Consider the following 72089-nt stretch of genomic DNA (forward strand, 5'->3'; position numbering starts at 1 on the left):
ACAAAGTAAGAGCATATGGACTATCAGACCAATTGTGTGATTGGATTGAGGAGTTCCTAGACAACAGAACGGAGCGTGTCATTCTCAATGGAGAGAAGTCTTCCGAAGTAAGAGTGATTTCAGGTGTGCCGCAGGGGAGTGTCATAGGACCGTTGCTATTCACAATATACATAAATGACCTGGTGGATGACATCGGAGGTTCACTGAGGCTTTTTTCAGATAATGCTGTGGTATATCGAGTGGTTGTAACAATGGAAAATTGTACTGAAATGCAGGAGTATCTGCAGCGAATTGACGCATGGTGCAGGGAATGGCAATTGAATCTCAATGTAGACAAGTGTAATGTGCTGCGAATACATAGGAAGATAGATCCCTTATCATTTAGCTACAAAATAGCAGGTCAGCAACTGGAAGCAGTTAATTCCATAAATTATCTGGGAGTACGCATTAGGAGTGATATGAAGTGGAATGATCATATACAGTTGATCGTCGGTAAAGCAGATGCCAGACTGAGATTCATTGGAAAAATCCTAAGGAAATTCAAAACGAAAACAATGTAAGTAGGTTACAGTACGCTTGTTCGCCCACTGCTTGAATACTGCTCAGCAGTGTGGGATACGTACCAGATAGGGTTGATAGAAGAGATAGAGAAGATCCAACGAAGAGCAGCGCGCTTCGTTACAGAAGCATTTAGTAATCGCGAAAGCGTTACGGAGATGATAGATAAACTCCAGTGGAAGACTTTGCAGGAGAGACGCTCAGTAGCTCGGTACGGGCTTTTGTTAAAGTTTCGAGAACGTACCTTCACCGAAGAGTCAAGCAGTACATTGCTCTCTCCTACGTATATCTCGCGAAGAGACCATGAGGATAAAATCAGAGAGATTAGAGCCCACACAGAAGCATACCGACAATCCTTCTTTCTACGAACAATACGAGACTGGAATAGAAGGGAGAACCGATAGAGGTACTTAGGGTACCCTCCGCCAGTATGGATGTAGATGTAGAAGTACACCATCGCAGGCGCTCTTGTCTGTGATGCAGCTTCAAGGGTAACCGCAGCCATGGTATCCGAGCTGTCGAACTGTTCGTGCAGATGGTTGTTGTCTTACAAACGTCCCCAACTCAGGGATCGAGACGTGGCTGCACGATCCGTTACAGCCATGCGGATGCCTGTCATCTCGAGTACTAGTGATATGAGGTCGTTGTAAACCAGCACGACGTTCCGTATTACCCTCCGGAACCCACAGATGCCATATTCTGCTAACAGTCATTGGATCTCGACCAACGCGAGCAGCAATGTCGCGATACTATAAAACCGCAATCGTGATAGGCTACAATCCGACTTTTATCAACGTCGGAAACGTGATGGTACGCATTTCTTCTCCTTACACGAGGCATCACAACAACGTTTCACCAGACAACGCCGGTCATCTGCTGTTTGTGTATGAGAAATCGGTTGGAAACTTTCCTCATGTCAGCACGTTGTAGGTGTAGCCACCGGCGCCAACCTTGTGTGAATGCTCTGAAACGCTAATCATTTGCATATCACAGCATCTTCTTCCTGTCGGTTAAATTTCGCGTCTGTAGAACGTCATCTTCGTGGTGTAGCAATTTTAATGACCAGTAGTGTATATTACTAAACGGTTAACTTGGAACTTTCTTGTTAGCCTTAGTTCCAGGTTGCCTGTCTTTGGGCTTTCAGAGCTGTCCTGTATAGGATGTCTCAGGCGTTTTGGATCAAATTGAAACAGGTGGTAGCGGGCCTACAACAGATTATATAGAGAGATAGGGAACCAAGGTTCGGAAATAGATACACTGAAGAGCCAAAGAATCTGGTAAATCTGCCTAATATCGTGTAGGGCCCCGGCGAGAACGAAGAAGTGCCGAAACCAGACGTGGTGTGGACTCGACTACTGTCTGAAGTAGTGCTGGAGGTAATTCACACCATGAATCCTGCAGGGCTGTTAATACATCCGTAATAGTACGAGGGGATGGAGATCTCTTCTGAACAGCACGTTGCAAGGCTTCTCAGATATGCTCAATAATGTTCATCTCTGGGGAGTTCGTTGGCTAGCGCAGAGTTTTCTGGAGTCACACTGTAGGAATTGTGTGGGGTATCGCATTGTCCTGCTGCAACTGGTCAAGTCTGTCGGAATGGACATGAGGGGATGCAGGGTATCAGACAGGATGCTTAAGTGCGTGTCACTTGTCAGAGTCGTATCTAGACATATCAGAGGCCCCATATCACTCCAACTGCAGACGCTACACATCATTACAGAGCCTCCACCGTCTTGAACAGTCCCCTGCTGACATGCAGGTTCCATGGATTCATAAGGTGGTCCGTACACGTCCGTCCGCTCGATAAATGTGAAGCGAGACTCATCCGACCAGGCGACATGTTTCCAGTCATCAACAGTACAATGTCGATGTTGATGGGCCCAGCGAGGCGTAAAGCTTTGGGTCGAGCAGTCATCAAGAGTACACGCCTGGGCCTTCGGCTTAGAAAGCCCATGTCGGTGGTTTCGTTGAATGGTTCGCACGCTGACACTTGTTGATAGCCCAGCATTGAAATCTGCATAAATTTGCGGAAGGGTTGCACTTCTGTCACGCTGAACGATTTTCGTCTGTCGTCATTGCTCCCGTTCATGCACGATATTTTTCCGGCAGCAACAATGTCGGAGATTTGATATTTTACCGGATTCCTGACATCAACGGTACACTCGCGAAATGATCGTACGGGAAAAATCCCTACTTCATCGCTACCACGCAGATGCTGTGTCCCAGCGGTAGTGCACCGACTGAAATACCTCGTTCAAACTAATTTAAGTCTTGATAACCTGCTGTTGTAGCAGCAGTAACCCATGTAACAACTGCGCCAGACACTTGTTATATAGGTGTTGCCGACCGCAGCGTCGTATTCTGCATGTTTTCGTATCTCTGTATTTGAATACGCATGCTTAAACCAGTTTCTTTGACGCTTCAGTATAGATATTTACTGTGTTATGAGCATACTCATCGTACACAGCATAACAACTACGTAGCTCATAGACCGTCGGTCTCACTGCGTGAATTGTGATGGAGCATACAATTCTGCCTACTTTCGCAGAGATACCGGGTGTCTGTTGTACACTGGAACTGGCAGCGGGTGATAAACAGTGTACATCTCTGACCACAAAACAGATTGTACACAACTCAGCTCATAGCACGTGTGTCTCGTGACGACCGCATGCACCGCACCGACGCATTAATCAGTGTCGCACGCACACTGCTATCGCTGGTGTTAGTTGCAAATTACACCTGACAGCTTGCAATCTGTCCATGGTGAGGTGTTTTACTGTGTACAGTGCATGTTAATCGTCACGAGAGTTGACAGATTTGCATTTAATGTACGGTGCCGCAGGATGTAGAGCCCTTAAAGAGGCACGAATGTCCAGAGAACGTTTTCCCAGCAGGCGTCGTCCTCATTGGAATAAGTTTAAGCCGGCCAGTGTGGCCAAGCGCTTCTAGGCGCTTCAGTCTGGAACCACGCGACCGCTACGGTCGCAGGTTCGAATCCTGCCTCGGGCATGGATGTGTGTGATGTCCTTAGATTAGTTAGGTTTAAGTAGTTTTAAGTTCTAGGAGACTGATGACCTCAGCTGTTACGACCCATAGTGCTCAGAGCCATTTGAACCATTTTTGAATACGTTTACCTCCCTGGATGCCAACTTACGAGAGATAGAGTCATTCTCGCACACGTCAACTTTCCCGTGAAACGCATATTTGACCGCTAAAGCATGGAGATTAATAGTTGAACAGATATTACACCCGCATTGTAAACAACGAGTGCAAGCCATGGGATCAACGGGTTTTGAGACTCGTGTTCACTTCTGTCACTGGATTATTTATTGCAGTGCTGTTGTGACGAACTTTGCATAGTTTGAGTTGTTTACGGATGAGGCCTCATTCAAATGTGATGGTGTTTTCAACAGTCCCAAGAGCTATGTTTATCGTGAAGACAATCAGCACACCACCCACGTCGGTGGCCACTAGCGACGATTCTCCGTCAACGTATGGGCGGGCATCGTCCGAGATCACCTAACAGGACCTTATCTGCTGTGTCCTCATTTCACTTGCCTACTTTACCTGGTGTTCTTGAGAGAGGTGCTGCCTAGTTCTTGGAGGCTGTACCCCTTGTTGTCCACGAAAGGATGTGGTTTCAACACGACGGTGTACCAGTCCACTTTGATGTTAATGTCCACGAGCACCTGAACAATACGTATCGCCATCGTTTGATTAGAGGTGGGGTTCCTGTCCCACGGCGAGCGCGATCGCCATATCTCACACCTCTGGACTTTTCCCTCTGATTTTACATCAAGGCCTTGGTGCATGAAACTCTCGTAGAAACGAATGGAGACCTGTTTGCTAGGGTCCAAGCTGCTTGTCTCCTTGTACAACAGACACCAGGTATCTTTGAAAGAGACTTTATGCAGCGATGTGATGCATGCATTGAGACTGGCTTTCGTAACTTTGAACAATGACTGTGAGCTACGTTGTTGTTATGTGCTGTATGCTGTATGTGTCCATAACACAATAAATATGCATTTCCGACAACAGGTTTATTATCTCTATATGATCAGTTGTGGACCCACTATCAACTATTTCAATTTCATCCAAATGGTTGAGACGCTCTGTACTCTATTTCTCAAGCCAACATTCCTCTTTCTCAGCACATACTAACCGTACAGCGATAAATGAAGTATCGTCAGAAGCATTTTTTAACCAGGTTCTGACACTGCAAACCCATTTTTCGCTAAAATTTACTACTTCCGAAGAATTTTAACATGAAAGAGACTTTTTACTGTCACAGGGAAAAGAATCAAGAATGCCCAAGTTTATACCTATATTTTACGAAGCTAGGTTATTTATCACGAATAAGAGACTTCCTTTTCATATCATCTTAATGCAAATACCATTTGATTTGTTTTAAAGTACTTATTAACTAGAAAATTTGCACGCAGCGTTGTCATAGATAATAAAGGTGACCACACGGATAGTCCATTATCTCTGCCCGTCGTACACATTGACATTCATAAACGAATATACTTCCCGAAACGACAAATATATTTGCCGTTCTCGCCTTGGCCAGTGATTTACCTATTCCTACTAGGGCCTAACGTACTTAGAGGTTATTGTGACCTTGCTGATATACCAGGTAAGAAGCGAGCTCTAAGTTCTAACCTACACATTTCGCTTTTACTAAAGTTGCGACTCCATACAGTCCGAAGACGGGACTGACTACCAATTGTATGATGTAGAATTCTTACATTCATTGGACTGTCAGACTTGCCGCCTCATAAACTTGTTGTTGTTATTGTTGTGGTCTTCAGTCCTGAGACTGGTTGGATGCAGCTCTCCATGCTACTCTATCCTGTGCAAGCTTCTTCATCTCCCAGTACCTACTGCAACCTACATCCTTCTCAATCTGCTTAGTGTATTCATCTCTTGGTCTCCCTCTACAATTTTTACCCTCCACGCTGCCCTCCAATACTAAATTGGTGATCCCTTGATGCCTCAGAACATGTCCTACCAACCGATCCCTTCTTCTGGTCAAGTTGTGCTACAAACTCCTCTTCTCCCCAATCCTATTCAATAATTCCTCATTAGTTATGTGATCTACCCATCTAATCTTCAGCATTCTTCTGTAGCACCACATTCCGAAACCTTCTATTCTATTCTTGACCAAACTAATTATCGTCCATGTTTCACTTCCATACATGGCTACACTCCATACAAATACTTTCAAAAATGACTTCCTGACGCTTAAATCTATACTCGATGTTAACAAATTTCTCTACTTCAGAAACGATTTCCTTGCCATTGCCAGTCTACATTTTATATCCTCTCTACTTCGCCCCATCATCACTTATTTTGCTCCCCAAGTAGCAAAACTCCTTTACTACTTTAAGTGTCTCATTTCCTAATCTAATTCCCTCAGCATCACCCGACTTAACTCGACTACATTCCATTATTCTCGTTTTGCTTTTGGTGATGTTCATCTTATATCCTCATTTCAAGACACTGTCCAACTGCTCTTCCAAGTCCTTTGCTGTCTCTGACAGAATTACAATGTCATCGGCGAACCTCAAGTTTTTATTTCTTTACCTTGGATTTTAATTTGTATCCTTCACTGCTTGCTCAATATACAGATTGAATAACATCGGGGAGAGACTACACTCCCTTCCCAACCACTGCATTCCCTTTTATGTCCCTCGACTCTTATAACTGCCATCTGGATTATGTACACATTGTAAATAGCCTTTCGCTCCCTGTATTTTACCCCTGCTACCTTCAGAATTTGAAAGAGAGTATTCCAATCAAAATTGTCAAAAGCTTTCTCTAAGTCTACAAATGTTAGAAACGTAGGTTTGCCCTTCCTCAATCTAGCTTCTAAGATAAGTCGTTGGGACAGTATTGCCTCACGTGTTCCAACATTTCTACGGAATCCAAACTGCTCTTCCCCAAGGTCGGCTTCTACTAGTTTTTCCATTCGTCTGTAAAGAATTCGAGTTAGTATTTTGCAGGTGTGACTTATTAAACTGATAGTTCGGTAATTTTCACATCTGTCACCCAAGGATTTCTACTAGCCCTCGTCTTTTTATCTGCTTGATCCTCCGCTGCATTCACTACTTCATCCCTCAAAGCTACCCATTCTTCTTCTAGTGTATTTCTTTCCCCCATTCCTGTCAATTGTTCCCTTATGCTCTCCCTGAAACTCTGTACAACCTCTGGTTCTTTCAGTTTATCCAGGTCCCATCTCCTTAAATTCCCACCTTTTTGCAGTTTCTTCAGTTTTAATCTACAGGTCATAACCAATAGATTGTGGTCAGAGTCCACATCTGCCCCTGGAAATGTCTTACAATTTAAAACCTGGTTCCTAAATCTCTGTCTTACCATTATATAATCTGATACCTTTCAGTATCTCCAAGATTCTTCCATGTATACAACCTTCTTTTATGATTCTTGAACCAAGTGTTAGCTATGATTAAGTTATGCTCTGTGCAAAATTCTACAAGACGGCTTCCTCTTTCATTTTTTAACCCCAATCCATAATCACCTACTATGTTTCCTTCTCTCCCTTTTCCTGCTGACGAATTCCAGTCACCCATTACTATTAAATTTTCGTCTCCCTTCACTATCTGAATAATTTCTTTTATTTCATCATACATTTCTTCAATTTCTTCGTCATCGGCAGAGCTAGTTGGCCTATAAACTTGTACTACTGTGGTAGGTGTGGGCTTCGTATCTATCTTGGCCACAATAATGCGTTCACTATGCTGTTTGTAGTAGCTTACCCGCATTCCTAATTTCCTATTCATTATTAAACCTACTCCTGCATTATCCCTATTTGATTTTGTGTTTATAACCCTGTAGTCATCTGACGAAAAGTCTTGTTCCTCCTGCCACCGAACTTCACTAATTCCCACTATATCTAACTTTAACCTATCCATTTCCCTTTTTAAATTTTCTAACCTACCTGCCCGATTAAGGGATCTGACATTCCACGCTCTGATCCGTAGAACGTCAGTTTTCTTTCTGCTGATAACGACATCCTCTTGAGTAGTCCCCGCCCGGAGATCCGAATGGGGGACTATTTTACCTCCGCAATATTTTACCCAAGAAGACGCCATTATCATTTAATCATACAGTAAAGCTGGATGCCCTCGGGAAAAATTACGGCCGTAGTTTCCCCTTGCTTTCAGCCGTTCGCAGTGCCAGCACAGCAACGCCGTTTTGGTTATTGTTACAAGGCCAGATCAGTCAATCATCCAGACTGTTGCCCCTGCAACCACTGAAAAGGCTGCTGCCCCTCTTCAGGATCCACACGTTTGTCAGGCCTCTCAACAGATACCCCTCCGTTGTGGTTGCACCTACGGTACGGCTAACTGTATCGCTGAGGCATGCAAGCCTCCCCACCAACGGCGAGGTCTATGGTTCATAGGGGAAGGCTCATAAACTTATACTAAAGAAATCCAAATACTGTCATTATTTAAAACTATAAAACTGCGAATGTTTAGCATGGGCCCACTGATTTTCAGTAGGTTATATAATTATTGACTGAATCTTAAAATTTCATATGCTATCGAAATCTCCTGGTAAAGAGGTATACTTTTATGTTAGAGGTTAAACACAATTATAACAAGTATTACAGTTGGAAACTGTGTATATGGTACGCGGTAAAAAATATTACAGCGTTCGACGACATTCAGACACAAAACAAGGTAAAATGAAAGTTGTAAAACTCGGAAAATGCGAGTGTAATTAACTTTCAGAACGGTAATTTGTAATGAACCGAAATGATTACGAAGCAAAAGGCTCTATAAGATAACTCTATAGAATCTATGTAGCAATTTAATTGTTCTTTTACTCGCTGATCCAAGAAACCAAGAAGACCAGTGTTATTGCACTCATTCTCTCTGTTCTAGCCTGGGAGAAAACGCACGCTATGACGGCCATCTCGCTTTGTAAGTTGTGAATTTTAAATAATATATGGTAATTTATGCTGATTGTGCAGTTTTCTTTCATGTGCATAGTGAAGTAAAAATGTTATTTTCAAGGTTTTCGTTACGCTGGATAATCAGTCGACCATTCTTGGCACACATCTTGCATAGGAATAATTTCATTGCGTTCCGTCATCAACGGACGCTTTGAAAGACTCGCATCGTAATTGGGAAAGAAAGGAAGGTGAATACATTATTTCGTATTAAAGTAAATACTAAGAACATTCAGCTCAGTACAAACATTGGCCGCTTTTCGGCAAAACAAAGATTGTTCCATTTAAAAAAGGAGATACTTTCTTTAATTCAAAGGTGTCTTTTAATTAAATTTCGGTCCGACAAAGATGTTTGCAGCAATATTTTAATGTGGTAACACGAAATATAATCCCTGAGATTACGTTTACATTTTTGACTCGATGACGCTCCACGTAGACATCAGTTTTAACAGATTCTAAAAGAACCTCACGTAATCCTATATTAACAAGGCGGTGAGTCGCGTGCTGTAAAATAATCAGAGCTCAGAGAACTATTTTACGGAAGTATAGATTCCGGTCATCCATATTATTATCATTCTTTCTTGTGTCCGCTCCTCTAAATAAGTGCTCTATTCATTCTCTTGCCAGATGTAATTATCAATAAAGTTAGGCGTTAAGTTTTACATTACACCTTTTTTATTCCCATTGGTTGAGTAAACCGTAAGCATACTTGAGACGCTGCCCGGACCTGCGGTCGCGGTACAGTCTGGAAAGCTTATGAGGTTGTTGGAGGAGACGTCAACCTGGGAAATAACTGTTAAGAACAAAATTCGATACATTACCTTGTTTCCGGGTTACTTAGCATTGAAGTTAACCAATCAGGTTGTTACCCGCGCAAATTCAAGCAGTCTGGCATACGGGGTCGCCGAACATGTTCTTCGTTTAGTTTCCTCAAATGGAACAAACACAGCTTGTGCTCACCTAACTTAAGTTCATCACTTCCGAAAAATGCACATTTTAGCTGGTAATGAGAATGCCAGTCATTTCAACAAGCCGTGACTCACGGCCCCCCGATGTCCATGCATTATCACATTTTAGTGCGTGCAAATGCTTGAATTTCCGCGCGAAATGATTTGATAGTCTAGCTTCAATGCTAAATAACCCAGAAAAGGTACAACATACCGATTTCCATCATCCTTACAAATTTTTCGGACTGTTTCTCACGTCCCTATTTATGACTTGTGGAAACAACTCACAGCGCACAAATTAAGCAGACTATGTGTGAGAGCACTTAACGACTTATAATGAATTTCACACATATTTTCAAATCTTTATGAAACTTTTTCTCGCTGACACCCTCAAAGAATGATGAAAGGAAGAAAGTGTATTCCCTTATATATTTTCGTTGCTCATCCAGTGGAACATGAGAATCATCCACGACGTTTAAGTTAGTACTTCATCATCACTATTTCTATTCGTAACACATTTTGAAGCAGTATCCGGATATATCATTGAATGTGCCTGCAAAATTATATTATTATACGAGTCGTAGTTCGGGATATATGTCGCCATAAACATTGAGATGACTGAAAAACTATCTTCTGATTAAAGCACAGCGCAAATTACCAATGCTATACTGTTCCATTGTTTGAAAATGTGAGCACTTAGCCACTTTCAACAAACTTTAAACATAATTTCAAACCTTTTCTGAACTTTTTATTGGTTACAAGCTTAACGACAAACTTATTTGTAATGAAATAATCTAAAATTAATTTATCTTGTTTCTTTATTTTTTTGGAAAATAACAATTCAAGAGACTGTCATATCATTAGCAGATAGGTATATCACTATTGTGTCTCAGATATGATCAGGTGAAAAGACACGGATTTGAATCTGAAATTTAAGACGTTTCTTGTATAACCTCATGAAGATATTTAAAATCCATTGAGAAATTTGACACACACAAGCTTAAAAAGCAGCAAATAATTATTTGAATGAAAATAAATTTTTAATATAACACGTTTATTAACTCAGACTAAAGAGAATAAAATAATTTCTTTTAGTCCCATACAGATTCCCATTGCCACACAGACAGTTATGAACATTTGTCATTGGCTATAAAAATACTTATAAGATTTATAACGGAAAATATGAGTCGTATGCAGTACATAATTTATGCATGAATAGTTCACCTCTTGAGAATTATCTATTGCACGCAGCTCACGTGTTTCGTTATAAATTTTACTACTACCTTCCTAGACCGTCTAGATTTCTCTTCTCCAAATCCAGAGCCATAGCTTTATATCATGTGCAAATATACTAGCAGGAATGCATTTCTAGAATGGTAAAGTTTGTGGAGGCTGGCAAATTAGCGAGTCCATGTTGGACGGTTCTATCTTATATCAGAATGATTTCTGAAGTGAAATATTTACTGCTCCTAGGTTAGCACTCCGACACTGATTACCTCCAGATCTAAAATCCAAAGGATTAAACTTCCGTTCTTCACTGACGAACAGAAAAGTCTCGCAAATCGAACATATCGATTATGCCAAGTCCCAGTTGTTTACGCGAGGTATCCGGAGATAACGGAAGTAACAGAGCGACAGTGACGTAAAAACAATTAAATTAGTTTTAGACACAAAAACTTGTTTTAAAGACGTTTATCAAATAACACTAAAACGGCTGCAAGACTACTGCAGAAATCTGCTGTTTCAGAAAGAGTAATCTTACTTTTCGTTTCAGTGAACATCTTGGCAAGATTCTTAAAAATATATATATAAAAGAAAGGAAAAGTGTAACTTCTAAGTAAATTACTGAATGAAATTTGTTTGTTACACTTTATGAACATTTGAACAGCTTTATTCTACATCTACGTCTACAAATAAGTGCCACATGCCCACGTATGGTGCGTGGCGGAGGGTACCTCGTCCCACTACTTGTCATTTCCTCTCCTATTCCACTCGTAGATGGAGCAACCACTGTGCATAGGTCTCCGTACAATCCCTTATTTCCCTTATCTTCGTGATGCTTATGAGAAATTTACGGTGGCGGCAGTAGAGCTATCTAAATTTTCTCGTAAAAAGGACTTGCATGTTTGCACACTTAGAACACGCTGACATTCGTCACACTAACTAGAAATTTTGTCAAAGTCTTGTTGCAGCCTCCCACTGTGACTTAACTTCGACATCTTAACCCTACACGACAGCGTCAACAGCAAACAGCCTCAAATTGCCGGTTACCCTGTCCGTTATTTGGCAGTTACGAAACCACTCGACGATTACGTTTAGTACGGAAATGAAAGAGGAGTTGTGGACAGGATGTAAAGTAATCTTTGCGAGAGTTTAACGTAACGAAAGTCAACAAAAAACATAGTAATAATGATACAATTGAAAACAGAAGCTGTTCTCCAGAGCTTGGTTTGGTTCTGATGACATTAAGCGTTTGGAAAAGTTAATACATAAGCGATACTTCTTTCACTGTCGTACATTAACTATGACTGCTAGACCAGAATAAAATCGTGTACAGATTACACTTTAACTCTTTGTATATGTTAATGCTAATACAGTTTAAACAATATGCAAAATTAATCTAAGTTTCTGACTTCTGATTTGATACATTTCATTTCTACTACTTTTTAGTTCTTAATCTATGATAAACTGAGCTACAGTTGTAAATTTATGTTGTACTACAGGAAATCACTTTCATTGTTTTTCCCCCAAGTCGACGGCATTTTCGATTTTATTTATTTACTAATTAAGAACAGCATTATAAATTCTAAGGCAGGTCGCAAGGAGTACTCACAACTGTGTTGGCTCAAAAAATGGTAGTTCTGTCATGGAGGTAGCAGCTGTAAGATTATAAGAAGCATTTTAACAACTCAGATACATTTGAAAAGTTACTGTTAACAATACTTAGAAGGTCGGTGAGAACTATTTTGGATCAGATGAAAAGAGAGAACATGGAAATTTAAGCATTGATACAAAAATTAGCAACAGTGTTATTGTTTATACTGTATGCTTGTTGCGGTATCTGCAAAAGAGTCTTCTCAACACCGCTTGCAGTGCGGCACCCTCATTCAAATACAGATCGTTCTGGTTCACCAGTCAGAGCTTCCTCCGTACATCAGGGCAGGGCCAACCAGATATTGACCTGGATTCCTCCTAGCCGAGTTTTGCGCCACCAGCGGGTAAGAAGGGCCACTCTGTGAGGCACTTTCTGTAGGGTACGAGGTACCGTAGTGTCTATTTTTTCCAGGTGATTTATTCTCAGACCTCTATGCACAGAATTAAAATACAATAAAGGTAAAAACCCCCCATGAACCATGGACCTTGCCGTTGGTGGGGAGGCTTGCGTGCCTCAGCGATACAGATGCCCGTACCGTAGGTGCAACCACAACGGAGGGGTATCTGTTGAGAGGCCAGACAAACGTGTGGTTCCTGAAGAGGGGCAGCAGCCTTTTCAGTAGTTGCAGGGGCAACAGTCTGGATGATTGACTGATCTGGCCTTGCAACGTTAACCAAAACGGCCTTGCTGTGCTGGTAATGCGAACGGCTGAAAGCAAGGGGAAACTACAGCCGTAATTTTTCCCGAGGACATGCAGCTTTACTGTATGGTTAAATGATGATGGCATCCTCTTGGGTAAAATATTCCGGAGGTAAAATAGTCCCCCATTCGGATCTCCGGGCGGGGACTACTCAGGAGGATGTCATGATCAGGAGAAAGAAAACTGGCGTTCTACGGATCGGAGCGTGGAATGTCAGATCCCTTAATCAGGCAGGTAGGTTAGAAAATTTAAAAAGGGAAATGGATAGGTTAAAGTTAGATATAGTGGGAATTAGTGAAGTTCGGTGGCAGGAGGAACACGACTTCTGGTCAGGTGACTACAGGGTTATAAACACAAAATCAAATAGGGGTAATGCAGGAGTAGGTTTAATAATGAATAGGAAAATAGGAATGCGGGTAAGCTACTACAAACAGCATAGTGAACGCATTATTGTGGCCAAGATAGATACGAAGCCCACACCTACTACAGTAGTACAAGTTTATATGCCAACTAGCTCTGCAGATGATGAAGAAATTGAAGAAATGTACGATGAAATAAAAGAAATTATTCAGATAGTGAAGGGAGACGAAAATTTAATAGTAATGGGTGACTGGAATTCGAGTGTAGGAAAAGGGAGAGAAGGAAACATAGTAGGTGAATATGGATTGGGGCTAAGAAATGAAAGAGGAAGCCGCCTAGTAGAATTTTGCACAGAGCACAACTTAATCATAGCTAACACTTGGTTTAAGAATCATGAAAGAAGGTTGTATACGTGGAAGAACCCTGGAGATACTAAAAGGTATCAGATAGATTATATAATGGTAAGACAGAGATTTAGGAACCAGGTTTTAAGTTGTAAGACATTTCCAGGGGCAGATGTGGACTCTGACCACAATCTATTGGTTATGACCTGTAGATTAAAACTGAAGAAACTGCAAAAATGTGGGAAATTAAGGAGATGGGACCTGGATAAACTGAAAGAACCAGAGGTTGTACAGAGTTTCAGAGAGAGCATAAGGGAACAATTGACAGGAATAGGGGAAAAAAATACAGTAGAAGAAGAATGGGTAGCTCTGAGGGATCTAGTAGTGAAGGCAGCAGAGGATCAAGTAGGTACAAAGACGAGGGCTGCTAGAAATCCTTGGGTAACAGAAGAAATATTGAATTTAATTGATGAAAGGAGAAAATATAAAAATGCAGTAAATGAAGCAGGCAAAAAGGAATACAAACGTCTCAAAAATGAGATCGACAGGAAGTGCAAAATGGCTAAACAGGGATGGCTAGAGGACAAATGTAAGGATGTAGAAGCTTATCTCACTAGGGGTAAGATAGATACAGCCTACAGGAAAATTAAAGAGACATTTGGAGAGAAGAGAACCACGTGTATGAATATCAAGAGCTCAGATGGCAACCCAGTTCTAAGCAAAGAAGGGAAGGCAGAAAGGTGGAAGGAGTATATAGAAGGTTTATACAAGGGCGATGTACTTGAGGACAATATTATGGAAATAGAAGAGGATGTAGATGAAGACGAAATGGGAGATACGATACTGCGTGAAGAGTTTGACAGAGCACTGAAAGACCTGAGTCGAAACAAGGCCCCCGGAGTAGACAACATTCCATTAGAACTACTGACGGCCTTGGGAGAGCCAGTCATGACAAAACTCTACCAGCTGGTGAACAAGATGTATGAGACAGGCGAAATACCCTCAGACTTCAAGAAGAATATAATAATTCCAATCCCAAAGAAAGCAGGTGCTGACAGATGTGAAAATTACCGAACTATCAGTTTAATAAGCCACGGCTGCAAACTACTAACGCGAATTCTTTACAGACGAATGGAAAAACTGGTAGATGCAGACCTCGGGGAGGATCAGTTTGGATTCCGTCGAAATGTTGGAACACGTGAGGCAATACTGACCTTACGACTCATCTTAGAAGAAAGATTAAGAAAAGGCAAACCTACGTTTCTAGCATTTGTAGACTTAGAGAAAGCTTTTGACAATGTTGACTGGAATACTCTTTTTCAAATTCTAAAGGTGGCAGGGGTAAAATACAGGGAGCGAAAGGCTATTTATAATTTGTACAGAAACCAGATGGCAGTAATAAGAGTCGAGGGGCATGAAAGGGAAGCAGTGGTTGGGAAAGGAGTGAGACAGGGTTGTAGCCTCTCCCCGATGTTATTCAATCTGTATATTGAGCAAGCAGTAAAGGAAACAAAAGAAAAATTTGGAGTAGGTATTAAAATTCATGGAGACGAAGTAAAAACTTTGAGGTTCGCCGATGACATTGTAATTCTGTCAGAGACGGAAAAGGACTTGGAAGAGCAGTTGAACGGAATGGACAGTGTCTTGAAAGGAGGATATAAGATGAACATTAACAAAAGCAAAACGAGGATAATGGAATGTAGTCAAATTAAATCGGGTGAGGCTGAGGGAATTAGATTAGGAAATGAGACACTTAAAGTAGTAAAGGAGTTTTGCTATTTAGGAAGTAAAATAACTGATGATGGTCGAAGTAGAGAGGATATAAAATGTAGACTGGCAATGGCAAGGAAAGCATTTCTGAAGAAGAGAAATTTGTTAACATCGAATATAGATTTATGTATTAGGAAGTCGTTTCTGAAAGTATTTGTTTGGAGTGTAGCCATGTATGGAAGTGAAACATGGACGATAAATAGTTTGGACAAGAAGAGAATAGAAGCTTTCGAAATGTGGTGCTACAGAAGAATACTGAAGATAAGGTGGATAGATCACGTAACTAATGAGGAGGTATTGAATAGGATTGGGGAGAAGAGAAGTTTGTGGCACAACTTGACTAGAAGAAGGGATCGGTTGGTAGGACATGTTTTGAGGCATCAAGGGATCACAAATTTAGCATTGGAGGGCAGCGTGGAGGGTAAAAATCGTAGAGGGAGACCGAGAGATGAGTACACTAAACAGATTCAGAAGGATGTTGGTTGCAGTAGGTACTGGGAGATGAAGCAGCTTGCACAGGATAGAGTAGCATGGAGAGCTGCATCAAACCAGTCTCAGGACTGAAGACAACAACAACAACAAAGGTAAAAAGTTTATGCTGCTATTTTTGTGTTATAGTCAGTTGGGGTAACTTTATAACACTTTTTGAATATATTGGGCACCCAGTAAATTACACATCGCAACAGACATTGTAACACTTTACATCAATAGTTACTGTGTGTTTGGGATATGAGTTGCAGATATATCCCATTAGCTTAAAATTTCAATTTTAATGTTGCCACAAAGTCACACTCTCATTCAAGATAACTTTAGACCACTCCTAAGAAAACAAAGATTTTTTTATTAATGCTCTGGGTGAATTTACTTCGTGCCAGAAGCAATTCAGGTGTTAATAAGAAGTAAAAACAAACCATGTCAATTCAGTACTGCAGGTTTACTTTGATGTGTCAAGATATTTGTACTGACCTGGTATTACTCAGCTTAAATCGCTATCGCCAAAAGCTCTCTTCACAGCCAAAGCAATTAAAGAATATTCTCAAGCCTACGAACTTTTGAGAAGTTGGAAACACAACTGAAATACTATCCAGAAGTCATAGATATAATAAAACTGTTACTTTTAGTATAAAATATTGCATGTAAGAGGAGTAGCAGCCATTTAAAACAAAAGTGGTAAGTGCTAAAAAGATACCGTGACTAGTAAAAAGTTACGCTTCTTGGCTGTACCTAAGTTTCATAACAAACATATATTAAATACATGTTTGTCATGTTTATATAATTTACTAGCTGCCAAACCCGCCATCGTCCGGGCATTCAGTCTGCTAGTTTTCTGTTAGAAACGAAAACAAAAGATGAACTGTGTTTGTAGTGTAATAACCCGGACAGTTTCTTATTCTAGTGTCTTCAACGCGATTTTCTAAACGAGTGTATGAGAACGTCTGTTCATAGCTCTATAGATGGTGATAGTTTTCAACGGTAGCCGTTCGCGTTTCACAGTTAAAAGCTGTAGAAAGAGCTTTCAGGCGTCGCGGATTTCTGTAAGCTGACTGAACTGTAGGAGTGGCTTTGTCGTGTAGACTAAATTTATGAAAACTACTTGCACGAAGTGTGGATGACGTTATGTCTCTAAAACTATGTCTCTTACAATGATATATTTGTGTCGGCACATTCAGCAGTATATGTGGACACCGCCTGCGAAATAATAAGCGAAGAGTGTTGTAAGGTGTCAGGCAAATCCAACACCTTCCATGGAAACCCTGACATGATAAGCAAATGCAGTAGTATGTCACATAGCTCCGAATAAATCGTGACATTAAATTAACCAAAGTAATACGAGTAACGAGTGCGCAAATGTAATACCACAGACTAACACAAGAATGCCTAAATGTCATACCTTCCCACCGCGAGACAGACGCTGTTCCGTGGGGAGAAACGAGAACAGAAGCCGAGAGCAGAACCGTGTTAAGCTGAAGGCCCTACGATAAGGGACGGACACCCATGTCGCCAGCTAACCGCTAGGAACACCCCCAGCACATGTTAAAAGCTAGAGCCCTCCAGAAGAACAGTATAGATCTTACGATAACATTAAAAGGACCGCACCACCCGCAAGTTTTAGCGTGAGACTTTTTCGCGTCACTGTTATGTCCGGACCACCCCCAGCCAATGTTAAAAGATAGAGCCCTCCAGAAGAACAGTATAGATCTTACGATAACAAAAAAAGGGCCACCCCAACCGCAAGTTTTAGCGTGAGACTTTTTCGCGTCTCTGTTACGTCAAGATCCCCCCCCCACAGCCCATGTTAAAAGATAGAGACCTCCAGAAGAACAGTATAGATCTTACGATTACACAAAAAGGACCACACCAGCTGCAAGTTTTAGCGTGATACTTTTTCGCGTCTCTGTTATGTTGCAAACTTTAGAAACATTGCCCCACCACGAAAAGTATAACGTTTCTCATTGGATAGACAGAATTTTTGTAGGCGGAGCTTAAGGTTAACATTGAGACCCTGATTGGTCAGAAGAAAACGCAGCCAGAAATTTTTTTCAAACCAACTTTGGTAAATTGTAGTAAAGAGAAGTTAGGAAGAGTTTCTTACGAGATGGTGAGGTGAGCGGAGCTGTGCTGCCCGCCGCTGCCCTGACGCTGCCTAAACACCGACAAGGTAATGAACGCACGCGATGCCGCATAACAGCGCATAAAGCTTCACTCAGAACTGCAGAAGTGTCATCTGTTACACCCCCTTTTTGCGTAATACTAGTGTCGATCGTCAATTAAAGCTCATGGTGTTCACATTTGCCACTTGAAGTAAAAATCTGAAACGCGATGATTTTTCTGTTATATAATTATTGAGAAGCCACATCAGGCACTGTAACTTACGACAAGTTAGATAAGTAATTAAAGATAATTGAGGGTCACTGTAGACCATTTTGATAGTTGTCTCTCTTGTGAAACTTAATTTAAACCTAGATTATATATGTGGTATGGCATAGGTCATCCTTCGATCCATTGTAGAACTTGGAAACTCACTCAGGGAATATTCGTTCACATTTTTGTTGAACGCAGTTGGTTTTTACCATCGTGTATTAAAACATTTCCTTTTGTCAATAGTGCAATTTATAAACATTGCTTTGTGAGTAGAATAAAAATTACAATGGTAAACTTAGCTACCTTTTCGACGTTATTTTACCAGCTAACTGAAAATAGGATAGCTTTGAACCCCTTTCACTAAATTTAATTAGTATTAAGATTCTTTTACAGGGAATGCAGTGGAGCTGACGCTGAAATAATTAAGTATTTGATTATGTCATCGCTAGTCTCACTGAACTCTTCTGAACTCTACATATTATGTGTGGTCTGGCGTCTCCTTATGAGCAATAGGTCCCAGGTTCAAACTAGTCAATTCCCTAAAAAACACGCTCAGAGCGTCGTTGCGCGAAAGTGGTAGGGAGACACGATATAGAACAAACAGACACCACGCAGAATGTTAAAGTGTTAGCAACAAAGAAATAACAAATTTAAATATCGAGGCAGTTTTTCACACATCTTAGTATTTAAACGAAAAAAATAGTACTACATCTCCATCTGTGAGAAGGAAGTGTGTTTGACACTCTGCAGTGAGGCGTCCACAAAAACTCGTTTGTAAAACAAGAGAATGGGATAGCGAGTTGGGCGAGGAAGATCGAATGGAACAAATGATCATTGCGAAACATATAAAATGTGGATTTGTGCGAAGTGTGCAAGGTGGGAAAAGATGCGAAAAAACTACAACGAAATGCATGCAAGTAGTGATTTAAGAACGGAATTATGGAATACTTTCTTGGACTAGTACATATCTTTAAGCCCAGAAATATACGAGGGCGTTCAGTAAGTAATGCAGCATATTTGTTTTCTGAAAGCAGATTGATTTTATTCAGGATATTATTCGCTGCAAAGTCCTATTCTTCAACATAATCTCCATTCGATGCGCCAGACTTACGCCACCTTGCGCCACTCTACTGATGGACATCGGGGGTCAACGTTTTGCTGCATCGATAACGCCCTCACAATCCAACTGCAGCCTCCCACAGAGTGTGTACTTCTTTGGGCCAGACAGATGGAATCTGGGAGATCAGGTCTGTAGGGTTAATGAGGAGGAACAGTCGAATGACGTTTTGTGAGGTTCTTTCGGGTGTGCAGACTTGTGAGAGGCTTTGCATTGTCAAGGAGAAGTTCGTTTGCATTTTTGTGACTACAGACACGCCAAAGGTAGCACAATACACTTCATAGTTGATCGTCGCACCACTAGGGAGGAAATCAAACATAATAACCCCTTCAGAGTCCCAGAAGACCGTAGCCACGACAGGGGAGTGTCATAGGACCGTTGCTATTCACAATATACATAAATGACCTGGTGGATGACATCGGAAGTTCACTGAGGCTTTTTGTAGATGATGCTGTGGTGTATCGAGAGGTTGCAACAATGGGAAATTGTACTGAAATGCAGGAGGATCTGCAGCGAATTGACGCATGGTGCACGGAATGACAATTGAAACTCAATGTAGACAAGTGTAATGTGATGCGAATACATAGAAAGATAGGTCCCATATCATTTAGCTACAAAATAGCAGGTCAGCAACTGGAAGCAGTTAATTCCATAAATTATCTGGGAGTACGCATTAGGAGTGATTTAAAATGGAATGATCATATAAAGTTGATCGTCGGTAAAGCAGATGCCAGACTGAGATTCATTGGAAGAATCCTAAGGAAATGCAAAACGAAAACAATGTAAGTAGGTTACAGTACGCTTGTTCGCCCACTGCTTGAATACTGCTCAGCAGTGTGCGATCCGCACCAGATGGGGTTGACAGAAGAGATAGAGAAGATCCAATGGAGAGCAGCGCGCTTCGTTACAGGATCATTTAGTAATCGCGAAAGCGTTACGGAGATGATAGATAAACTTCAGTGGAAGACTCTGCAGGAGAGACGCTCAGTAGCTCGGTACGGGCTATTGTTAAAGTTTCGAGAACATACCTTCACCGAAGAGTCAAGCAGTATATTGCTCCCTCCTACATATATCTCGCGAAGAGACCATGAGGATAAAATCAGAGAGATTAGAGCCCACACAGAAGCATACCGACAATCCTTCTTTCCACGTACAATACGAGACTGGAATAGAAGGGAGAACCGATAGAGGTACTCAGGCTACCCTCCGCCACACGCCGTCAGGTGGCTTGCGGAGTATGGATGTAGATGTAGATGTAGATGTAGATGTACATACCGGCTGAGGAAGCGGCTTTGAACGTATTGTTCTGAGGTGAGGTGATGTGGTGCCACTCAATTTGTTACCATCTTGTTTCTGGTTCGAAGTGATGAACCAATCGCCTGTGGCGCTGTTCGACAAAAATTGTCAGCTCAGCCTCGTAACGTGCAAGCAATTCCGCACAAACTGTCCTTCGTTGCTCTTTATGGTCTTCTGTTAGGCAAGGAGGAACCCAGTGGTTACACAGCTTTGAGTACCCTAACTGGTGGACGAGTGCGACAGCACTACCAACAGAGACATCCAGTTGAGCAGCTACATGTCTGATTGTGATCCGGCGATCACCTGCAGGAGAGCCACGGAGCGTTTCTAGGCGCTACGGTTGCAGGTTCGAATCCTGACTAGGGCGTGGATGTGTGTGATGTCCGTAGGTTAGTTACGTTTAAGTGGTTCTACGTTCTAGGGGACTGATGACCTTAGAAGTTAGTCCCATAGTGCTCAGCGCCATTTGAACCTGCAGGAGAGACAGCTTGCCACGCGGCGTAGCCGCTCGGCCTACGGCGTCATATCACGGTTCGCGCGGCTTCTCCCCTCGGAGGTTCGAGTCCTTCCTTGGGCATGTGTGTGTGTGTGTGTGTGTGTGTGTGTGTGTGTGTGTGTGTGTGTGTGCGTGTGTGTGTTGTCCTTAGCGTAAGTTAGTTTAAATTAGACTAAGTAGTGTATAAGCTTAGGGACCGATGACCTCAGCAGTTTGGCCCCATAAGATCTTACCACAAATTTCCAAAATTTCCAGAGACAGCTTTGTGCAGCCGGCCGGCACGCGAGAGATCGGATAGTTTTGAGAAATCTTGCTGAGATGATGACAGGTCGCCTATCCCAAGTCTCCGCTCGTTTGTTCATGCCAGATCTCTGTAGATATTCCGCAAGCGCCTATGAATATCAGCGAAGCTTTGGTTTTCCACCAAAACAAACTTAATGTCATCTCTCTGCTTGGAACGCGCCTTCCTTGCAGACGCCATTTCGAAGTATATTAATAGCGTCGCTTTCTATCGGAACTTCATGAAACTATACGGGCTGAAGTAGAAATACTCCACCATATCCCACAACACATTCCACATTTTTCCATCCGAAACTGGCCGAGGAAAAAAAATGTTTTATATTACTTATTGAACGCCCCTCGTAACTGACGAACTTGGTACAATTTATGCATCCACTGGTACAAACTAGAATACCAGGTTAGAAATTTGTACCAGTTGCAGATGTTTAGAAAATTTAGATTAGAGTGTTTATTTCTCTCCATTTTCTATTCTTTAAATAGGATAACAGGAACAGCACCCCGCGACTGACGAAGGATTTGGTTAAATATTTTTGTAACTTACTGTTTGGACTATAATAAATAAAATTTCAAAATTGGTACAATTTAGTCATCTCGCCTCTAAATGATTTCAGTTGAAATACCTCCATATCAAACAAGAAAGTGATAAAATTTAGAGGATATAAATCTCTTAGGAGCAAAATTTTCAATAATAGTGACACTCTAAACAAGTTAATAATCCCATTTCTTCTTCTTGTTTCGAATGGGCCTTCTTTGGACCAAACTTGTTCAAGTGTTTGGATTTGATCTTTATCCAGTATTGTTGCATCCGCTGTCGATGTAAGTCCTTCCTTTCTTCTGTCCAGGGAGTACCTTCCCTTCGCGGCTTTTCCTGAAATCCTCGATCTTCCTTCCGGGTACGTCTGACAGATTGTCTGTTGTGGAGGTTATTCCCATTTCTGTAATGGCCTTTTCAATTTCTGTCAGCGAAGTGGTGCGAACCTTCATGTTTTGCCGGAAGGAGAACAGACGGTTGGTCTGTTTGGAGGCAATCTTGCAACACGGCTATACAGAGATACCCTTCTTTTTCTTGCACAGTCGGAGAGCCTCTCGATATGTTCGCAGAGCACCGAGTTATGTTCCCTTCAGAATTTACCTTCTTCTCCTACCGGTCCTAAGATCTTCCTGAGGATTCTCCTCTCTCTGACTTCCAATTTCTCGATCAGACCTCTCCAGTTCATGGAAAGACATTTCATGGCGTAAAGGGCTCCTGGTTGTATGACTGATGTGTAGTGCTCAAGTTTCAGGTTGCGTGACATGCATATTTTGTTGTGGGTGTTCATAGTCAGTCGATAGGCCAGTTCCAACTTGTTGACTCCCGTGGGTAATGACTTTTTTCTGATAAGTTGGGTTCAACCCATTCGCCGAGGTACTTGATGTACTTTGATGTTTCCCTGGTCTAACAACATCTCTCTGTTAGCTTCTTTGACGTTGGTCAAGAACCCTGTTTTCTCCAGCGACACTTGAAGATCCACTTTGGCTGCCTGTCTTCTGAGACAGTTCACCTGCATTGTTGCCATTTCAAGATAATCAGCAATCAGTGCCATGTCATCTGCGAAAGCCAGACAATCTAGCATCAGTCCTTCATTCTTACGGCCCAGGTCGACACCACTCTCAACACCCAAATTGGTGAGTTCCTTGCACCGTTCTTTCACAAGGACAGAGTTGAAGACAAATGGAGAGAATCCATCCCCTTGTCTCACTCTAGTTTTTATCTCTAAACTTTCTGAGATCTCAGCTCGAAATTTGACCTTGAAATGGGTGGTGGTCAAGGTTTCTAGAATGAGTATGTGGGTTTTGTTGCCTAGTTCGAGTTCCTGGAGTATTTTGTTAAGTGTTAAGTCGTAGGCCTTCCTGAAATCAACAAATGTGACGACCACCTTGCGGTTTCTCAACTTGGAGTATACCAGTATAGTTTTAAGTTTGAGGATCTGTTCAGCACAGGATCGGGTCTTCCTGAATCCTCCCTGATATTCTCCCTGTTGAAAATCCAGTTAATATTCTGCCCTTGTTAGTAACGCCTTGGAGAGAATCTTACATGTTACCAGGACAAGAGAAATTCCACGATAGTTGTTCAGATCAGTAAAATCTCCCTTTTCGTGAAGCGGACGGATCAGATCTGTGTGTCAATCAGGTGGTAATTTCTCTGTTTGCCAGATGATCTCGGTGGGCTTGCCCAAGGCATTGCTCCCAGCACATTTCAGAGTTCAGCAACGATAGAATCCTCTCCAGCTGCCTTATTATTCTTTAGAAGTCGAATGATTTGTCTAACTTCTTCCGGTGAAGGAGGTACTGAGTCCGGGTTTGATGTGGTTGATTTGTAGTCGAATACTTTGCTGGTTGGATCACAGTTGAGTAGGTTTCTAAAGTACTGAGCTAATAGGTGGCAGTTGTCCTTGTCGTTCAAAAGCAGTTTGCCCTGCAAGTCTCTGAGGTGGAGGCTTGGCGGATTGTTTTCTACTGAGTGTCTGCTTGAAGGTTCTGTAGAAATCTATGGAGTTATTCTTAGCGAAGCTTTCTTCGATTTGGGTTAGTTGGTTTTGTGTGAAGGTCCATTTGGTTCCTCGAATTATCTTAGCTGTAAGCCTTGTTTGTTCCAAAAAGTTTTCCCAATATTTCTTGGTTTTCTTACAATTCCATTTCCCTCAGAGTGTCTATTTTTGGGCTATTGTATTGTCATAGTCTTCATTCCACCACGGATGCTTCCTTCTTCTCGTAATTATGAAGCTACTTGCACATCAAATGAAGGTGTGAGTACAAAGCAAAAGGTATTCCATAGCTCAGTCACGCAATGAAACGGCGTTTTAGAAATAGCAGAAGAGATACATTGGTTAAATTGCGTCAAGTAAAGGCAGTACCAACATTGTTTTGTTGGTGTGGACGATTAGCACTTACTAAACGACACGATAGAAAGTCCAGGTGTTAGATTTCTGAATGATATATCCAGCTATACGCTAATTGACGGGGAAGAAAAGAAGACATCAGGCAATAATTGAAATATTTATTAAAAATGAGGAAGTAGTGACGTACAGGAACAAAGGAAAAAAGTTTGTAACACCATCACTTCATGTCATTTGCAATTTTCAGTCGTTTATAAATAATACTTTACCGGCGTTATGCGTATACACTATCTGATCAGAAGGATCGGGACGACCATATGCAATGGACAACAGAACGATGTCACTAGAGGCGGACCTCCAGCGTAAAAGGAGGCGGGAAGTACTTTTTTGTCAGTAGAGAAGCAGTAATAGCAGAATGGGGAGGTCAGGAGGGATCAGTTACTTCGGACGTGGACTAGTCGTTGACGTCAGATCCATCAGGAATATTTCAACCCTTCTAAAGCTGCCTGGGCTGACTGCTGGTGATGTGATCATGAAATGGAAACGCGAGAGAACAACCACTGCTAAACCGAGAACAGACAGACTGTCGAGCATTGTGGAGGGTGCTTAGAAAAATTCGCGTGAAATCAGCGGAGGGAATCATTCTTGAGTTCCAAAGTGCTACCACCAGCACAACTAGCATAATGACCGTGCATAGGGCGCTAAAAAAGAATTGGCTACAATGATCGAGCAGGTAAGTCACACATACCTGTACATAACATTGACGGCGATTGAGGCGGTATAAAGAAGGACGCCACTGAACAGTTCATGACGGGAAACGAGTGCTTTGGAGTGATGAGTTGCGCATGCCCTGTGGTAATCTGATGGAAGGGTTTGGGTTTGGCTAATGCCGGAAGAGGTTTACATGCCGTTATGTGTAGTACCAACAGTGAAGTACAGATGGACCGGTGTTACAGTATGCGGGTGTTTTTCGCCCTTGTTGTGCTTAAGAAACCGCCGAATACGAAAACATTTTACAGCATTGTATATGTCTGTATCAGTATGACACTGCAACCAGAAAGAAAGCAGCATCTGTGAGGAAATGGTTTGTGGATAGTATCATTTCTGAAATGGGTTGGCCTGCTCAGAGACTGATCCCAAATGAACGCTTTTGGGGTTGGTCACAACGACGACTTCGCTCCAGGCCCCGTCAGCTTTCGGTCTGGTTTCAGCTCCTGAGGAAGCATGGGCCGCCAGTCCTCCAATGATATTCTGACACCTCACTGGAAGTGTCCTTATTGATTCGAGCCGACACATTAATGCACACTAATAGGTGTCATGATACTTTTGATCAGATAGTGTACTTCTTCACCGTTTATGTATATTTATGATATTGTTCTAAATATGGGAAAGTTCTATATGTCTGATGAAAACCGAAAAACATCATTTAGTTTACTGATCCATTTATAGGGCCCGTAGAACTACAACGAGAGGATAGGAGAAGCTGGAGGGAAGCCCCTCTCCGTTAGGGAGTCAAAAAGCTCCAATGGAAAAGGTAGAATGCGCGAAGTTTGTGTGCCAGCTGAGAACTAAGTACTGATCGGTCGTTAGCTGTAAAACTGTCTACCCTCCTGCTGTGGTTGCGAAAGTAAAACATCTACAGATTCGAGTATAAAGATTGTACTGCAAAGTAAATGGTACTTACAGGAGGAGTCATGTGTAAACCATTTTCACATTAAGGTTACTTCTGCGAAACTAACCGACATCAATCAGGTACTTCTTATAATCGCTTCTAGACAATTCACTGTTTCTTTTAGTATTGAACAAGCACATGGGCCAGTGTTTATCGTGTTTTCTTTTGTGAAAATAGTGGTAAAATTTAATATGTAGTATGTTTGTCTCCAGACTGTTATAGACCTAAGCCATATTACCTTAAACAGTATCCCGGTCAGAATTCTAAAATACACCTTAGGATCATAATTGTAGTAACAAATATATCTCAGATTAATAAATGCTTGATTAATAATTTTCTTGTTGGACAAATCTAAATAGGTTTCAACTGAGCTGTTGAGAAATACTGAACTTACATTTCAATTTTCATAATAAGATTTTATTTAATACTACACTGTTTTAATGTGTGACTACAATATATTCAAATGGCTCTGAGCACTATGGGACTTAACATCTGAGGTCATCTGTCCCCTGGAACTTAGAACTACTTAAATCTAACTAACCTAACGACATCACACACATCCAGGATTCGAGACCTGTGACCCTAGCGGTCGCACGGTTCCAGACTGAAGCGCCTAGAACCGCTCGGCCACAGTAGCTGGCACAATATATTCATCAACGTATATTTACGATAGTCTAAAGCCTATGTAAAGAAAGTAGACCTGCACATTAACTTCATGAAAACTTGAGAGATTACTTTATTTAGAAACATTCAGATTGTTTTCGTAATCTTTAACGTGAGGAAGTGATTTTCTTGATAATTAACATCTTACATCAAATTACAAAATTAGTAGTACAGTGAAGGACTTACTCAATGACATAATTTTCTCATAAATTAGTTACTTACCGAAATTTTGGGTTTTACAATTACCTTGATTACGAAGTACCCTGCTACAGTTTGCAATAACTGCTTTGTGTGACCCAACAGAAACGTTCCAGAAGCTGATATTTTTTTGTTTACTGAATATCTTATGTCTCAGAGACCAGTAAAAAACTATAAGACTGATTGCCTAAACGGACCGTTAGTGACGAGATCACCGTCAAAATTTGGTAAACTAATGATACACGAATTATAGAGTTTTGAATTGGTGTTATACGTTTGTGGCAAGAACGCAAAAAAGTGGAATATCATTGTAGCTGTTGAATTATAAGATAAGGCAGAAGGAAGTCGGCCGGCTATAGAAAAGATGAATAGAGGAAAATACCTGAGGGCGGAAGAAACTAAATATGGTTTAATCCTCGATTATAATGACGGAAATAATAATAGAAATAATGATGAGGATGACAGTTGTGTTAATTAGTTAAAGTATAATTTTATGTTCATCTGGCTTAAACGATAGGCATTTAAAACTGTTTTGATTTGTATCACCAGATTATTGCATATTGCTGTGGTTGCCCTAACTTCACCCAGTGAATTAACATGTCAGTATCTTGTGTATTTATCGGAGAACACTTTGTCATAATTAGCTTTTTGATTCTGTTACAAACAAAAATTAAGCTCCCTGACACACATATGCGAGTGAGTGAGACAGACACACAGAGAGAGAGAAGGAGAAAGAGAGAGAGAGAGACAGAGAGAGAGAGAGACAGAGAGAGAGAGAATAGGAGCATGTGTGAATACAAAAGTAAGAACGCAAGGTTCAGATATCGGACCACAACGAGCAGGAAAATAGTCGGAAAAAAATAGGGAGCATGCAAGCAGCAGAAATATAAATACCGTGTTTTGATAGGATATTGTTCTAGCCTGGGAGTGCTGTTCACTAAAATTACATTCACTGTGTTTCAATGTCTCTATCTGCAACAAGTATATTCACATTAGCGCAAGGTCGACAAGAAAAATAAGAACGATTGAGCCAAATCGCCAACCAACTTCATAAAAACATATGATACGCTAACCCTCTTGAGACTAGGGTAATTATTGGAACAGATATAAAATTGTTTTAGGCCTAATTTTCGTTCAGTAATTATTTCCACGCCCGATAAAAATATGACCAACAAATTTATGACACCTATATGACCAATAAAGAGAGACTGCGTTGTTAGCATATTCAAGTGGAACCCAATTCCCACCACTTTAAACGGATTTTATTGACTAAATGCTATTACTTGAGTTGTATCAATGGCGACCCTTTATACTACTTATTTGGTGATTACTGCAGTACTTTATTTTGGCTCACCTCCTCGCAGTGGTGAATGCATTTCCACAAAGGGTAAAGGAACCGGGAATTATGTAATGGACAGTTGCATGTGGGTAGCGCCTGTCAGGATCCGTTACAGTTAACGGTTCGACCGTTCCGTGTTGACCTTAGCCCACGGTAACAAACCCCTGCGGCTCCAGGAATAAATACATCGCGTGAACAGGGTTGCGTGCATGCGAATACCAATTAGGTCCACTGAATGGATCAAGATACACGGCTAATACCACCTTTTTAATTCGATAAAGCTGTTTTCTGCTTGATGAGATTCAGTGCGCGTTACTTAAAACTCCTCCTGCGGCCGCTTTCCGCCTTGAAACACGCACTTGCCCCGGCCAACACCACTTTCGCTCTTACGAATTACAGTGACAAAGCAGATGGTGAAGGTTAGGAACCACATTTTGTTTAGCTTGCATTCGCAACATCCAACTGATTTAAGACTACTTTGAGACAGATTTCATGCATCGTGATGGCTCAAAAAACTTGGAATTATTTTTTTGATTAAAACCAATCCGTTTCACACGTAGGAAACGTTTCCATTTATTACGAAGCGGAATGCATGAGCCACAGTGAGTAGTTGGCCATAATGATTACGATTTCTCTATTCACCAGAAATAGTCTCTTTGTCATTTTCGGATACATACTTCACTTCTGTTTCCTGTTGTTGGTCGTTTATGTTGGGGGAACTGTCCTGTGACAAGCGCTAAGTGAAGGCTTCTTGCTGCGAAGCCATTTTAGGCGACGGCACTGCAGTGGTGCTCCGAGCTATCGGTAGTTGAATGTAGTAAGAGTCTCAGGGGTAAGAAAAATCTTGATTTAGTGATGAAGTTATATGAAGACACAAGATTACGAACATCACCTTCACAGGCAGTTTTATTGGAGTACACAGTAGTAATGATATTTCAGAATCATCTGAGACTATGATCTATCACGCATCTCCCATAAAAAACAGTCGACTCTCCATCTTAGGACTCGAGACTTCCGCCAGTGAGGATGAAATAGAATCTGTTTTACTTGTGAAACATTCAGATAGAGTGAAGTATCTAAAATTGCAACTACTATATGGTAGCAGATTTCTCTTCCATTCTGGAATTTTGACCTATATCCGTCTTGCTGAGACGATCACTAAACTTGTTCGACTTCTCAGCGAACAGAGGCACTCATGCAAAGTAAGTAGGTGACATATATGTAAATTATGGTTGCAATTACTTCATTATTTGTATTTCATTTTTTTAAATTTGTTATCTCTTTGTTTCTTCTCTGATTTCATGACAGGAAACAGGAACTAAAATGACTCCTACAGCAATGATTCATTTTTTCACCTCGTTGACTATTTTTAAAATGTAGTCTCAGTTCCAAAGTAATCTTTTTAAAAAGTATTGAGATAGATATGACTAATGTTAACTACGTACAAAGGTGTCCTCATTTTGTCCTACTTTCAGATGTCAGCACGGCCGCGTGATAGAGTTTTACTGCTTGGAAGACAACGGAGTCAATACCACTGGCCAACTGCTGAAATTTTGAGCCACTGGTGAAATGTGAGAAATGTGACTCCGACTTGCCTGAAAAACAACTGATCGTATCCACAATGAAATATCTGTAGTTGCGTGGTATTCTAAGTAAGAGGACTGATGAACATAATCACATCAAGAATATTGTAGCTTTTGATAGTCTTATGTTGCTACTGCGGATATGTAGCAAAAGGAAGAAGAAGATGTTTGAATAAAAACTTTACAGTATTGTTAAACAGTAACTTTGCAGTTGAAATAAGTTATCTGCCCGCTTGAGGGTTGCGATCTCGATGTTCCATAGTTACGCAGGCGAATTACGCGAAAAAAATTCGATGAATGTTGAGAAAGGCTATTATGATTATTCTCATCGGTAAACAAACCTTAGGGTGTGCTGTGGCCGAACGGTTTTAGGCGTTTCAGTCCGGAACCGCGCTGCTGCTGCGGTCGCAGGTTCGAATTCTGCCTTGGGCATGGATGTGGGTGTTGTCGTTAGGTTCGTTGGGTTTAAGTAGTTCTAAGTCTAGGGGACTGATGATCCCAGATGTTAAGTCCCGTAGTGCTTAGAGCCATTTGAACTATTTTTACCATACTATCGGTTTTTGTTGATAAGATTGGTTGGTTGTTTTGGGGAAGGAGACCAGACAGCGAGGTCATCGGTCTCATCGGATAGGGAAGGACGGGGAAGGAAGTCGGCCGTGCCCTTTGAAAGGAACCATACCGGCATTTGCCTGGAGCGTTTAGGGAAATCACGGAAAACCTAAATCAGGATGGCTGGACGCGGGATTGAACCGTCGTCCTTCCGAATGCGAGTCCAGTGTTTAACCACTGCGCTACCTCGCTCGGTCTGTTGATAAGAGTCTCGTTTATCAGTCAGTCTGTCGTCGACGATCTTGAGTGTTTGTTTCCGTGTCACACAGTCACCTGTCTCAGCTGACACTTTGAACTAATTCTATAATCGTGAAAATGTCGCCTGCGTGCCAGCGTGAATTGTGCAGCAAATTGCTAAGCCAGAAATTCCGTGCATCAAGAGCCAAAATGTACTGCATCTAAAATAATTGATGAAAAATTTGATTTAATTTTTTTAAATGATATCTGAGTCTCATAAGGCTTCAAGTCAGTAGATGCAGTTCTTGCATCTGTTTACGTGAGAAGTTGAAAACGAGTTTTTTTGTAGTGTATAATGTCCGTCTCTGCGACGAAATACAGTGAGGTGACAAAAGTCATCAGATAGTGATATGCACTCATGGAGATGGCAGTAGTAACGCGTACACTAGGTATGAAAGAGCCGTGCAGTGGCGAAGCTGTCATTTGTACTCAGTTGATTCATGTTGGGAAGTTTTCCGATGTGATTATAGGCGAATTAGCAGAGTTTAATTGCGAAATGGTAGATGGAGCGAGACGCGTGGGACATTCTACTTCGGAAATCGCTAGGGAATTCAATATTCCGAGATCCACACCGTCAAGAGTGCTCCAAGAATACCACATTTCAAGCATTACCTCTCACAACGGTCAACGCAGTGGCCGACGGCCTTCATTTAACTGCCGAGAGCAGCGCGGTTTGCGTAGCGTTGTCACTGCTAACAGACAAGCAACACTGCTTAAAATAATGGGAGGAATCAATCAGGGACGTACGACGAAGAATCTGTTAGGAGAGAGCAATGAAATTTGGCGTCAATGGGCAACGGCAGCAGACGACTGACGCGAGTGCCTTTGCTAACAGCGCGACTTCTGCAGCGCCTCTCCTGTGCTCGTGACCATATCCGTTATACCCTAGACGAGTGGAAAACTGTGGCTCGGTCAGATGAATCCCGATTTCAGTAGGTAAGAGCTGATGGTAGGGTTCAAATGTGGTGCAAACCCTACGAGGCCATGGACACAAGCTGTGGCTTCATAATAGTGTGGGCTGTTTTCACGTGGAGTGAACTGGATCCTCTGGTCCATCTGGACCGATCAATGGTAATAAATGATTATGTTCGACTACTTGGAGACCGTCTGCAGCCATTTTGGACTTCATGTACCAAAAAAACGATGGAATTATTGGTGGATGACAATGCGACGTGTAACTGGGCCACAATTGTTCGGGATTGGTTTGAACATTCTGGACAATTCGAGCAAATGATTTGGCCATCTAGATTGCCTGACATGAATCCCATTGAACATTTATGGGACGTAATCGAAAGATCAGTACCTACATAAAATACTGCATTGGCACACTTGCGCCATTATGGGCGGCTGTAGAAGTAGCGTGGCTCAGTTTTTTTTAGGGGACATCCAACGACTTGTTGATTCCATTCCACGCCGAGGTGCCGCACTACACCAGGCAACAGGAGATATTACGAAGTAGCCCATGATTAAAGTCACCTCAGTCTAAAAGGCTGTCTGTTCGATTAACATACACATTTTACCTCTAAATTGTGGAGTATCATCTGATAGCTTGCTTCTTACCATATCTGTTCAAAATATACATGATAAAATACTATCGGAAATGGAAAGTTACACACCATGAACACATTGACTAAACGCTAGTTTCCTCGTGAATCATAGAACTCGTGGAATCATGGTTTGATAGTTGTTGAAGGGAGTCTAAATACTGGACAGTATTTCGCAAGACTGGTAAACCCTCGTAACAACCCTTCATGAAGAGGGTACCAAAAGGCGTATTTCGGTAGGATAATACAACACCCCACACTGCAGTTCACACCACAAACGCCTTCAGGAATTTACAGTTGTTATACTGGCCTCTCCAGTTCGTCGATTTGTCACCCATAGAGAACATCGGGGATGTGATGGGTAGACATACTTTGACAGCAGTCTCCAACCAGCAGTCCTCACCAACTGACACAGCGTGTATTTCAGGCATGGCAAGAAATTTCTCGCGGTCATACTCGGAGACTGCTTGCTTCTAAGAGTACAAGACTATAATACTGACCATTGGGGTCACAACTCAGATTGATGTTGGCGCTTGACTTCAGTTCCGAATGCCGTGAAAGTTTAATCGTTTAGTTCCTGGTATGTGATGAATATCTCCACAAGTCCGATAAATGTAGCACTATTGCTTCATGATATAACACTTTCCATTTCTGTCAGTATGCTGGGTGTTTATAAATTAGTTATACAAAAGTAAACTTTAATTGCAAAAAGGGTAAATAACTTACAGAAATGCTCGGTACAGTACTGAAAGCAGTATATCTTCAAGTTTTTTTTTCCCACCTAACACTGTTAGTTCCTAACGTTCCGGCTAGATGGCAAGCGCTAATGAGTTATTCAAACAATCACCGTGCAGTCATATAATGATGGAGTGCACAATGTTATGTGTTGTTTCACGAATCCAAATCCCCTACCATAGTTCAGAGACAATTCAGGACTAAATATTGCAAACCATCACTTTAAAAACAACCTGTTATTAATTGGTACAACCGTTTCACCGAAACTGGCTGTGTGTCACATAGGATGCCAGGTCAGAGTTGGTCAGCAATCCGATGCATCAATTGAAGAAGTTCTGTAGTCTTACATTCGAGTCTATGTAAGTCCACAATACGTGACAGCTTAGAACTGAATACGACTACTGTTACAGTGTGGAAAGTAAGGGTGCCGAACTTGTCCATTTGCTGCGTCAGAAACCGCTGCCTGATACTGACCCAGAGTCCTATGTGAGTTACAGCCATTTTTGGTGAAACGATTGTACCAAATAAAGTAGTTTGTCTTTGACATGCTGGCTTGCTATATTTAATCCTGAATGGTTTCTGAACTGTAGTAGCGGATCTGCATTCGTGAAACCATAAACAACACTGAGCACACCTGCACCGTTGCGCGCTGGTGTGCAAAAAAAAGCAACAAACCGCTATTTCCCCTTCCTGTGTCTAATCAGGATATAATCATACCAACTGTCAACATATGTCCGTAGAATCGTGTTCTGCAAGGACAACCATGCCAGCAGTGACGGCTGGGCACCCCTGAAATGGAGCAGTATTTGTACGGTAGTCCCACATCCACAAACGCAGTGAACACAATCACAGAAGGAGCAATCTGGCACAGAGAGCAAGCCTGGCATACTCTCTGCAGTGCAAAAGTGTTGGAGGAATGAAAGCAAACTGATGTGGCCCGATGGTTTAAAGTGAATCGTTGTGTTGTTTCTCGAATGTGGCGACAGTTTATACAGGCCGACATTGTATCCTGGAGGCCTAGACAGGGCCGAACACTTGTGACATCAGAAAGAGTGGACCGTTATTCTTTGTCAGCCTCTCATTATGTAGAATAACTTGTGTTCTTACCAGGGTCAGCCTGTGGACAACTGTTTCAACAGTTTATTTTACCTATAGCATCACAATAAATTTATTTTCTCATGAAATTTGTTACAAATTATTCAATACAGTTTAAAAGAAGTAGTGATTTGCATAGGGACAATAGTAGAAGAAAGCTCACTTGTAAGGTGTCAGGCAAATCCAACACCTTCCATGAAAACCCTGACTTAATAAGCAAATCCAGTAGTATGTCACATAGCTCCGAATAAATCGTGACGTTAAATTAACCAAAGTAATACGAGTAACGAGTGAGCAAATGGAATACCACAGACTAACACAAGAATGCCTAAATGCATGTCTACCTTCCCACCATGAGGCAGACGCAGTTCCGAGGGGAGAAACGAGGACAGAAGTCGAGAGCAGAACCGTGTTAAGCTAGAAAATGTTAGATTTCCTATTGTACCACGTAGACAGCACAAACAAATCATAGCAACAGCACTCTCCAACATCAGAAAGGCAGCCATTAAAAGAAAAGAAAGAGGAGATAGAACAGCAATTAAAAGAACTTTCTCAGTAGGCCAGAAAGTATTTGTAAAAACACACCATCTCTCCAGCAAACAGAAACACAAAATACATAAGTTTTACGCTGCATACAAAGGACCTGTCATAATTAGCCGAATTGCTCATGATAATGCTGTGGAACTAATGAACCCAAAAACAGGCAAAACCTTAGGACTTCACCATGTGAGCCATATAAAAAAGTTTGAAGATTAATTTTATTATTGGTAAATAATCAGCACAATATTTCAAGATTATGTTGCAGATAAGATCGTCAGGTGAAAGAAGAATGAAGAGAGAGGAAGGTGGGAAAAAGAAAGTAGTTTCAATAATAACACCAATGGTACCATAGATTAAGGTGAAGGGATAAAGCGTAGATAGTCTAACAGCATGAAATACTAAAATGCTATACACCACGACACTACACAAAAATAAAAAACGGATTTTGGATTCTTGAGTAGACTTTAAGACTCCAAATATCTTAGAATTGTAACATGGAAAGGGCGCCGAAATTTATAAAGCTTTTTAAGAAGGCGTAAAACAAGTAGATACTAGATATATGTTAGATGATTATAAGTAAAACTTTTTGTAAGAACCATTGTAAAAACTCCAGCAAGGAAGAGATGCAACGACTCACAAGTTGCAATGCGAAATGTATCAAGAAAGAAAAGGACGTAATTAGCAAGACACGATTCCTACATAGCAGGAGCGTCGAGAGAAGGGAATGCACATCGAAACCAACTAAAGGCCCTTGTAGCGAAAGTGGGCAATAAATTTGCCCGCTAGGCGGAACCTTGCTGGGATGGAACACCGAGCCGCACAGTGACAGACCCCTGCTGAGACGCGGCGGAACGGCGTTGGGATGGCGAACGCCGGAAGGGTCTCCGAGCCCCGAATGAACGGAGCGAGCAAAAAACGGCCCGACGAGAAGACCGCTTGGGCAAGCTACTGCTGGCAAAAAATATGCGTAAAAGTCACACTACTGCTATTAAACAGCACGCTGATGCACGAAACTGAAGAAGAACTTCCACAAAGTAAAAATGACACGCCCAAACAATTTATCAAACTGTTACTAAGAGGAGAACTTCAAAGCGACTAGTTATCAATAAATATTTTCATATCCTGCCCAGAGAAGAACCAAGTAAGAAGCAGAGAAAAAGCAGGAAGAACAGAAGTTGAAGATTCGCAAGATTGAGACCAAGAAAGAAGATGGGTGAAGAATAGACGACATACCTTCCCAAATCCCTATCCTATTGTAAACTAGTCGTCTGCGAAGTATTACAACGAAAACCGACCGCATTCAGCGACATATAAAGATGACATTCACGCATACAAAGCCAGTAAACCACGAGATTCTGCACTCACAGCTCCATTCCATTATGGGACCTCCACAACAGCAACACACACTTGCAAAGCCAACAAGGAACGACGAACGAAGCTGTAAATCAAATGCTTGCCCACATCCATCTCGCTCAAGTCCATCATCTTCGTGCAAAAACATTCGGCAACCTCATGCTTGAACATTCATAGGATTGTGTGAATGCGTGAAATCAAATTATGTGATGTAGGAATTGTGCAAAAGAAACGTGTGAAAAACTAAATAAGTAAAGAACACCAGACAGCTAATAAACTACAAAATAACAGTCATTGACTATGGACTTAAGTAAAAAGTAGACTGTCGATAAAAACAACTCATTAGTTCTGAAATGGACAGTATATAAAGAAACTATATACCACTTATTTACTCCTCATAAAAATAAAAGAATAACTATATTATACTTATTTTCTCCTTATAAAAACAAAGAATAAAAATACACTCCTGGAAATGGAAAAAAGAACACATTGACACCGGTGAGTCAGACCCACCATACTTGCTCCGGACACTGCGAGAGGGCTGTACAAGCAATGATCACACGCACGTCACAGCGGACACACCAGGAACCGCGGTGTTGGCCGTCAAATGGCGCTAGCTGCGCAGCATTTGTGCACCGCCGCCGTCAGTGTCAGATAGTTTGCCGTGGCATACGGAGCTCCATCGCAGTCTTTAGCACTGGTAGCATGCCGCGACAGCGTGGACGTGAACCGTATGTGCAGTTGACGGACTTTGAGCGAGGGCGTATAGTGGGCATGCGGGAGGCCGGGTGGACGTACCGCCGAATTGCTCAACACGTGGGGCGTGAGGTCTCCACAGTACATCAATGTTGTCGCCAGTGGTCGGCGGAAGGTACACGTGCCCGTCGACCTGGGACCGGACCGCAGCGACGCACGGATGCACGCCAAGACCGTAGGATCCTACGCAGTGCCGTAGGGGACCGCACCGCCACAATCAGGACTGCATACGACCGAGGCACACAGGGCCAACACCCGGCATCATGGTGTGGGGAGCGATCTCGTACACTGGCCGTACACCTCTGGTGATCGTCGAGGGGACACTGAATAGTGCACGGTACATCCAAACCGTCATCGAACCCATCGTTCTACCATTCCTAGACTGGCAAGGGAACTTGCTGTTCCAACAGGACAATGCACGTATCCCGTGCCACCCAACGTGCTCTAGAAGGTGTAAGTCAACTACCCTGGCCAGCAAGATCTCCGGATCTGTCCCCCATTGAGCATGTTTGGGACTGGATGAAGCGTCGTCTCACGCGGTCTGCACGTTCAGCACGAACGCTGGTCCAACTGAGGCGCCAGGTGGAAATGGCATGGCAAGCCGTGCCACAGGACTACATCCAGCATCTCTACGATCGTCTCCATGGGAGAACAGCAACCTGCATTGCTGCGAAAGGTGGATATACACTGTACTATATTGTGCATGCTCTGTTGCCTGTGTCCATGTGCCTGTGGTTCTGTCAGTGTGATCATGTGATGTATCTGACCCCAGGAATGTGTCAATAAAGTTTCCCCTTCCTGGGACAAGGAATTCACGGTGTTCTTATTTCAATTTCCAGGAGTGTATATCTTGTTGGATGTTTTCCCTTTTTTTTAACATTTGTACCATTTGTTACGATAATATTTCAATACTTGTGTATGTATATTTCTTTGTCAAAGCAATTCTTGGAAATAATTCTTATTTGTTAGCGTAACAATGTTGAAATGAGTGTCTAGAAACAAAAACATTTTACTTGTACATGATATTTAGAAAATGTGTTAGGAATAGATTTTACTTACTTAATATATTTATTTAAACAATATTTCTAAGAAAATCGATGTGAAAGACTCCTCACTTTCGATAACAAACTTCTTAAACAACAAACTTCACACTGAAATAAAGAAAGAAAATAATTAAAAATTAATAATAGTATAAAAATATTCTTCTCTTGTCATTTTTAATTATAATGTGGAAGAATATAAAAATATAAATTAGTAATACCTAGCATAGAACAGAATAACGTAGATGAACAGTAGGAAACAAAATTTAGACACCGGAATAATTTTTGACTGACTTAGACAACAATTCAATCATTGCCTAAATTCAGTGCAAAAATTAAGTTCGAAGGGTGGTGATATGTAAGGTGTCAGGCAAATCCAACACCTTCCATGAAAACCCTGACATAATAAGCAAATCCAGTAGTAGGTCACATAGCTCCGAATAAATCGTGACATTAAATTAACCAAAGTAATACGAGTAACGAGTGAGCAAATGGAATACCACAGACTAACACAAGAATGCCTAAATGCATGTCGTACCTTCCCACCATGAGGCAGACGCAGTTCCGAGGGGAGAAACGAGGACAGAAGCCGAGAGCAGAACCGTGTTAAGCTAGAAGGCCCTACGATAAGGGACGAACGGGCCAGCCTACCTGTACCACTACCACCGGCAAGTTTTAGCGTGAGACTTTTTCGCGTCTCAGGTATGTCAAGGACCACCCCCAGCCCATGTTAAAAGCTAGAGCCCTCCAGAAAAGCAGTACAGATCTTACGATAACACAAAAAGGGTCACTACCACCCGCAAGTTTTAGCGTGAGACTTTTTCGCGTGTCTGATACATTAGGACAATCCTCCAGCCCATGTTAAAAGATAGAGCCCTCCAGAAGAACAGTATAGATCTCACGATAACGCTAAAACGACCACACCAGCTGCAGGTTTTAGAGTGAGACTTTTTAGCGTCTCTGTTACGTTGCAAACTTTAAAAAACATTGCCCCACCACGAAAAGTATAAAGTTTCTCATTGGATAGACAGAATTTGTGTAGGCGGAGCTTAAGGTTAACATTGTGACCCTGATTGGTCAAATGAAAACATAGCCAGATAGTTTTTTTAAACTAACTTCGGTAAATTGTAGTAAGGAGAAGTTAGAGGAGAGTTAGTTCCGAGACGGCGAGCTGGATGGCTGGTGCGGCGGCCGCTGTCGCCCTGACGCTGCCTAAACACCGACAAGGTAATGAACGCACGCGATGCCGCATTTTTGAGCGCATAAGGCTTCACTCAGAACAGCAGAAGTCTCATCTGTTACACCCCCTTTTTCTTAATACTAGTGTCGATCGTTAATTAAAACTCATGGTGTTCACATTTGCCACTTGAAGAACAGATCTGAAACGCGATGATTTTTCTTTTATATAGTTATTGAGAAGCCACATCAGCCACTGTAATTTACGACAAGTTAAATAAGTAATTAAAGAAAATTAGGGTCACTGTAGACGATTTTGATAGTTTTCTCTTTTGTGAAACTTAAATTAAACCTAGATTATAGATGTGATGTGGCATAGGTCATCCTTCGATCGATTGTAGAACTTGGAAACCCATTCAGGGAATATTCCTTCACATTTTTGTTGAACGCAGTTGGTTTTTACCATCCTGTATTAAAACATTTCCTTTTACCAATAGTGCAATTTATAAATGATGTTTTGTGAGTAGAATAAAGTTACCAATGGTAAACTTAACTGATTTTTCGACGTTAATTTACCAGCTAACTAAAAATGGGAAAGCCTTGAACCCTTTCCACTAAATTTAGATAGTATTAAAATTCTTTTACAGGGAGTGCAGTGGAGCTGACGCTGAGATCATTAAGCATTTGATTATATCATCGCTAGTCTCACTGAACTCTTCTGAATTCTACATGTCATGTGTGGTCTGGCGTCTCCTTACCAGTAACAGGTCCCAGGTTCAAACTAGTTAATTCCCTAAAAAACACACTCAGAGCGTCGTTGCGCGAAAGTGGTAGGAAGACACGATATAGAACAATCAGACACCACCATGAATGTTTAGACACTCAACGAAAGGTCGGTACCCAAGGACTGGAAAGCTGCACAGGTCACACCAACATTCAAAAAAGGCAATAGGAGAAATCCTCTAAACTGCAGGTACATATCATTAACGTCGATATGCAGCATGATTGTGGAACATATGTTGTGTTCGAACATTATGAATTACCTCTAAGAGAACGGTTTATTGAAACACGGTCAACATGGATTTAGAAACCATCGTTCTTGTGGAACACAGCTAGCTCTTCACTCACGTGAAGAGTTGGGTACCACCGATAACGAATTTCAAATTGATTCCATATTTATAGATTTCCAGAAGGCTCTTGACAATGTACCATACAAGCGGCTTGTAGCACAATTGCATGCTCATGGAATATCGTCTCAGTTATGTGACTGGATTCATGATTTCCTGTCTAAGAGGTCACAGTTCTTAGTAATTGACGGAAAGTCATCAAGTAAAGCAGAAGTGATTTCTGGTAGTGTTGTATACCCTTTGTGTTCCTTACCTGTATAAACGATATGAGAGACAATCCGTGCAGTCATCTAAGGTTGTTTGCAGATGATGCTGTCGTTTGTCTTTTAGTAAAGACATCAGAAAAACGAAACAAATTGTAAAACGATTTGGAAAAGATATCTTCTATGATGCGAAAATTGGCAGTTGACCCTAAATAATGAAAAGTGTGAAGTAATCCACATGAATGCTAAAGGGAACCCGTTAAACTTCGGTTACGCGATAAAACAATCAAATCAAATATACATACGTAGGAATTAAATTTACGAATAACTTCATTCCCATTGAAGTTCTTCGTAAATTTAATTCCTAGGTATTTAGTTGAATTTACGGCTTTTAGATTTGATTGATTTATTGTGTACATCGAGAAAGTTCAAAGAAGGGCAGCACTGTCACGGACATGTTACAGGATTTGGATGGACATCATTAAAACAAAAGCGTTTCTCGTTGCGGCGGGGTCTCCTCACGAAATTTACATCACCTACTTCCTCCTCCGAATGCGAAAATATTTTATTGATGCCGAAATACAAAGGTAGAAACGATTATCGTAATAAAATAAACGAAACCAGAGCTCGCACGGAAAGATATAGGTTTTTTCCGCGCACTGTTGCAAAGTGGAATAACAGAGAATTATTGTGAAGGTGGTTTGATGAATCCTCTGCCAGGCACTTAAGTGTGGTTTGTGAAGTATCCAAGTAGATGAAGATTTAGATGCAAAAATATTCTTCAATAAATCTTCATTAAAACTGTCATTAGCTAAAAAGGGGGTGCATAATGTCGCTATCAATTTTTTTCTCACTTAATTACATAAAATGTGTGACAAATAGCCATTCCAATTATAATATTCAATATGTTCGTCAAACTGCTAGTGAAACCTTTGTGCAGTGTGGACATAAGGCTAGAAAGGCGATATTTCTTTGTATCTTTAACACCAACTTCCTTATGTACTAGGATTTATTTTCTTTTTGTTCCAGTCTACAACGATACTCCGTAATCCACCTTACGTGACGGAAAGTACCCTATACCACTACTTGTCATTTCCTTTCATGTCCCACTCGCAAAGGGGAAAAACTAGTATCTATAGGCCTTCATATGAGCCCAATACTCTCATATTTTATCTTAGGGTCCTTACGCGCAATGTATGTTGGACGCAACAGAATCATTTTTGTAGTCTACTTCAAATGTCGGTTCTATAAATTATCTCAATAGTGTTCCTCGAAAAGAACGCGATATTCCCTCCGGGATTCCCATTCGAGTTCCCGAAGCATCTCCATAACACTTGCAAGTTGTTCTGACCTACCAGTAACAAATCAGTCAGAATTACTTTGGTGTCTTCCTTTAATCACACCCGGTATCGATCCCAAACACTCCAGCAGTACTCAAGAATAGGTCGCACTGAAGTCCTATATGCGGTCTCTTTTACAGATGAACCACACATTCCTAGAATTCTCCCAATAAACCGAAGTCAAACACTCGCCTAAACCGAAGTCAACCACTCGCCTTTCCTACCATTATTCTCACATGCTCGTTCCATTTCACATCGGTTTGCAACGTTACGCCCAAATATTTAATCGACGTGACTGTGTCAACTGGGACACTACTAAAGCCGTATCGAGAACACTGCGGGTTTGTTTTTCCTCCTCTTCCGTATTAACTTACATTTTTCTACATTTAGAACTAGTTGCCATTCATCACACCAACTACAAATTTTGTCTAAATCATCTTGTATCCTCCAAGAACCACTCAACTTCGACACCTTACCGTACAAAACAGCATCATCAGCAAGCAACCACGGATTGCCGCCCAACCTGCCCGTATCATTTATGTATATAGAAAATAACAATGGCCCTATCAAACTTTCCTGGGGCCTCCTGACATTATCCTTGTCTCTGATTATCGCTCGTCGTCAAGGACAACACAGTCTTCGAGCCACTCACATATCTATCTATTCCACTTGCTCGTACCTTCTTTAATAGCCTGCAATTAGACATCGTGTCAGCTTTCCGGAAATACAGAAATATGGAATGCGCCTGTTGCCCTCCATCCTTAGTTCACAGTAAATCATGCGAAGAAAGGAATTGCGTTTCGCACGAGCGATGCCTTCTAAAACCATGCTCATTCGTGGACGTAAGCTTCCCGGCCTCAAGAAAGTTTATTGTATTCGAACTGAGAATATCTTCAAGGATTCTGCAGCAGACCGATGTTAAAGATTTTGGCCTGTAATTTTGCGCGTCCGTTCTTTTGCCCTTCTTATACACAGAAGTCACCTGGGATTTGGAAAATATTCAACTGTGCAAACAACTTGAAAATATTTTAACTAAATGATTCGTGGATTCGTCATCTTTCAGCTTTAAAATGTCGACTGAAGGGTCATCGCTACCGGGAGCACTTCGATTTTGACAGATTGTCTGTAGCATGTTCGACGTCTGAGAGGAATATTGCTGGGATTTTGGTGACAGAAGCACCTATTCATCTAGGATTATGGTATTGTCATTTATTTTACGACATAGTCCATATGAATTCGGCAGGCTAGGAAAAAATCTTACCTTCATAGTCTCGGATGTTATTGAATTCAGCATATGTTAAAATGAAGGACTAAGGAAGGAACAAGTATTTTTGTGTTTTCTCTAAAAAAAATTCTGCTCCGAGATACAGTCCTCCAAAGATGACACTGCACATACCATTTTGAAGATGCGAATTTTGGAAAAAAAATTTAGAATGCCACATCCCTGGAAAAGTTCTAGGTATTCTCCATTTGGACTTATCTGTTAAAGTACTTTTACTTTAGCGTTCTGAGCTTTCCTCATAATTTATAAAAAAAATATTTTTTTCAAAAATGTCAATCCATAAAATTTTGCTTTTTCTGTTGATTAGTACCATAGCACTGAAAAGGAGAGCTTCCAGTTATAGGCTGAACAGGTTTTATAAACAACTGAAATTTTTGCCATACATAAAACCTGCTTTATTACCACATAATCACATAACAATCTCATAAAAATCGAAACCTAGTCTTATTTAACATATTTTTAGTTTTGAAGAAGTAAGAGACTCATTTTTTAAGCATTTTAAAAGGTTCCAAAATGTATGTGAAAGGTCCAAAGACTTAAAGGTTTCAATTTATACAACTTCTGCGCACTCTGTTTTGTACTGAAATTAACCACTCAATGAACTAAAAATGTGTTCCACTACTTCAGTATCTTCCTTTGATATCGAATGATGCCTTCCTGTTGAACCAATAGGAACTGGAGCACTTACAATCTTTAAAACATTGTGAATGGAAAGTGAGCTCTCATGGAGCTGTTGCTGTCCTTCAGCTGGAAACCTATATCCAGCAGCTGGTCCTTGTGATAGCATAAAGGTCACTACAATTTCGTTTAACTCATAACTGGTGTCTATAATCTCTGCAATCCACCAGTCACAGTCATACACACACGCCACTAACATTTCCCTTCTCAGGTTGTGAATCTGAATATTATCCTGCTGTTTCTGAGGTGTTAGCCGAACGAACGAAATTTCTTCTTTCTCGCTCTTTAAAGTGTGTGCAATATGAGTTCGCCAACCACTTTGAATCCAAAGATGTGTCTTCTGAATTCCTTTCACAGGAATAGTTTGTTTGGACCATTCTTCTTTTTTATGCTCACAGAATTCTTTGGACAAAAGAGTGAAGGATGTGAAAGTGTAAGATTTCACGACCCTCGTAAAATTCTCAGCATTCTGATTCGCAGTTGTATTTAGTCTGGAAAGATTACGTTTTGTAGCATGGTGCTTCAGCAAGCCCCTTACACTATCACAAGGCCTCATCCCGTGACCCGTAGCACTGTATAACCAGTCAGTTGGCACAAGCGACTTACTCAATTCAAACAGCTGTTAATTATTTTTAAAATGACTAGGCGTATCATCAGAAATAATGATGATGTTCACTGCCCCTGTTTGCAGTTGAAAAATTTTGCGCATTGCTAGCAAAGCATGTGCTGAGTCATGTCCTGTGTCATCACTTATTACTGCAACAATTCTGGTCTTGCTTTGAAAATATGTCACTCCTGTAAAAATTGGAACCTAGTCATTACTCCAATGATACCCTTGTACTTCTTGTGGGAAAATTGCAGACCAGTTCCCAGCAAAATCACAGTGAAGCACTAACCATAGTTCTTCAGCCTGTACACACCCTTTCACTTCTGCAATGTGTTGTTGCAATTTTACACAGATGCTGATGTGTTACTGCTTTCACTGGCCATTTACCAAGTTCATCAATGAAAGTTTCAAAGGCAACAGTTTCCTTAATTAGTTTATTTTCCTCCCATGTCGCATATGAAATTTCTGCAGAGTTATCTGCTACATCTTCCAGGCCAAGTGTCTCTAAAGACAGACCTCCCTTTCCAGTGCAGTCACCACATTCTTGAAAGAAACAAGTCTCTCGCTTTACGTCACAGACCACTACCAAGGTATCGTATGTCACGTGGTCCAGTAAGTTCTTCAAAGTTATCACACAAAGCTCAAAATTCGCGTAGTACACACATAAACAGACATCTCTAGGTGGACGTGGAAGTGCCCACATAGGTCGTAGTGCATAAAATTTTGATCTTCCAATATGTGAAGTTGTTTTGCTGCTCTTATAAATTGCAAAAGTTTCTTTGATGCTGCTAGTCATGTACTTCTTCGCTTTCACAAGTTTTTGAACCTCAGCTGTTGCAGTTATAGTGTCTTTTTGTTGGCAATCTGCCGAGAACAGTCCCATTTATCTTCCAGATAAAATGACTGCACCATTTGAACTTGAGCTGCTTCTACAGGGTGACCATAATAGGGAACTGATCTTCCAAAGACTGCTTTTACAGAACTCACATTCCTAAATTTTTGTCTACCATGTACTTTGATACTGATGGAACGTGGTTGAAAATTGTTTTCTTTGAAAATGTCTCTCGAATAATAGTTAAAATCTGCACCTTTTCTCTGTAGGATGCACAGTATTCAACAGCTGAATTGATATTTGTGAAAACTTCCTGGCAAGAGGTGCAAGAGTGATTTGATTCATTTTCTTCTGAAGATGGAATTTCTACTTTGAAGAGTGTGGTCAGTTTTGCTGTAGCGTATTAATCGAAAGCTTTAGTAATTTCTCTGCGCTTTATTGATGCATAGAGCTTATGACGCGAAGTCACTGACCACGGTTTCTTAACAGGTCTACCACCTACCTCTGTAGTTGACTGATATAGGGAATTTAATTCTTCCTCTACTGATGCAAAATTTGCATCATCTGCACCATGGGACGCTTCACCTTTTTAAGATACTATCGTTGTTGTTATCCTGTCAAAACATTTAGAACACAAAAAGTTGTCACTGGGAACGTCTTAACTTTGAAACAGAGTCTTCAAATGAGAACACTTATTCCCAATCTGAACAAAGTCTGTCTTATTGTTTGTCTTATATACCACTCTATTATGGACATGCAAATAGTCAGCACACTTCACCCTCCTGTGGTCCCAGTCATAAGACATTTGAAACAGTCCTTTTCACAAAACACACTCTAACTGCATCAACTGGCAAATTCCTCACGAAAACACAGAATGCACTGAATGGTCTCAGATTTGTTAGATATCTCTTCAGTAAACAAATTAGTACTGAACAACTACAATACAGAAACCTGCAATGAACAACCACGACACAAAAAAAATGGTTCGAATGGCTCTGGGCACTATGGGACTTAACAAATGTGGTCATCAGTCCTCTAGAAATTAGAACTACTTAAACTTAAATAATCTAAGGACATCACACACATCCAAGACCGAGGCAGGATTCGAACCTGCGACCGTGGCGGTCACGCGGTTCCAGACTGAAGCGCCTAGAACCGTACGGCCACACTGGCCGGCACCACGACAAAGAAACTGACAAAAAACTACAACAAAGCGTAAGAAATATCTGCAACAATGGAAGTGAAAATAAATAACTGCAACAAAAAGAAAGTGATAAGAAATAACTTCAACAAAGACAATAGAAGTAAACGTTGCAATCAAGGAATTAGTAAGAAACAACTTCACTGACGACATACATTACCCTTGAATGTTGAAAAAATATATATATTTTTTTTTAATAAGGCATGTCCAACTTAAAAGTGGAAGAACTCTTTTACAGAGACTATAGAACTACATGGTACTAATCAACAGAAAAAATATCTTTTCTGGGTTGGTATTAAAGAACTTTTTTCTTTAAATTATAAAAAAATTCAAAAGGTGACAGTAAAAGAACTTTGACCGATATGACTAAACGAGGGATAACATTGTAATCATAAAGCAATTATCTTTCAATTTAAAAAAAGTATCAAAATATCTACAATTGTTACAGAGATACAGCATTTTAAAGTTTTTTTCGAAGGTCACGGCCGCTGCCTGCCGCGAGCAGGGGCTGCGGGCTGTGATTTGCTCACCTCTCGTCTTTGTTGCCATGTAGGTACCGTTAGCGGCGCGGTAGGTCAGAGCAGCTGAAAGCTCAGTGTTACCGTGCTATATCGAGTATTCAGATCTAATCTCAGTGTCTTACTGTCTTGACGTGTGTTCGGTAGTGAACAACAATACAGGAGCAACAGCCTACTTGTAGTACTCCTTTGCTTAATCATAGCTCAGGCTAGCTCATTAACCACAGGCTTCATACCAGAGGCCAAACTTGTTTCTCGTGGTGGGAAAAGTTCTTGTCAATCAGATTACCATTCAGAAATGAATGGAGAAGTTTTTAAGAGTTGGTTTATTCGACTGTTGTCTGTGCTGCAAGAAGGGTCAATTATCGTGATGGATACCGGTAACTCCAGCTACCACTCCATTCAAATAGAAAAGCTGCCACGTTCAAATTGGCGCAAGGCAGATATGGAGTGATTAAAGAGAAAGACTCATTTTCAGTCGATGAAACGAAGGCTGAACGCCGGTCTAAGAAAGAAATTGCAGGTGGCAAAAAGACTTACGAATTAGATCAAGTGGCAAACGAAATGGGACGCCAAGTGGTACGTCTACCACCGTACCACTGCCAGTATAATCCCTCTGAATTGATATTGGCCCAAGCTCTTAACACTGTTAGTCAGCAGGACTGGGAGAGGTGCATAAAACACGCAGCGGCATTGCAAGAAACTGATTTCTTGAACCAGTGTTTAAGAGACACCATACTGGAATCTGTGATGATACACCTGGCTGAAACAAGCGACAGTGAATCTGAAGACACAGAGCTGGAAGATCCTTCAGTTTAGGTAAGTGTCGTCTATGTAAAAAGCTGACTTGATTTAAATGTTTGTCTACTCATTTCAGTTATAGAGGACATACTGCGAATGTTTTTTCCTTACAGTAGACGTCTGATAAATTTATCACAAGTGGTGGCGATTGTTTTTCTCGACAGTAACTGTCAATTAAAATAAGATTGTCAATTCTGCATTAATTAACAACAGTGTTTCCTAAAAACCTGTTTCGAATGTCTTTAAAGTCGGATATAATGTTACTGTGTTCGGTTTACTTGTATATTCGAAATTTGACGCCTTTTTTCACAGAAGTATTTGCTGGCTGTTTTGTAGTAAGGGTAATGCCGCTCATAAAATAACAAAACGTTGTGGTGCTTCTGTATCGACTGTCTACATAAACAGTGCAGTAACATCATAACAGACCCAGCACCTATTCTGATTCTCCGAGAAGAGCACAGAAATCTATGATATTTGATGATTTCCAGAAAAAGCTAGAACATAGAATTGTATTACTTTAGTATGACAGAGGATAATATCTGATGGCTGGAGAAGTACAGGGTAATGTCCATGATAAAATTGATTATTCTGGCCAGTCACTCCAATACACTGTCTTCTCTGCCAACTAAGTAAGAACGAGATTTTTGTGTACCAAGCACATATTGTGTGCTGAGACTAATAGGTTTGCAGCAAATTTAGACAGAACTTGGGTTTCAGAAAACCTTTAGAACAAATATTTTGCTGGAATTCAGTGAAAATGTTGGCTTCAAAATAACTGCAATTACTTTTGCGTTCCCTATATTGACGTTTTGAGGGATGGATGTAGTGACGAAGAATATGTATTAGCAGACAGTAAAGTATTTTCGGGAAGGAGGGAATATTCTCGGTCATATCAAAGTGAGCCATCTGAACAAAACTCTTGGCGACAGCCTACAACGACTCCCGCGCAGCCGCGCACGGAATATCGCGGAAGTAATTTGCCTCTGTACATGATACGATACAATAATGATGTCTGAAACGTTACCAAAAATAATTTTCAAGTTTTCTTAACAACTTTGTGACGGGAAGTTTCTCCACAGTCTTTCAGTACGAAAAATATCAGAGACTACGTTTTTCACTTAGCAGTTGGCACAGTTTTACACCTATTATAGTATGTTATTTTTTATCTCAGAACACTTTTATGTTCACAGAACAAAAGATGCAGCATATGTAGCTGTAAACTTTGAGAATGTTATTTTATTTTTAGTCCAGTTACATCAGTGATTCTGTTACTACCAGAGTTTGATTTAAAAAATAATTTTCCTCCAAAATTTCTTGTAATGCTAGTTTTCTTTTTTTTCCAGCAGCTAGTGAGAATTTTCTTTTGGAAAGTACTCCATCATATTCTAGACTAAAAATAGAGATTCCCAATATTGTATTTTGAATTTTTATAAACATTTGAAATTATTACTATAAAAATCTGCGAATGCTGTAAGACGGCGAGATGACCTTGAAGCCCTATTTTCGTGCCCGCCACTATAGTCACAGTATGGGTCGCAGAGAGAAGTCAGCAGCTGTCCAGCGCAAAACCGGAGGCGTCGATGTTAGCTAAGTCGTGACCGCGACTACAGGAAAACAGGCGGCATGTGCCAAAGAACTCGCGCCAACCGGAAGCTGCCAAATACCTGCACACACGGCCGTCTGCAGAGCCACAACGTTAGCCTTGCGGAAATATGCCTCTAATATGCTCTGTTTTGATAGACTCCCGTACTCTGTGCATGTGCAACACTGTTTATAACAGAGCTTGACTTTTTTTAAATGAATTTGGCTTTAAAATTATGTATCTTGCACAACTACATAGCCAAAGTGGCTAACATGCGTATTTGCTGTGTCTCTCGACTTGGAGGTTCGCCAGTTCGAATCCTAGTGGTGAATGTAATTTTCAGTGCCAGTATTTGGTCAGCAATGGGAGGAGGGCCGTTAGTTAGAAAGTTTCTGGTCACCAGATATTGTGCAATGTCTCATGAGGTGAGGCCATGTGGCACATTGACCCGTATGTCAGATTGGGACATTAAGCTAGGCAGTCCCCTTGGTGCTATTCAATAGGAGTATGCTATGAGCCGGTTTCAGCAGCTCCCTTCATCATCATTTCTGTACTTTTCATTTATAATTATGAGTTTGTTTCGCTATACAATGATGGAAGAATGGTTTAATTTGCGAAGTTTCATTTAATATTGTCATACATCGTAGTATTTTGGAACAGTCTTCACTGAAGAATTAAGTGGCCCTACTTACTGCTCCGAAGCATGTGCCAACCCATTGTCAATACTCAAACAGTTGTAGAACACTTCTGTGCTGTCTGCGTGTTGTTGAAAAGTCTAAACTGGAGTGCGTGCAGACATAAAATTCTTTTTTGTGTTGTTTATCGCCACCTGAAACGTACAAAAATATGAGTATACCACATATTCTATTTTTAGGATTTAAGAAGTGAGCGATTTAGTTCAAGTGTGAACATACTTTTGTTGAAGGCGGTTTGCGCGGGAGGCTCCCAAGAACTACAGCCATTTGTGTAAATATCGATAGAGAGCACTGGAAGATCAGCTATTAAAAATTTAAAGAATACCTTATACTAATGACATATCAGAAGAAGGAGAAAGGTATATTTTGCTGAAGAGTTTACTGCGCCAAAACTTCGTTCAAGTTTGGTGAATGATAATGAAAACAGACGCGGAAACGAATATATTAGTAATCTTTGCGTCACTTTAAAAACAATTGTACTGATTTTGTGATATGATGTGAGTCTAGGAATGAGCTGTGGATCGATCACTTCTCGCCAGAATCGATACTTAACTATGCTTTGCAAAAACGTGCTGGTTCGTGGACGAAAGCTTTTCCTCTCAAGGAAATTTATTATATTCGAACTGAGTTCAAGGATTCTGCAGCAAATCGATGTGAAAGATGCTATTTTGCAGTTTTGCAGATCCGTTGTTTCACCATTTTTATGTACGGGAGTCACTTGTGCTTTTTTCCATTCGCTTGGGACTTTGCCCTGGGAGAGAAACGCAAGCTAACTAAGTAAGGGGCCAGTTCTGTAGAGTACTCTTAGTACTAGGGAAATTACATAAAAAATGCACACAAATTTTTTTACTTACACTTTTTTTCAATATGTCTTTACAGCCCTTCAATGTATTCTCCCTGCTTCTGGATGACTGAATCCCAACGTCCCGGAAGCTCTATTATCCCATCCAGGACACCAATTGTGCCCATCAGTCGAATGGCTCGAGTAACGGTGGTAGAAAACTTTGCCGGATAAAGAGAACGATGTCCGCGGATAGGTTTCTCAAGTTCGGGAACATTTAGAAGTGTGGTGCAACGTGTCCTTGTTATAGGGGGGATTCGGCAACACTTCCCATCCGAACCCGCGCAGTTTTTGCGCTACAACATTGCCGATATGCAGGCAAACATTGTCGTGAAGAATGAGTAGCCCAGCCTCGAGCAACTAAAGTCGGGTTTTCTGCATTTTTCTGCACAAGTTTGTAGTAACCTGTCCACTCGCCCAGTACAGGCTGCCAAGGAAGCTGCTCCGTTGGGTCGACAAACAACAATTCAAGCAAATCACAATAATAGAGTTCACCACAGTAAGTTAAATTGACAATACTGGACTTTGCGCATTCAGAAAGGTATGTCGCAAGCAAATGACGACATGCAATCAATCAATTTCCCTCGGTATAAACAAGTTCAATGCAAGCAAAACAATTCAGTTCACGAGTCAGTACCATAGCGCCGTATGACGGGTCGTATTCCACTGTGACCGCGGATAGACGGGGCGGCGCCTATGTTCTCTTCGTGTAGATACCGCTGCTGTCTTGGTGTCGTCCTAGTCAGCGTACTACTGTCTGACGTCGTCTCACAGCCCTCTCTGCTCTTCCATTCTTCATCGTCGTGCCGGCACTTGTCGACACGCCGGAACAGGTTTTGCATGAAGTTACGATAATACACGGCTGTGACACTTGTTCCACATAGGACTATCTATCACGATGATTCCTTGGTGGTAATAAGCATTTGCTTGAGCTTTGGCGGAACGCGTCGAAATTTTTTTGGACATGGAGAGTCTGAAGGTCTTTACTCAGTGGACAGGTATTTCATCTCCTTTTCGAAGTTTATAATTCACGTTTCATCAACTGCGATGGTTAAACACATGAATCCTTGACCTTCACGGACGAATCTTCGTTTGAACAAGGTTGCAATGTCCTGGTGTTTCTGATTCTCTTCGGCAGTAAGACAGTGTGGAATGCATTCCGCAGAAATTTTTCTCTTCTTCAAATCATTTGTCAAAATACGGAACATTGATGTTGGGGTAATTCCCATAGTTTCAGAGAGTTACTCACAAGTCGCACTGTGATTTTCTTCAAGAGCCTCAGCCACCAGTTTCACAGTTTGTTCATCTGTTGAAGTTTTTGGCCTTCCGGGTCTTGGATTATCGTCTATACTCGTACGACCACCACGAAAACGATTAACCCAACGTGAAACTATGCCACGGTCCACTGTAAACGCACCACAAACTTCACTTAAGGCGCTGTGGATGTCAGTCGGGTTGTTGTCGCGTAAAGTTCCGATTGTTAGAGTATACATACTACATCTGACGTACTTTTCATTATTATTGCATCAGACAAGTGACAGTAATATCAATCTGTGCATTAATTATGAAACATTCCTCGTAATATCGAATTTCGGTTCCATCGGGACCCGAATTTGTAACGTCAAGGGAAACTGCAATCACGATCACCGAGTTGACAGTTCGCAGTGTTCCTAGACGTCGTCGCCTGTTTGTGCAGATCCTTGGCTTGCAACAAAAAAGTTCATTTCCTATCTCAGGGTACACGCCGTGGTTGTGCGATCCTGCATAGATGATCGAGTACTGTGTTTGTCCTTTGGGTACTAGTTGGGAGAAGCTCCTCAGGTCTTGCATGACGATCATCGATTCCATATTCATGATTGCCGACCAACGCTAGCAGCAATATCACGGAACGATAAACCACTGTCCAGAAATGCCTCGATCTTGCTGCTCTGTGGGAGACCGTCGCGTGCACGTAGACATTTCTTCTTCCGACAACAATCAGCTGCGATTTATGAAAGACAAACCCAATTCTTAATCTTTCCTGATGCGCTGAACAGCCACAACATTATCACTACAGCCCACCGTGACGTTGGATGCCGCCTGGTGGTGTTGCGGGCACGTGATGCGATACTGAAAGTATGTAAGTGGAGCAGACCCGGACGGGAGATCACCCTAGCGAAGGTATGGGCTGCAAATGGGGAAACCCACTGAGGTAAGCGAGTTTCACAAAGGGTAGATTATTATTACGCAGAGTCTGTGAACGAGTATCTCGAAAGCTGCGAAGCTGGTCGAATGTATAAGTGATACTGTCGTCAGCATCTGCGAAAAGATGAAGAAGGATAGTAAAACTACCATTAGTTGCTAAGTGGTTGGACGCCCATGACTCTTCACATTAGCCGAGAGATCTAAGGTGCTGCAGTCATGGACTGTGCGGCTGGTCCCGGCGGAGGTCCGAGTCCACCCTCGGGCATGGGTGTGTGTATTCGTCCTTAGCATAATTTAGGTTAAGTAGTGTGTAAGCTTAGGGACCTTAGCAGTTAAGTCCCATAAAATCTGAACATTTGAACTCTTCACAGGACTTGGCGTTCGCAGATTTGTCTGCTCTGTGAAGTAGGATGGATGGTGATCTGTGGCATCTCTGCCGAAAGAGTCCACCGTTTATCGTACCTTTTTGAACATGGAGCTCTGCAATAGCCCATCCATATGTGTTCATATGTTGGCCCAACGACATCGTCAATTGCGACTGCAACGGCACAGGACCGCTGGGGTTCGACCGTCGATCAATGGAAACGTTTCGTCTCTTTTGGTGAATCAAAGTATTGCTACACTAGGTTGCTAGTTGTCTCCATAAACGCCGTCATCGAGACGTGCAGCGCGCCACGGATGCAGGCTGGTCGGAGCCGTATTATGCTTTGGGATATATTCTCCTGCACTTGAATAGGTCCTGTGATAATTATCGAAGACACACTGACACCGGAAAACTCCCTGCATCCCGTCGTACTCAGTATCTTCCCAGACGCCGGTGGCATCTTTCAGCAGTATAACTATCCGTGTCTCGGTGCAATAACCATGCTGCATTGGTTTGAGGAGCCTTGTAGTGAACTCACACTGATGTCTCGGTGACCAAATACGCCTGATATAAATCCTGTGGAGCCCATCTGGATCACTATTGAGTGCTATCACCACGTACACAAATCAGCGACCCTTTATTTACGAGAGTTGCTTGCCTTATGGGTAGACATCTAATGCCACATACCTCCACAAACCTATAAACAAAGTGTCGGATCCCTGATGCGCAGAAACAGTGATGTATTTCGTTCCAGATACATAAGCTATTAAGCAGGTAGACATAATATTTTGGCTCATTAGTGTAAACATAATGTAGCCAACTCTATCTACTTCGTGCGGTTCTGATATCCAAACTTATGCAATTATCCAGGGATATAGTACTTTCAAGCCGATATAGTCTTTTCTTTGCATGATAGCTTCACGGCGTTGCAGTTATGATGAGACAACAGTGTCCTTTATTCATACCACCGTGAACGTTACACCCAGAGAATTTACTTTCTGAAATACTGTAGAACAACGTTTGCGTAATATGGTGTTAAGCCCACATTATATAACGCACCCAACGTGTGCTAGTCAGGTGTAGAGTGATTTTAGCGGACGTTATATCCGCCGGGGAGAAGTTGGAACCCTTCTGTCCTGGCGTGGATCCGTGCATGCCCGGTAGAGGGGGCGTATGCCCGCACGTTGTAATCTCCTGCTCCTTCCTAATTCCAGTTATAGTCCACAATAAGCAAAGTCTTTTATGAAAAATTTCAGAGGCAATAAACTTTCTAATTTACTTAGCTTTTCGTGTAGAGTTGGCTCCAGTTCTTCTTGTCTAGGGGTCTGTTTCTTGAAGCTGAAATTGTCACATTTTAGGTCCTCATGGTCGAAAATAGTATGTGGTAGAACATCTGGAAAGGAAAAAGTTGACTAGCTGGTGGGATGATACCACAATCCAAGCAGTTAGAAGAAAAAATGGAGCATGGAGAAAGTGGTGAAAAACTAAAACTGACGAGGACCACAAAAGATATGTAGATGAAAAGAAGAAGTGCAAAGAAATAGTGGAATGGCATGGGAAGAGTTTACAAAAACACCTTGAAGATGTGGTGAACAATAAGAAAATGTTCTATAAAATGATGAAAAATAAAAGGCTTTTGAAGTACCAGTAAAGATGAAAACAGAGGATGATACTGTGAGAGAACATTTCAAGAAATTGTGAAACGCTGAGGAGCAGGTACACGAGGAAACAACAAATAATGCAGAAATTGAAAGAAGTTGGGAAGCAGAATTAGGACAAATTACACGGGAAGAAATCGAAATAGCTGTGAAGAAGATGAAGGGGGGAAAGCCACAGGATCTGATGAAGTATCAGTGGACGTGATAACAGCAGAAGGTCCAGTGGGAATGCAGTGGCTGTATAGAGTTCTATGAAGTGTATGGAGAAATAGTACAATACCTGACGATTGGAGAAGAGGAGACATTGTTCCTATCGTCAAAGACTTTTTAAAAACTCATAACTCTTATGAGTCATACAGCTAAGATTTTTGAAAGAATTTTTCTAAATCTAGTAAGTGAAAAGACAGAAAAGGAGCTGAGTGAAGAACAGCATGGGTTTAGGAAAGGAAGAAACACGATCGACCTGATATTTTCTATCAGTCAACTGATGGAAAAAAGGTGGGAGTATAACAAAAGGGTGATAATGATTTTTATAGACATAGAAAAGGCACATAACTCAGTTAACAGGAAAAGACTCTGTGAAGAAATGAAGAAGCTAGGTATAGAAGGTGGATACATTAAGGTAATAAAGGCAATGTACAGAGGTCACGATTGTAGAATTAGAACACCACAGGGGAACTCTGAATACTTCAAAATAAGACAAGGACTTAAGCAAGGAAGTATTCTATCTACTGCACTTTTGAATGTTGTGATGGAGGGAATGAATAGGGCAGTTAAAGATATAGTAAAAGAAAAAGACAAAAAGATGATTTTTGCAGATGATGTGGTAATGTGTAGCGATAAAAAGGCAGTCAAGTTACAACTTGATGCGTGAAAGGAAATAATGCAAACGTATGGATGTAACCTCCCCACAAAATAAAATAATATGGATAATATTCTCATTTAGTGTAACCTCAAAACAGAAAAATTCCTAAATCTCTCAACAGTAAAAAATATAATTATGTCGTTCACATTCAGTATAACCAACCAACAGGAAAATTGCATAAAGTATCAATAATAAAATGTGACTAATCTCTCAATAAAAAAATGTGGGTCACTTATAGCCTTTCAATAATTGACAGTCAATTTAACCTGGTAAATTTTGGACGTCAGTAATGCTGCGTCATGGCTCTGATACATCATTCTGAATAAACTGAAAAATCTTACCTTAATTAGATCGCCGGATAACGCGTATATATCTGCTCCTATAAGAAATTTTCCTGGCGCAGCTAAGAGCAATGCTGGACGATAGATTTGTCTTATATAAAAGGAAAGAACTGATTTTTCTTTTCAATAATCCGGATGGCCAAGGATTGGAGAAATTAGTGAATTCTTTAAATTGAGATGAATGTCAAAAGTTACTTTTTATGAGTAAGATTATTACTAACAGATTTTTTTAAACATTTACATGGGACTTGATGTAACAATACTACATATGCGCGAGGCTGCTTTTACCTTATCCTACAACGCTCAGCGTCCGCCATCACTGCACATGACCGGCCCAGCCAACACGATACACCAGACACGACTGCTCGCTAGCAACAACTTACTCCTACTAACACACAGTGCTTACTGCAGTCAACACTGCTGTTTGGTCTCAGATTCTCTTACAGCTTACATATCGCAGGCAGCGCGTGAGCAATACATCGAAATTACATCAGCTCGAGCGCGCTAGCAACAAATTCTTTAATTATGGACCTCTTACATAACCCTTCACTGGGGGGCAAAAATTTGGCAGCGATGGTGAGTCAATTGGACTTGCCATGAGCAACAAATTTTTCTATAATCTATTTAGTTACTGTGTCTACAGTCACAGAGTATATACATCATTGATAAGCGCAGAACATATTAAGAAATTAAATAGAGTGCACATGCACTGAGTACAAAACATATTCAGAAATGACAAAGTATATACGCAATGAGTACAAAATATATTAACAAATGACATAAAGTGCACACGTACTGCATAAGCGTTTAGCATTTTTACATGAACTGGTCACATTAACAAATGAAATAAAGTGCACATGCACTATAAAAGTTTTTAAAATTTTGCAAGTATTTAAACAAATTGAGAAATGAAATAAAGTGCACACTCACTGTATAAGTCTTTAGCATTTTTACAACAAATAAACATATCAAGGAGTGAAATAAAGTGCACACGCTCTGTAGAGCATATTTAGGACAACTGATCTTGTTAACAAATGAAATGAAGTGCACACGCACTGTATAAGTTTCTGTCGTTTTACTAAATTTTAAACGCACTGTATAAGTCTTTACCATTTTATAAAAACTAGGAAAGGAATGGGAAGGATTGCATCATGGTTGTAGCACAGTAGGTTGCACGTAGCTGCACTGAAAGTCCATATCTTTCTACAGAAGCACAACACCAAGTGAGACAATCTGAAGTTCTCTTCAAATGCCTCTGAGCACTATGGGACAACATCTGTGGTCATCAGTCCCCTAGAACTTACAACTACTTAAGCCTAACTAACCTAAGGACATCACACACAACCATGCCCGAGGCAGGATTCGAACCTGCGACCGTAGCAGTCACGCGGATCCGGACTGAGCGCCTTAACCGCGAGACCACCGCGGCCGGTGAAATTCTCTTCCCTGAAGTATTTGTCAGTGTAGCCAAGACACTGAAATGTTGTATTAATACTCAGTGTTATCATTTTGGTAGTACATTAGGTACACCAAACAGTAGGACCATAATAACATCTCCATCGTTCAAGCTGGTGGACAGCTTGATATGTCAACACCATATTCTTGTAGAATATGTGCAAAATGTGTAGAATTAGTGCAAAAACCAATATAGTATTCCATCATCATGAGGATAGACAGGACAAACGGATATTGCAGTAATTGCTGGTAATTAGGTCAGAAGGTGAAGGACATTAACTCTTATGCTAGTCATCATAGAATTACACTAGTGTATCAACCGATATGAACAATTATTGGCACTCATTGGCTAGTTACTAAAGATGTAGTAAGTATTGAGTATTACAAAACACTATTCATAACTCATCTGATTGAATCAGTAGCATGCATTGGCCAGTTACTAAACATGTAGCAAGTATTGAGTATTACAAAACATTATTCATAACTCATCTGATTGAATCAGTGGCATTCATTGGCTATTTACAAAGTATTCACATAGTGTTACAAAACATTATTCATTGTTATTCACAAGTCTTCATTTAAAACAGGAGCTATTGAGTGTAGCATCAAGCTACTGGTGTTTTAAATATGATATCATGGAAGTGACATAAAACATATTTAAAATGTAAGACATTGGAACTATTACTCAAGGTCGGTATTCCAACAATACATAGACATAATGGAATCAATATACAGAAAATTTGCATTATCTTTAGGACTAAAAATATATCTTAAACTGGTAGCATTATTTAGTTGTATACTGGTAATAGTTGGGACTCAAAATAATAATTTTTTTTTCTTGCTAGCAATTCATTGCACTGGGATCGATAGTTAATTGCTGGGGCATGAAAATATTTGCTTTTGACTTATTGCTGGAAATAAGGATTATTAATGTCATTCGTCATGAGTCAGCTGTAGCAAGGTTATGAAACAAGTATAGTATATGTGATCACATTCATAAATGATAAACACAACTGGGTAAAAATGCAATTACTAGAACAGGTTTAATAATTAAGTGCTTATAGCATATTAGTATCATAAAAAGCTTCTCCTGGAAAAAATACAAAATGGATTATTGAGCTGAAAGAAGAAATGCATATTATACTGAAAATTAGTGAACTTCGAATTAACAGGTAATGAAACGTGTACTTAATATGTATGTACCCCAGCTGTCTTTTCCAAAACTTTCAGTCATTATACTATGTGACATGAGACATACTGTCAAAAGGAACTGCAACAAATACTTAAATAACTACATAGCATTCCTTAACTAATGGTAAATATATAAACATCATTATCATCATCTGCAAAGAAAAACTTCATTATTCATATTAGCATATTCTTCATATAACTATTCATCATCATTTATTATCATCTGCAAAAAATAGACACTTCATTATGCATATTCATATTACCATTTATTTCATACAACTATTCATTATCATTCATTACTTCATATAGTATAGAGTTTCTTACTTCTAGCATACATCATCACTAAAATTAATATCTGTAGTTCTGTCTGACAGCCTGCATCAATCGCCTTGTATCCTGAAAGAAAAATAATTAGTCAAGACTGCTATCATACGATGTGTACAGCATATTCTGATTAATGGTTGTTAATTCTGATCCATTTACTCTTCATGACAATATATTGCATTTTCTTTCCTTCATTCTGATGGTAAAATTTCCATTTCATAGTAAACCACTGTGGTTGTTTAATTCATTTCTTTTATACGGTATTGCTTTCTGAAAAATGATGAATAAGGATCAATATCTTGCATTTAAATCACATACTCGTTAAATGAAAACTTGTTTCTAGTAATATAATTAAGCATACAGTATAGCATGACAGAAAACAAATTAGGTCAATACATAGACAGTTTTCAAGTGCAAAACATGTACACACAGTATCATAATATAGTAGCAAAAAATGTAAAATAGTCAAGATGTTGAGATATCATAATGCAAAATGTCAATGTCAACTGGTGTTTGTTACATCTTAAACATTTCGTAGTGCATACAGACAAAAATTCTACTTTCGATAGGAAAACAATCATACAAACACAAAAAATCGAAAATGTGCACGGTCTGATAAATAACGACAATAAAAGCGCCTGCTAACCTTACCTTGCCGGGCACTTGCCAGGGAAAAATATGATAATCATCAGTAAGTGTTCATATCAATAACCGGAAAAGGCATTACAATGTGATAAATCATAAAGTATGTTCATTCAATAAAGGGTTTAATATTGGAGACATGGTGATTGCCTTTGCTTTTTCTGGTTGTCAAAGTTTCAACATGTACCACATTGGGATGAAGAATGCTGCGAATTGTGTATGGACCTGCGTATAGAAGTTCAAATTTACTGCATATACTCTTTCCTCTGTTGGATAAATAATGCGTGCGTACTAATATCTTCTTTCCAATGTGAAAGTCACGGCGTGTACAAACCTGTTTTTGCTGTCTTCTCCGGCGCTCTGCGTCACGTTTGATGTTGTTGAGCGCAATCTCAATTATTTCATGGTGGCGTAGTCGACGAGATGTAGGAAAGGATACTAATTCTTTAATTTTGTTAGGTGGTTCAACATTTTTCAATATAACAGTCGGAGATAGCATAGTGGATTCATTTGGTATGGAGTCAATTACATCCTGGAATGAGAGTATGTGTGTATCCTAATCAATATGTCTTTTATGGCAGTACATTCGCCACAGTTTACCAATTTCTTTCATCAGTCGTTCACAAGGGTTCGAAGAAGCGTGATACATGGATACATAGATCGGAGGAATGTCTCTAGCTCGTAACATACGTGTCCATATCGCAGATCGAAATTGTGGTCCATTGTCGGAAATTACTTTCAATACATGCCCTACACGAAATAAAAAATGTTTTACAAATGCATTCGAAATAGATTTAGCAGTACCTTTGCGCAACGGAGTGAAGGTAACAAATTTCGAAGTGAGTTCAACAGCAAAAACCTCTATTAGTTCTGGGAATCGGACCAAAAATGTCTACAGCGGCCATGTGTCTCAATTTAACAGGTACAATGGGATGTAACGGAGGAATATGTGAAGTCGTGTCTGATTTAGCTTTCTGGCAGATTTTACATGACGCTAAAACTCGTCGAATACGTTTCTCCATGTTGGAAATATAACAGTTCTGTCTCAGTATAAGAAAACAACTTAAATGAATATACCAAATTAATTTGTTAACAAGCTCGACAGGAATACATAATAACCAGTTGTTGCTGTCAGGGTGAGAGCGGCGGAACAGAATGTTATTGCGTACCGTGTAATGGTTTCTAATGGTAACGTTATTCTCATCTTGCCAAAGGTGTTTAATTTCTTTCCATACGTTGTCTTTACTCTGCTCTTGTGCTATGTCTCGTAATGACGATGAAATGAAATGTTCAAATGCGACATGTTGAATATACATGACGCTACAATTTGCTTGGCAGAAGTTGGTTGCGAGGTCTTGCTGATTGTTGCAGAGAGAACGGGATAGTGCGTCTGCTACAATATTTTGTGTACCGGGAATGTGAACAATTGTAAAATAAAATTCCTGTAAATAAAGTTTCCATCTGCTTAATCTGTCATGTGTAAATTTGGCGGAAAGTAAAAACTGGATAGCTCTGTGGTCTGTGTAAACGGTAGTATGTCTTCCATAAAGAAAATGCCTAAATCGGGTAAATGCCCATACAACACATAATGTTTCAAGTTCTGTAACAGAATAATTGAGTTCAGCAGGTGACAGAATGCGAATTGCAAAGGCGATGTTTTTAATTACTGTATTACCGTCTTCTTCAATTTCCTGAAAAATGTGTACGCCTAAAGCTATGTTAGAACTGTCGGTGGCAATGGAAAAATTTCTAGTGAGATCTGGGTGTGATAAAAGTGGTGCGTTCAACAAAGCTTGTTTCAGATTGACAAATTCAGACTGCGCTTGGCTATGCCAGGACCAAATAGTGTTTTTACCCGTCAGTTGGCATAATCTAGGGGTGTCTAAAGCAGAATAATGAATAAATTTATGAAAAAAGTTAATTAATCCCAGAAAGCTGCGTAATTGTTTCTTCGTCGTTGGAACAGTGATGTCACGTAAAGCTTGAAGTTTTTCCGGGTCAGGCGCAGTGCCTTCTGCTGAAATTACATGTCCAAGAAATTTTATGGAAGTTCTGCCAAAGTGTGATTTGTTAAGATTAACTGTGAGTCCTAATGCACGTAAAGTTTGCAACAATTGTTCCAGAATCAGATTATGTTCAGACCAGTTAGCTTCTGCAATAAGAATGTCGTCTACATACGTTGTGATTCTGTCTTTAAGTTCTGTCGGAAGTATAGTATTCAAAGCGCGAATAAACGCTGCTGAAGAAATTGTTAAACCGAACAGTAATTAACAAAATTGATAACAGTCACCAAAACAGAGAAATGCTGTGTACTTTCTGCAGTTCGGATGGAGCTGAATTTGCCAAAATCCCGATTTCAAATCTAATGTGGAATAAACAGCAGTACCATGAAATTTCTGTAGAAGTTCTTCTAGTGTTTGAGGGCGATCTGTTTCATTAATAATAATGTCATTGATGTGACGCGAATCAAGTACGAGCCGAAGTGATCCATCCTTTTTCTTAACTATATGCAGCGGGTTTATGTACGGACTAACTGCTGGTTCAATAATACCTTGGTGAAGCATAGCTTGCAAATCCTTCTTAACTTGTTCTCTGTGAATATACGGAATGGGATAATGTTTGGCTTTAAACGTGTTATGCTGTTTAACTTGAAATTCATACATGAAACCGGACATAGTACCAGGGATGTTGTCAAAAACTGGAGCTTGCTGTAAAAGAATTTTGCGTAGTTGCGTACGTTCGTCGTCTGTATTTGCACTGCTCTGTTTAACCTTATCCGAAATCATTTGTATAACGTCATAGTCGGCTTCGTCTGGTGCATTGTAGTTGTGAACATACGTATCTGTGAACAATGTGGAATGACAGTTTATGTTACGTGATGCAGAAATGACCTCTGTCCTATTAATTGTTTGTTCTTCTGCAGATAAAGACTGCTGAAATTCTAATGCCAGTTGTACATTTTCATCGGAATTTTGAAAGTCAATAACTGCGTCGTATTGTACCAAAAAATTCGTACCTAAAATAACGTCTGTTGTCAAAAAGGGAACAATCTAAAAATTTGAGTGGAACGTATGACCTGCAGAACAAAATGATAAGTGTGTCTGTAATTTTACATCTACTCCTTTACTAGATACTGCTCCTTTTACTTTAGTTTTACCTAATGGTAACGTAGGATAAGTATTCTCTTCGTTACATTCGTTGAAAGTTTCCTCATTTATAACTGATATAGGTGATCCAGAGTCGATTACTGCTGAAAATGTGGATGATCCAATCTTTACTTCAATGACAGGGTGGGAAATGGTTTTTTGAATAACTGGTTTTTCCTGCAAAAGAGTGTCTCGGATGTCGTCAAAAGTAATAACATTTTCTTGAACAAGAGTCTGTGTATCAAGAGTATTGCTTACATCGCTGTAAGGTTCAATCTGTGCTGTATCTAGTCAAATTCTATCTGACGTGCTGTTATTTGCGGGAGGATGCTGTGGCATTTCCACTATTTGTATTGTTCTGTTATTTGTCCCTGCCGTATTACGTTCGGGATGGTATCTACTGTGTGGTTCATTCATGATAATCTGTTGTTGCCGATGATTCTGCTGCTGGTAAGACCGACTGTTACGCTGAAAACTGTGCTCATTACTTTTACGTCTGTCATAATAATCGTTGCTATACGGTGCATTGCGATATGAGTTGAAATGGTGTGTTTTCTGTACGTAGTGATTTCCTTGTTGCTGCGCGTTACTGTTTGGTGGAGCCGACGCTATACGTGTAGGTGGCGAAACTTTAAAGCTTGGTTGACCTTGCAGACTGCATTGTTGGTTAGGTATGCTAACCGACTTGTTTTGTTTATGTTGTGGGGAAAAGCCTCCATTGTTACCAAAATTTGTCTGCGATTGCTGAAAATTTTGTACATACTGATGATTAAAATTTTGTCTGTTTTTAAAATTATGCTGGTAGTTCTTGTCGCTTCGGGAGTGTCTAAAGAAAACTGTCACTTTCGGTAAAAACTTATCATACCAGGTTTTCTTTACTCATTTCTTAATATTAGATAGATCAATAGTTGAAGAGCTGTTTTGATAGATATAAAGGATAGTAAAAGAGAAGGCAGCAGTGCAGAAAACTAAAGATGAAATAGCACTACTACGGCTCGGGGCCCTGTGCACGCTACGGCACATATTCATCGAAGTGTAATGAATCCCCTGAGGTCAATTACGCACTGCCAATAAATTTTAGTTTCTGCGTTACAGGCAATGCCGGTGAAAATTCAAAAGCAAATTGTTGTATCCAGTCCAAAGGATGTATTTGTGTTCTGTCATTTTTAAATACCTTAGGTTTTTTCACGGATAAAAATTGCTTATAATCAACGTTATCGTCTCTGAGTGTGTGAACTGGTTCAGGATTGTATGATAATCCGTTTGTCTGTGTCTGCCCGGAATCAAAGTCACGTACTTTCTGTAAATTACCTAAGTAATAGTGATTGTGTGAATCTGACAAACGTTCAGAAAGTGGCGTATGCTGTGATGTGTTAAAGACTGAAATATTTTTCATCTCCGTCAATTCATGCTGTAAAGATGACAATTTTCTACGTAACGTATTATTGGACGAACCTATCTCACTAATCGTCTACTGTAAATTTTGGAATTCGGGTGTTTGATTAAACGAAACTAGTGACGTATCGTCTGATTTGGTGTCTTTGTTATTTTCGATAACGTCAATACGACTGGCCAATTCATCAAATTTTTCAGTCAGCGCTTTTACCTGATCGTCAGTTTTAGTGTCACAAACATTAATTTGTTTTTGGATTTTACGGGTGGTTTTCTTCAATTTCTTAACGTCTGCTTTAATGGCATTGGAATCCTGTATTAATTCTAATTGTTCAAGTTTGTTGGTCGATGTCTGAAAGTCAACTGTGTGTGTGTCTGCTTTTGTTTTAAGATCGGAGATTTTATCATGCAATTCGGTGTTCAACTGTTTAATAGTATTGATTTCGTCTGATACTGTAGCAATGTTATTGTCTACGTATGTTTTTGCTTTCGTAAATAATTTACGCTTATCTCCCTGTCTCTTCGCAGTAATTGCTTCCATGACTTGTTTCCTTACTTTATTCTGTTCCTGTATGAATTTACGATAACGCGTTTCACTGTTTTGTAGGTGGTGATTAAAACGTTCGTCAATTTGGCTGTTTTGTTGTTCAAATTTCGTGTCTACTTTCGCATCCAGTGTGCGTGAAAGTTCTGATGACATTAATTTAAACTCGTCGCGTAAATGTGTTGCGTTTTCAGAACATTGTTTAGCGACTGCACTAATTTCATCTCTACATGTGTATTACTTAATTCTTGTGTAACGGATCTAGTTTCTTCACTATTATTCCTAGCACAAGCCTTAATTTCCTCACGTAATTGTTCTTTAATATCATGACATTGCACAGCAACGGCTTTAATCTGTTCACTAAGCTGTTTGAAATTGTTGTCTTGTTTTTCGTTCGGCTGTTTGGAATTGTTGTCTAGTTTTTCATTAAGTTGTTTGTAATTGTTGTCTTGTTTTTCATTGAATTGTAGCAGTAATGCTACAACTTGATCCAAGCCAAAATTACCGACTCTATTCTCTGTACTGTGTGATGGTGTGTCTGCATTTGTCACGTTTTGTGAAACCATTTGGTCATTGTCTGATTCACGAAAAGGTTTGCTAATAGGATGTGCACTGTTGGCCACTAGAGCAGAATCAAATAAGCCTGACATATTTTGACTACAATGTTCATTTTCGTTAGAAACATTTATCTGTTCACAGTGTAAATTATGCAAATCAGGTGTGTCAAACTGGGCAGCGTTCATTGTAACGGAACGTGCCGCGACATCAGTTGCCGTTAAATTAAGTGTGGACATTTAGTGTAACCTCAAAACAGAAAATTCCTAAACCTCTCAACAGTAAAAAAATATAATTATGTCGTTCACATTCAGTATAAACTACCAACATGAAAATTGCGTAACGTATCAATAATAAAATGTGACTAATCTCTCAATAAAAAAATGTGGGTCACTTATAGCCTTTCAATAATTGACACTCAATTTAACCTTGTAAATTTTGGACGTCAGAAATGCTGCGTCATGGCCCTGATACATCATTCTGAATAAACTGAAAAATCTTACCTTAATTAGATCGCCGGATAACGCGTATATATCGGCTCCTATAAGAAATTTTCCTGGCGCAGCTAAATGCAATGCTGGCCGATAGATTTGTCTTATATAAAAGGAAAGAACTGATTTTTCTTTTCAATAATCCGGATGGCCAAGGATTGGAGAAATTAGTGAATTCTTTAAATTGAGATGAATGTCAAAAGTTACTTTTTATGAGAAAGATTATTATTAACAGATTTTTTTAAACATTTACATGGGACTTGATGTAACAATACTACATATGCGCGAGGCTGCTTTTACCTTATCCTACAACGCTCAGGCTCCGCCATCGCTGCACATGATCGGCCCAGCCAACACGATACACCAGACACGACTGCTCGCTAGTAACAACTTACTCCTACTAACACACAGTTCTTACTGCAGTCAACACTGCTGTTTGGTCTCAGATTCTCTTACAGCTTACATATCGCAGGCAGCGCGTTAGCAATGTATCGAAATTACATCAACTCGAGTGCGCTAGCAATAAATTCTTTAATTATGGACCTCTTACATGGATTAAAAATAACTAAAGATAAGAGTGAAGTAATGGTATTTTGAAGAGACAAAGGGATCAATGGGAAAATTACTCTGAATGGAGAACCTCTCAAAGTGGTAGACAGTTTCACTTATTTAGGGAGTGAAATATCTAGTGATGAAAGAATAACCAACGAAATTAATAGGAAGTTACAGAAGGGAGGCAATTTCTACCAAACAATAAAACATCTGATTTGGAATAAGGACGTTTTACAAAAAGCAAAACCCCTTATGTATAAGAGTTATTACTTCCCTATTGACACTGACACTCATGGAGGAGAAACATGGACAATGACAGAAAGGGGCTGAAGCAGGCGCAAGCAGGGGAAATGAAATTTTTCAGAGAAGATAAGGGAAAAACAAGAATCGACAGAGTAAGGAATGTAGATATTAGAAAGGACCTCAAACAAGAAAGTATGAGAGAAGAAATCGAAAAAAAAGATTGAGATGGTATGGGCATGTTAAGAGGATGCGTGGGCAGAGGCTGCCCAAAATTATGGAAGAACTAACGATGGATGGAAAAACACCTAGAGGGCGCCCAAGGACACAGTATAAAATGGGAGTGAGAGTATCTGTGGAAAGGAGAGGTGTGACCTGGCAGCAAGTGGAGGAAAAAAGTGTTGGGAGGACCGAGCCAAATGGAGAGGACTCGTCAGCACCCAGACCCGGTAGTAGCTGGAGCGGGATCCGGATATAGATAGACAGATGGTCAAATTGATCTAAAAAAAAGTTTCAGATTGTTGTTGCAGAATTTTTGTTGTTACCTTAATATATTTTGCCACATTTTAGTATATCATACAGTCTTTCGAATATTCACATCAACAAAGCCTAAATTACATTGTTCGCCCAAAATACAAAAATACGTCCGATCACATCAGAGGCCTGCTCTGCGGTAATAACCGTATTCAAAAGGATAAATATATCCAGAAAGAAACATAGTAAACAGCACTAGACTGCGTAATTACTAACAGAAATTTTAAGTGTACCAAATAATTTGTAATTTCAAATGTTTCTAAAAAAAATATTTTGACTGTACGTATAGACTATAACATCGAAAATAAAGTAATTCCTTTTCATAAATTATAGCTTGAAACATAACATGTTGTGTATAAAATCATATGAAAGTTTTATAACACGGACTTGTTCAAAATTCGAAAAATAATGCTGGTATCGACAACTACTGTTGAGGGAAAGTAATGCTAGAGGAAGATGTCCCGTTGCAACCTCCACAGCGCAGCATTTCGCGCGGGTTTTCTGCTTGTTGTTGTTTTCACCTCCTCAGGACTCTTTTAGCGATTTTTCCAGGCATTCTACGGTTTCTTCAGTGTTTTATTTTATGTAAATACATTAATGAAACAATTGAAAACTCCCTTTTTTGCATTGTCATTGAGAAAAGAGCTTCTTACTATAGAAATAGAATGAAACAAAGAAAGTATAATCGTACTAATTGACGCATACAGCTGGAATATGTGTCTCCACGATCTGCTAGATACGGTGTACTATAATAAGGTACATGTGGAAATGTTTAATTATGAGTTTATATGTTTTACGTAAATGTGCATGTACAGTAATTTTACTTTCGATATGTGTGTCCGCTTAATTGGTGAAAGTACCGCATATGTCTGACTGCATTTTTTAATTATTGCAGCATGCCAGGAAGAAGGATAGTGTTGAGAGAATAGCCACTAGCGTCAGAGCAGTTGCGCCGGTCACGACGAATAAGGACTGTAAAAGCCGTTTTGCATCTTTGTGGTCGCACGATTGTGAAACAGCTTTCCTCACTGCTGTACCTTTCGTGGGAATTCCGTCATGTACGAAGACAGCACTGTGTCAAAACGAGGGATGAAAATTATGACGAAGTTCCTAAATTCCTGTGGATCTTCCGGCCTCAACTCCTTCATTGACAGGGCGTATATACCACCGCCTTTACCGCTTCTTCCCAGCCAGGGTCGAACCCAGTTCCTGCACATGGCGTTACGTCATTTTGCCCTTCTTCTAACAACTAAGACGGACGCAGTCACGGCAAATGCTGCACAGATAATTGTGTCCTTCACGTCTAAAATGCTGTGAAACGTAAACATGACAATCGTTTGCGTCTACCAGCATGACTTAAAACGAAGCTTTAGTCCGTAATTCTGCATAATGATAACGTAATTTAATTCTAGCTGCACAAGATTACAACAAATGCTTAATAAATACTAATGTAGACCTCTCAGAGATTTCAATGTAAGTGAAAAGCAGCTTTACGAGAAAAAATATCAACTTTCACACTAAAGGACATAAATAAGCCCTCAGTTCAGAATAATGCATACCTGGGGCGCTGTTTCAGACTTACGTTATAGGTGTATTTCGTAATATGGATGACGAGGAAGTTGGCAGTTCGAGACTTGTGCGCTTCGGACGCTGGTGCAGACTTATGTACAATAGTTATATCGTGTAATACCGGCTTTAAGGTGGAACGGTGTAGCTGGAGGGAGGCGACGGCTTGAGAAGACTATTCGCAACTCGCCAGGGCATTCGCCGCCGGAGGTCAGCTTTTGTCGGTGGCTTCGCTGAGTGGGTGCCCGTATTTCTCTGAGACGCGCGCCCGGAACCTATGGAGTGCGTGCTCGATAAGCAGCAACCTCCACAAAGGGCCGTCGTACAGAGGGTTCCTCCGACACCTCGACTCTGGAATAGCGGCGGTAAATCTCGTGGAACGAATTCTGAAAGTTTTCAAGTATAAACAGAGAAAATTGGATGATCTCACATCAAAACACGGCACTTCGATTCTCAGAGGAAAGTGACATACTGCTACCGTGTTGCCACAGTCTATAGGGAAGGGGGAATTTGATAAATATTTAGGGTAATTAATGTACAGGGAGCCTTTAAAACCACAAGTAAGATGCAAATTTCGACTGATCAGTGACTGCTTAGTTTCGTTATTCACTTTGTGTGTGATGCTAGTACACGCGAAAGATAATACGCAGCTAGCGATCATATGTAGACATTGAGCAATTATTCCATAAATATTGCGTACCGTTGTTCCATTTCGTTAAGAAGTAAGTAATTTCCCCAACTTGGCGTTTTCTGTTGAAAGTTAGCCCTAACCAGAAATTCAACGATACGTTGAACAAGGACACACTAAGTGGTGTGTTCAACAGTTACAAGACATCATTGTTTAACAATCTAACAGCTCTGAGCAGCCTTCCCAAACCTGTGGAAATGAACGCAGTTAGCTTGTGATATAAAATGGAATGACCATATAAAATTAATCGTCGGTAAAACACATGCCAAATTGAAATTTATTGGAAGAATCCTAAGGAAATGCAGTCCGAAAACAAAGGATGTAGGTTGCAGTACACTTGTTTGCCCAATGCTTGAATACTGCTCACCGGTGTGGGATCCGTACCAGACCGGGTCGATAGAAGAGATAGAGAAGATCCAGCGGAGAGCACCACGCTTCGTTACAGGATCATTTAGCAATCGCGAAAGCGTTACGGAGATGATAAACTCCAGTAAAAGACTCTGCAAGAGAGACGCTTAGTAGTCCGGTACGGGTTTTTGTTGAAGTTTCGAGAACACACCTTCACCGAGGAATCAAGCAGTACATTTCTCCCTCCTACGTATATCTCGCGGAGAGACAATGAGGATAAAACCAGAGAGATTAGAGCCCACACAGAGGCACACCGACAACCCTTCTTTCCACGAACAATACGAGACTAGAACAGAAGGGAGAACCAATAGAGATACTCAAGGTACCCTCTGCAACACACCGTCAGGTGGTTTGCGGAGTGTGGATGTAAATATAGATGTATACTGTATAAAGTAGCACTTCTCTGGACAGTTGACCGATATCTTGGAATGACGATGGTATAAATAGCACCCAAAGTCAGCCTCGCTCTCAGTTTGCTAATCTTTTACAGGCAACCAGTGACTCCCGTGGTAATTACAGTCAGCCAACAGGCCACATGGATCAACAGCTTAGGCGTCATACTGCAATAGTTTACCTCAGTGCCTCAGGCCTCACAAGTTCAGGAGAGCCTGCCGGTACTGTCTAGAAAAACACTTTGCAACCAAGTCATGTCAATTAGATACATCGCAATTACGATGGTATCAAACAGTTACGCCAGTATCCGGACCACTATGCGGCCGGTAAGTTGGCCTTCGACGGCCGGCCGCTGTGACCGAGAGGTTCCAGGCGCTTCAGTCCGTAACAGCGCTGCTGCTACGGTCGCAGGTTCGAATCCTGCCTCGGGCATGGATGTGTGTGATGTCCTTAGGTTAGTTAGGTTTAAGTAGTTCTAAGTTCTAGGCGACTGATGACCTCAGATGTTGAGTCTCATAGTGCTCAGAGCCATTTGAACCAATTTGAACCCATAGTGCTTAGAGCCATTTTTGATTTTCGACATTCCGCCACTTCAGGTACGGCCAAGAATTCGGCGTGCGAGCAGTGTTCTTGCATGCGTGCATACCTCTCTCACCGGGCTGCACACTTCCTCAGCCGCCGCACCACACCTGAGGAGGGAGAATCTTCCGTCGTATGTGGGCGAACAGTCTCTTGGTAAAAAGTAAGCCCACTATGACTTGCCATGAAGGGCAACGAATCGAGACGTAGAATATCGTCGACGTACCGCTATGCTGTAAGGGTGCCGCGAATGACAGACAAAGCAGTCATGCTATGAAATGTAATGGCACTCCAGACCATTGCTATTGTTTGCCGGGGCGTATGACAAGTGACATTCAGGTGCTATATCACTGCTGTCCAGGGCGTCTCCATACTCGTCTTCGCTTGTCGTCAGGGCTCGGTTGGAAGCAGGACTCATCACTGAAAACAATTCTACTAGAGTCAGTCAGATTACAGGCCGAGTACGTGTCTGAAGCCGCTCTAGGCAGCGGAGAAATACCAACCTGACTGTCGGCCATCACACGGCCCAACAAAGAGGAGTGACGGCCTGGGCCTGGAGTACCATATCTTTTCATAGCAGGACCCCTTTGGTTGTCATCTGCAGCACCCTTACGTCGACGATATTCTATGCCCCATTTTGTTGCCCTACATGGTGTGCCACCCTGGGCTTACATTTCAGCACGATAATATCCACCCGCATACAACGAGAGGATCTAATGCTTGTCTTCGTGCTTGCCAAACCGTATCTTGGCAAATCCTACTTTGGCCAGCAAGGTCGACGGATGTCCCTCCAACGTACGGACCATTATGGATAGGGCCCTCCAACCATCTCGGGATAGTGACACTATAACTCGCCAATTGGACAGAATTTGGCACGATATGCCTCTGGAGCATATTCAACAGCTCTGACAATCAGTACCGAGCCGGATCACTTCTTGGGTAAGGGCCAGAGATGGACCAACGCTATATCGACTTACTCAGTTTGTGGAGCTCTTTCTCTTGAATAAATCATCCTTTTCTGATACTGTAATCGCTTGTTTGTCTCTACCTGTACGTCACATCTACGGGTTTCTCTCCCACTCATGTAACTCATTCATGGAGCGTCGTTTAGGGTGTACCTGCGTGTTGATGGAACCTATCGGTGCAAAGCTAGTAGACCGCCTCCGAACTGCTTCTGTGTCTTCATTAATCCGACTTGGTGGGGATTCTTAACACTCGAGCAGTACTCAAGAATTGGTCGCACTAGTGTTCTGT

Source organism: Schistocerca gregaria, chromosome 4 (assembly GCF_023897955.1).
Source record: "Schistocerca gregaria isolate iqSchGreg1 chromosome 4, iqSchGreg1.2, whole genome shotgun sequence".
Classification (NCBI taxonomy): Eukaryota; Metazoa; Arthropoda; class Insecta; order Orthoptera; family Acrididae; genus Schistocerca; species Schistocerca gregaria.